Source organism: Olea europaea, chromosome 22, assembly GCF_002742605.1.
Source record: "Olea europaea var. sylvestris chromosome 22, O_europaea_v1, whole genome shotgun sequence".
NCBI lineage: Eukaryota > Viridiplantae > Streptophyta > Magnoliopsida > Lamiales > Oleaceae > Olea > Olea europaea.
Genome location: NC_036258.1, coordinates 295,199 through 362,518, shown reverse-complemented (window position 1 = coordinate 362,518; position 67,320 = coordinate 295,199). Strand labels below are relative to the sequence as shown.

The window sequence follows — 67,320 nt, the reverse complement described above, 5'->3', positions numbered from 1 at the left end:
ATATCCACCTTTCATCAAGTAATGAAAATACAAGCACCGCTTCAAGTGTAACTTACTGGTCAAGCTCATTGTCATTCAAAACTACTCAATTTCAACCTCAATTCAGTAGCACTTTTTTTATTTATTACATCTTATAGAATTTGATTAAAAAGATGAAGATATATCTATGAAAGGACTTTCCGATCCTTACATTGCTTCTCATTCACGATCTTTATTGCAGGCATTCTATCCACCCCAACAAAACATCATCTACATCAGCAAGAACTGCTCAAATCTTGATCTACCACAACAAAAATCTATTATCGCAATCCAAAATTGAAACCTCAAATTTCATTGTTGTCATCCCTGAAACAATTAACATTGTTTCAACCTCACTTTAATATCCAATTTGGACCTTCCAAGAACCAGCCAAAAAAACTTCAGCTCTAATACCAATTTGTTGAGAATCCAACCAAATAATAAAAAAAAAAGGAGAAAATATTGGCAATATAAATATAATGGATCACACAACGAACATGATTTTTGTGGAAGAAGATGAGAATTTATTGTATTAAGAAACTAAAATTGTCTTTACAAAATTTAATTATCTCAATCTAAATCTAAGCAATTCTCTCAAATTTCTAATGTATACAATAATGATCTAATTTTTATCTTGAGTCTATCTGGATAACTCTCAAAATCGATCAAATAAATGTGTAATGTCTCACATATTTATAACACAAGAATTCCTAACATATTAGAAGAATTGATAAATGAAGCGTTTAATATAAGGTGAAATCTTTATACAATGGGTAAAACCAATAATGAAATATTTGGGATGAAATTTGAGTAAAAAAACTGTCAAAAAGGAAAATCATTCTTCTTATTCTTCTTGAACTCCTTCAAAACTTCTTCAAATCTACTCCCAACTCACAATACTCCTCCAACAGTATTTCCAATCAAGATACTCATTAGAATTTGAGTCACAATCCAATTCTAATGGCATATTTGAATGTGATTTGATTTCTGCTGAACTTCAAAATCCAAAACTTCATATTTTGGCTTGAAAGGTATATATTTTTCGCTATTCTCCATGTAAATGAAGAATTCAACAAGAATATAGTTTGAAAATTAATAAATCTGCAATGTTAATGTGACCACGAAATGGATTTTATATGTGATATTACATTGCATCCCATTGCACGTCAACGCGAGTCTTCTAGGCCTACAAGCAGCGTTTTGCCCAATCATTTTTTAGGGTGAGCTCTAGCCAGTGTTCTTGTACCTCTAAGGTATTAGAATTAACATCTTTTCTTGAGTATTCTTCTTGTTGATGGGTTCCATGAAGCCCTCGAATGTGGAAAAATGATCTGTCTTGAACTTTACTTGTGAAGAGGGCGGAATTGTATCGACTACTATTGAATCCAATATCACGCATGAAAGGCCATCCTTGTGGGCTTAGACATACATTGCATATGTGCTTGTGAGAGTGTCTCGAACATTTTCATCAAATAAAGCCTGGAGGCCTTGAAGCTTAGCTGTTTCAAATGATGTCAAGTTACTTTAACAAACTAGTGAGTTATATGCACTTGTATATGTGATCAAGTTGAGGAAGGGATTTTCGGGATTTAATTATGATCCAGGCATCGAGTTTCATCGCATGTCAAATTTCACTTCTCCTATTGTTCTTGTTATTTCAGTTAGTACAAAATCAGAATGCGGAACTCTTGAAAAGTTATCATGGACAATCTAAGAAGCCTGTCCTAGCATATCCCTTTTTGGTTAGCCAGTAAATTGCGGTCTCCATTCTGCAAATCGTAGTGATCCACATACTAGCTTACATTTATTTCTTACGAAATTGCGATGGAACTGAACACAGGATAAGCATTTGGCTTCTGAGAATGTAATGGATTCTATGGACAGAAGATTGTAAAAGAATTAGTACTGCAATCTGCAACATTTACCGAGCATGATCTACGATGATCAAGCAAGCTATGAATTCCTTTGGTTGTAATTCTTGATTCTTCTATATCCTATGCCTTTAGTCTTATGAGATATAGTAATCCGAAAACAAATCTCTTGATTAGTTGAGTTGTGTTAGAAAAATGAACATGCATTTAACCTATTTAATTTAGTTTCATGAATTTAGGAGTTTGAAATACATGTATTATTAATTAATATGCACCTATTTAATTGTGGTTCATGTACGCATGTATTATTAATTAATGTGTACCTAGTAAATTGTAGTGCATGTAGTAGAATTAAATTGAGGGGATAAACTTATGTGATAGGAAGTCCTATAAATACCTATGTAATTTTGAGTTGAAGGCAAGTCCACAATTGAATAGAAAATCATTTCCTCCTCCTAAGTCCACTTCTATTTCCTACAAAGTGGTATCAGAGCTACAATACTAGAAACAATGGCAAATACTAAGTTTCAAAACTGTCCAAAGAGAAATTTGATAATTGGTGCATCCGTATGAAGGCACTACTTGGTGCACATGATGCATGGGACATCGTGGAGAATGGTTATGAGGCTCTCACCGATTTAGCTGCTCTCACCCAAGGACAAAGGGATCTTTTACAATGCACTAAGAAGAAGGATCAAAAGGTTGTTTCTCTTATTCACCAAGCATTGGATGAGGCCACTTTTGAGAAGGTTTCAAATGCTACTATAGCAAATCAATTATGGGATATGCTTCAAATTGCCTGCAAAGAAAAGGAAAAGGCAAAGAAAGTTCGCCTCCAAAATCTACGAGGTGAATTTGAAGCTATTCAAATGAAGGAATCTGATGAGGTGTCGAATTATATTTCAAGAGTGGTGACCGTTGCAAACCAAATGAAGAGGCTTGATGAAGATGTGACTGATTTAAGGGTGATTGAGAAAATCCTTAGATCAGTTAGTGAGAAATTTGATCACGTGGTGACAACCATTGAAAAATTGAAGGACTTGGAAGATATGACAATTGAAGAATTATGCGGATCATTGAAAGCATATGAAGAGAAGCTTAATCGAAGAAGGAATGAGCCATTGGAGCAGGTTTTACAATCAAAGCTCACATGGAAAAAGAAGGAAGAAAATGGGAAATACAAGTTTCAAAGGACGAGGGCGTGGACGAGGACATGGACGAGGCTTTGGAAGAGGAGGAAGAGGTAACCATATTTCATTTCAACGTAGAGATGAAAATTATCAATCCAACTCAACAACAGAACATGGCAGAGGAGGAGCAAGACCATATCAAAAGAGGTATGACAAGTCACAAGTTAAATGTTATACTTGTCATCAATTTGGACATTATTCATGGGAATATAAAAGTGGTGATGGTGCGAAAGCTAACCTTTCTCATGAAGAAGATATAGAAAATAATGAAGAGATAGAGTCTACTCTTTTGATAGCTTACAAGGACTTGCAACAAGGAGAAAAACATTCTTGGTTCCTTGATACTGGAGCTAGTAATCACATGTGTGGGAACAAAGATTTGTTCATAGAGTTTGATGAGAAGGTCGGTGGCAATATCACATTCGGAGATTCCTCTAAAATTTCAGTAAAGGGGAAAGGTAAAATCTTAATACGTATGAAAGATGGAAATCACCAATTTATTTCAAATGTTTATTATGCTCCAGATATGAAGAGTAATATTTTGAGTGTGGGTCAATTATTGGAGAAGGTTATGTTTTTTTCACAAAAGGTTGCTGTGTGTTTTTAAAGGATGATGTAGGAAATTTGATTGCTAAAGTACCTATGACGAAAAATCGTTTATTTGTGTTGTCCATACAAACTGATATGGCTAAGTGCTTGACGTCGTGTTATAAAGACTCGTCATGGTTGTGGCATTTACGATTTGGGCACATAAATTTTCGAGGGCTCAAAACAATGGCTAGTAATGGAATGGTGAAAGGTTTGCCTCCAATACATCAGCATAATCAACTTTGTGAAGGGTGTCTTTTTGGTAAACAGTCAAGAAAGGTCTTTCCAAAGGAATCTCAATCAAGAGTTTTAAGACAACTAAATAGATACACACTAATGTATGTGGGCCAATCACTCCATGTTCTTTTAGTAAGAACAAATATTTTCTTTTGTTTATTGATGATTTCAGTAGAAAAACATGGGTGTATTTTCTAAAAGAAAAATCGGAGGTGTTTAAGTGCTTTCAGGATTTTAAAGCTCTTGTAGAAAAAGAAAGTGGATTTAAAATCCATGCTATGAGATCAGATAGAGGAGGCGAATTCACTTCCAGAAGTTTTCAAGACTTTTGTCATGCCAACGGAATTCGTTGGTGCCTAACCGCTCTAGGATCTCCACAGCAGAACGGTGTTGTTGAACAAAAGAATCGAAAAATTCTCAATATGGCAAGGAGCATGACGAAGACAAAGAAAATGCCAAAAGAATTTTGGGCAGAAACTGTCGATTGTGCTGTCTACTTGTTGAACCGGTGTACCACAAAGGCTTTAGCCCACAAGACTCCACTTGAAGCATGGAATGGGAGAAAACCAGCAGTATCTCATTTGAAGGTATTTGGATTCATTGCATATATCCATGTTCTTGATGAGAAACGCTCAAAAATTGATGACAAGAGTAAAAAATGTGTGTTCCTTGGCTATGATTCAAAAACAAAAGGCTACAAGCTCTATAATCCAAGTGATGGGAGGATGTTTATTAGTAGAGTTGTGAATTTTGATGAAGAAGCAACATGGAATTGGCATGTTGAAGAAGATAACTATAACTTTCTTCCTTTCTTGGAGAAAGAAGATGACAATGAAGAAATATATCAGACCACCACTCCTCCAACATCACCATCACGTGGTGAAATTGATATTTCTGAAGGAAGTTCAAGTGAAAGGCCTTTGCGTACAAGGAGGCTTGATGATATATATCGAGAAATCAAGAGAATTGATGATATTACTTTCTTCTGTCTGTTTGCAAATATTGAGCACATAAGTTTTAATGAAGCTGCTGAGGATGAGAAATGGAGAAAAGCCATGAATGAAGAAATCGGAGCAATTGAGAATAACAATACTTGGGAATTAACAACTCTTTCCAAGGGACATGCTGCCGTCGAAGTTAAATGGGTGTACAAAATTAAGAAAAATTCAAAATGAGAGGTGGAAAGATACAAAGCAAGACTCTTGGTGAAAGGATACAAACAGCGTCAAGGCATCGATTATGAAGAAATTTTCGCTCGAGTAGCTCGGTTAGAGACCATACGACTGATAATTTCTTTGGCTGCTCAAAACAAGTGGAAGATTTTCAAAATAGATGTCAAGTCAGCCTTTCTCAATGGCTATCTTGAAGATGAGGTCTATGTGCAACAACCCCCCGACTTTGTAGTAAAAGGAAATGAGGACAAAGTGTTGAAATTAAAGAAAGCTCTTTACGGCCTAAAGCAAGCGCCAAGAGTTTGGAATTGTAGAATTGATAAATATTTTTAGGAGAATGGCTTTACCAAGTGTCCTTATCAGCATGCTCTCTACATTAAGGTGAATGTCAATGGTGTTCTGATTGTTTGTTTGTATGTCGATGATCTAATTTTTACAGACAACAATTCAAAGACGTTTGAAGAATTCAAGAGAAAACTGTGTTGTGAATTTGAGATGACAGATTTAGGACTTATGTCCTAATATCTTCGGATAGAAGTGAAGCAGACGGAGGAAGGCATTTTCATCGTACAAGAAAATTATGCAAAAGAAGTTTTACAGAAATTCAACATGAGTAATTGCAATCCAGTTAACACTCCAGTAGAATGTAACATCAAACTTTCCAAATATGATGATGGTGCAAAGGTGGATCCAACCTTGTTTCGAAGCTTAGTTGGAAGTCTGAGATATTTAACTTGTACAAGACCGGATATATTATTTGGAGTAGGACTCGTTAGTCGTTATATGGAGACTCCAACGACAACACATTTGAAAGCTGCGAAGAGAATTTTACGTTACATCAAAGATACTCTTGATTTCGGGTTTCATTATTATGCCTCTAATGTTTTCAAATTTAGAGGTTTCAGTGATAGTGATTGGGGTGGCGACATTGATGATCGAAAGAGTACCAGTGAATTTGTATTTTACATGGGTAACACAACTTTTACTTGGAGCTCAAAGAAGCAACCAATTGTTACTTTGTCAACTTGTGAAGCTGAGTATGTTGCATTCAGTTCTTGTGTTACACAAGCAGTTTGGCTAAGGAATTTGTTGAATGAGCTTCATTTTGCACAAAGAGAGCCTACTGAAGTAAGTGTGAATAACAAATCAGCCATTGCTTTAGCAAAGAATCCGTTGTTTCATGAACTTTGCAAACATATAGATACCAAATATCACTTTGTGCGTGAATGCATTGCAAAGAAGGTAATGAAGATTAATTTTGTGAAGTCTCAAGACCAAATTGGAGATATTCTCACCAAAGCTNAAATACCTATGCAATTTTGAGTTGAAGGCAAGTCCACAATTGAATAGAAAATCATTTCCTCCTCCTAAGTCCACTTCTATTTCCTACAAGTTGATCCTCGAAACTGGAAGCTCCTGGTTCATAAAACTACAATGTAGTTCGTGGCAGACTATAAATGCCTCTAAGGCCAGTACTTATGGAATGACTAATTGCTGCTCTCTTTGTTCTCTTTCGGCTGAAATGTTTTGATGTAATTCTTGACAGTCTTTGTTCTTTGATTTGTGCATTCACATTCCATTAATTAGTATATACCGGTAATTACCATGTTGTTCGCGGAAATAAAGTAAAGCAATGACAATATTCTACACAGAGAATAAACATTTATTTAATTATTTTCAATCATTACAATTGGAAGAGCTAGTATTATCCATCGAGACGATTTCTTCCCTCCTGAAAACTTATATATGCATATATCCACTTATTTGGTACATTAATAGTCTAAAAATGCAGTAAAAGATTATTTCATTTCCAAGCTTAATTTGTCTTCCGGCAGTTGGTTCTGATCTGACCGTCGTTCCCTGTAAGTGGGCTAAGGCTCCCCATTTTGATCATTGCACTAGCAAAATCAGCACGAAATGATGCAGGATTGGTGCTATAAGTTGTGACTTGAGAATCTGTCGAAGCACCACTGAAGAGTTGCTGGTCAGAATGCAAGAGGCCTTTGTTATTGACTAGATTCCTGAAATAAGCATTGTCGAAAGAGAAAGGACTTGCTGCATCTAGAGGTGAAAGATTATCGTCTCCGCCTGTGTTTGGACAGTTTGTTTTCAGGGATGTTGCAAAAGATGAAAGAATGGTGCTTTCGTTGTAGACTCGGTCACGAAATGCCATGCATCTCGCTTGTCCTATCGTGTGAGCTCCTGTATACAAATGTAACGATCAGTGACGAATGGAACGGAGTTGTGAAAAAGGATTAACGTAGCTGACCTTAACTTTATTGGGACGAGTTGAAGGGAAATAACAGAATGTCCTAGTACCTGAAAGTGTAACCATTTCTTCTGAAGTGAAGCCTTTGTTTGAGAAGGCTGAGATAAGATCACTGAGATCCATTAGAGGGGACGGAATCTCGCTGTTTGCAGCACTTAAACTTGCAGTGGTTGAGTCTCTTCTCCCTAGTTGAACCACCCATGATGGTCCACCCAGCTTCACGAAATAAACAGACAACCAAAACATTGTTAGCGGTTTTCTGGGTGTTGTTCGTAGTTAATTTCATGTTAAACTGGGAGGCGAACAGTTAATTACGTTTGGTAAGGTGGTCAATTCGACAATATTAATGATAATAAGAGACTAGTCTTGCCTAGTTGCCTTTGTCATTTATTACGTAATTTTGTTCAATCTAACCTACCAAATATATCATTAGTTGTTTAGAGAGACGAGTCGTGCTCATTTATTACAGCTTGTCTCTCTAGACAGGCTAGCTTATGGCACAGTATGATGTACTGGTCAACATAGTCGAGTTTTACACTCCTATTATCGGACAGACTTTAAAACACCAAAAGAAATTAGGATGGATGTGGAGATTACCGAAACAATAGAATCCCTAGCTGCAACCGCTAAAATATCAGCACACGAAACAACTTTGGGACACAAGGTCTCTAGTTGAGATTTGATAGTATCGATAACATCAAACCCTCTTAATGAATTATTATTCGGTCCGGCAGTTTTCTCCCCTGTGAAACTTGCTGTATCATCTAGTAGAACAGATGCATCACATCCCTGTTGATACATTTCATACACAAAAACCTTGTAAAATCCATAAATGAAAACCATTTTGACAGTTAAGTATACGTGCAGATTATTGTACATGAACAATTAGATGAGTAGCAAATGGTTCAAATTCCTCTGAATTGTCATGTGATCTTGTGAAAATATGCCTCAATTGAAATTTATGGGCACCAGCTCTCAAGTTGGAAACAAAGGAATATGCCCTTGTAATAGAATTTTTTGCCCACCTACTTGAGAGATGCAGTGTTGGCAGCAGATGATTAAATATAAAAACTGATTGTTTTTTAAATAGTCCAATGACAAAATGGCATAACATATTGTCAAGGAAGTAGGCAAATAATTCTGACAATGTAGCACGGTCGGAAAACAAAAGCTAGTTTTATAAAATTGGATATTTGAGGGCCACACATGACAATTAAAGGAGATTTGAACTGCTTATGTCAATGATAAGCAATTGTGTAACTTAATGGAAGGTTGATGAGTGAAAGAGAGAGCTTGCATTAACGAAGCAATCGTGAAAATGAAGGCGAAGCAATGAAGCGCCCATGCGACGTTCCTTAAACAGTGCTTTAGTGATGGCCGCATTGATGGTGAGAAGAGCTTTTGGACAGGAAGTGGAGTAGTAATTAGATGACAATTGTGAGCTACTTATTTTAAGCTGAACACACAAAATTATGAAGAGAAAGCGGGAGGATAAGTTTCTTCTTGCCATGAATTCCAGCAGATTCTGTTGAAAGAATTAATTTGTGTTTTGCCTGGTGAAGATGGAGTTCAACTAGCTGAGGGCATGCAAATATATAGTACAGGCACTTTGCCCCCACCATTGACATTTTGCTCATTCTAATAAGTCAACCTATTCTTATCTTTTGTGCTGTTCAATGCAATTGAATCAATTAAGGAATAAAAAAAGGGAAGAGAAACAAAAATGGAAAACTTTTTGTGACAATCAGCTCATTTATGATCAAGAAATGAGAATCAAGAGAACCCTTTCAAGTTCTTGCAAAGTAATAAATAAAAATTGCTATTACAATCTTAAAGGAACTTGAGTTTACACAGAAATATACAGAATGATTAGGTCTAAAAACTTGGAAATTTCTTGTGGCTTATTATTTTGTAACAGAAATATAAGCTAAATGATAGGCGCTTAATCATAAAAGTCATGACTATTTTAATAATGTCATTCTTAAAAAGGCTCAAATACGAAAAGGGACTTTTTGTTATAAATAATGGTTATGCTCAATGGACATAAAAGAAACTATAGTCTTTTTTTCGTTTTTTGTTCAAAATTAAATCTTTGTATTTTTAAGTTATGGTCAAAGCACCAACATTTAGAAATGAACATCGTAGAATCAAACTTTAGAGTTTAATCCCTTAAAATAAGGGAAATTTGCATCATTGGTCCCTGTCTATTGCTCTAGTCACATATAGGTCTCCGATCTTTAAAAGAAGATAATTGGCCTTGAGTCATTCGTTATAATTGCACTATCAACCTCAATAATTAAAACGTATAAATCTTGATTTTCAAAGCCAAATCTTTTGAAATGAGGTTGTTCTCTGAAAGCCATGTGACAATTTAGCGTATAAGCATGTTTGGATAGTGTTTATAAATAGTTTGAATTATAAATAAATAGAAATGGTTAGTGAATAAGTGGATCCTATGAAATATATATACAAAACATTGTTTATTAATTTTGAACAATTTATAAACATTAGCTAAACATGAACTCACGATCTCAGTTATAAGCAAACTTTTGCTTCTCATTTGTTTGTAGTGAGAGATGTTTCTTTTAGGACCATGTGATTATTTAATGAAGATTCTGAAACCATTCTTACGAACTTATTTGCAACTAAAGAGTGAGATCGAAGAGTAAGTTTCTCCTTTTTAAAGGTCGACTACCAACTTGTTACTAGGACCAATAGTGCAATTATTTTAGGCATAATTCTGTGTGAACCAGAGGTCCATAAGAATCTGCTAACTACCCCCATCTTCTTACTAATGCTTAATTTTGTACAGAAGTCAATATTAATTGATCTTGCAAAGCCCCCAAACTTTGGAACTTTCTAATGGGGGCAGATTCATTATTTTCTCTCATTCTCTATGGAGGCTGTCAAATCACCTATTGCAATTATCACAATAACTTAATGGAAAAGTTACGTTAAATAAATACCATAGGCCAGTTCGATCGAAAAAATGGGGCTATAAGCTGAAAAGAACCAGGACAAATGCACTTTTGAAAAATCTTGTTTGAACATGAATAAAAGTCCAAAAAATTCACATTAACACGTCTAATGCAATGTGGAATGAGATATAAGAGAATATACCCAGAAAGAATTCTGGTATAAGAAATAGAATTTTACTAATCAAGGAATAAACATACACACATGAATAGACCAAGAGTTCTCTTAAAATATGAGAAAACGTGTTTAACAGTAGAATCAAGAATTATAAGATATATCACACCTTCTACCAAACAAGAACAAGTAAAGATTGAAAAAGAATACATACGGAGAAAAACTATGCACTCTCCCAAAAATCGCCAAGCAGTTGTTCTCTTTCGACAGAAAAATCTTGAGTCACTTTCTGTCAAAAATAGCCAAATCACGGCTTCCTATGTAAGCTTATCAAGCTTTTGCTGAGGCAAAACGAATAGCCAATAACCATATGGAAGAAGCTTGTAGAGAAGCCAAAACCTTTGCTCTCCCATAAATTTCCAAGCTGTTGTTCTTTTTCTTCAAACATTCTGGAGTTCCTTTCTATCAAAACTACCCAAAGAAATAGTTAAAACCACAGCTTTCCATATAATACCATCAACGAGTTTATATCGATATTATGGTTCTATTCATAACAGGCAGACATCATATAAGAGAATGTATACGCTAGCTGTAGTATCCACATTGCAATATGATGTATCAAGGACAAAATAATGATGACAACCAGAACAATCCCAATAAATTTTCTTTTCTAAATATAGAACCTATATCATTTCAGAGAACTATGGCTAATAATGGCAGCACACATTATGGAAATTTACAAAATATTATACTTGGAACTAGTTAAGGAAGAATTAGTAATTGAAAACCAATCCTGTTAAAGGCGCCATGAGGTCCAAAAATACTAATAAAAAGGAAATGAGAAAGTTGGCGAAAACTAAAGAGTGGAAAGTTGGTTCCTACTCCAATTCATTAGAGAAAGATAATGATTACACATTATAGACAACTCTAAGAAACAGTGAATAGATCAGAGACATTTTGATTAATTACTGCAACAGCGCCTTGGTAGGATGGAAAGTGTCTTCAAAAGGATGTGAAGTCAATATTTCTGAATGTGACTACATAGAAGAAAAAATAATGAGAAAGTTGCCCGATAAGTTTGGCATTCGACAAGGATTTTGGAAGTTGATCTAGACTTGTATGAATGTTGAAGAGGTTTATAGGGTAGTCCAAAATAATTATTTATCCTTAAATCTATAAGAAGAATCATGAAAATATTAGATTAATAGTATTCATAATTTACACGTCAAATGTATTCAGGTTTGAAGTCCATTTATTCATATATGCATGTAACATAAATTAGATACAGGATTCATGAATACATATTAAATAATATTCTCATAGTAAAAAGTACCAATAGGAGTCTTAGCTTTGTATTCAAAAGAGTTGAGCAATTGTAAGAGACAAATTTTGATAAGCAATTGAGAGAGAGATGCAATTTGTTCAAGAGAAAGTCCTAGAGTCATCTTGTGAGGGCTTGATCTAGTGTGAGCTCACCTTTGCTTCCAACAATGCCTTTCTCCTTTCTGATACTGCACTCCTTTTCTTCACTCCCCAGCTTGGGGAAATGTTGAAAGCTGAACGCAAAAGGAAAGGAAAACATGTTAGATATAGAAGCACACGAGTTGGATATTGAGAACTTCCCTGCCCATAATTCCAAAGTGGCGCAACCACAGTCAGTGCTGCAGAGGTGATAAAGTGAACACATGCTTAATGTATAAACTTCCGCAAGAGATGGAAAATGAGAGTTAAACTAATACACACGATCTCAAGGTTGAAACTCTTCATCTTTAGCAAATATGGTTAAAGAAACTATAGAAGCCATTTCAGGTAAGAGGGGGGTTCAAAACTCTGATGCCATCACAAAAACGTACAGCCATATAGTAGTCCAACTCGTTGAGAGCGAAAACATACGGCATGTAGAAGTATATAAAGACATATTTGATGTAAAAATCTCCTGAGAAGACAAAAGGGGTGAGCAACTAAATCTAGAATGCATAAAACAGTGTTCTACTTTTATTTATTTTGGAGAGAGCACATAATGGTTCCTTTTAGTACTGTTAACTGGCCAAATGTGGGACAAATCTTTTAGGTCAGCATCTAGATCAGAATAAAGGAACCGAATTTCTGATGTAATACAGTGTTCTTAACAAGTAATTTATATGAAATTAAACTAAATGAGTAATAACTAATGCTCATAACTGATGGATAAATTTAAGAGTCCAACCTAACCACATTTGAGACCTTTGCTTTTTATGTTATTAATATATTAAAGAGAAGAAAATAAAAGGGAAAAAAATCATACTCATCTGAGAACATCAAGACACCATGTATTTAGGTTGATAAAATATCCAAGCTCTGGGAAACACAACCACTTGGCAATCATCCTAAGATTACAAATAATTAGAGATGAGGAAACAAAATACAATGCTGCATTCAATCACTTAAATGAAGAACGGAAAAGAACAAATACCAAGACAACTACTACAAACTGCAAATTAGAAAAGCAAGTATGTTGAAACAATGTACTAACTGAATACCTGGGCTTGCATTTCCAGAGCAAGAACGAAAAGAAGATGCTTCTTTAAACAAGATAGATTCCCTTTTACCCCCTTAGAGTATGCCATAACCTGCAATTTCAAATATACCTCATAATTTCAAAACAGAATTTTGCATGTTCAACTACTAGCAACCAAAAACTGGCAGGAGAAGGATAAACGACCTTAAAGTTTCAGTGAGCACAGCTTTTGGTAGAAAAAGCTTCCATTGAGAAGTATAGATCGCAACAAAAGAAGGCACTTGTTCACCAATAATCTCCACATGAACATCGATTGTCCTTGAAACAATGAAATCTATTGTTGTCTCTCACAACAATTTCTCTGCCAACAATGCCAGATATGAACTTTAATGCACTGTGGCAGTCTACACAAACCCTAATGTTTTTGGTTATCCTTATAGGAACTCGAGGAGGGAGGGCAATAAGGCCAAATGCAAGTGCAATCTTCTCGCTGTGGTACCAAACTTCTGATTCTTTCTCTTCATCTTCTAAATCATAGAGAGCAAAACTGGTGTCAGGTACATATCCAGCAGCCTTCATCTTTGTTTTCAACTCAATTAGCATTGTCTGAATCTCAGAGTTTCGATGATGTGATGTATCCTTAGCTTGAAAAACGTGGACAGAGTTCTTAACAGATATCCAACTGTATCCTGCACCCTTCTTAATACCCACATCCTTCATCTCCTTCCTAACAACATTGGCCTCTTCCCACTGACCTGCGGCAGCAAACATATTTGAAAGTAGAACATGACTTCCAGAATCATGGGGATCGAGTTCAAATAAATTTTCAGCTGCAATCTTCCCCAGCTCTGGCTTCCCATACACTTTACAAGCTCCTAATAGAGCCCCCCACACCGAAGCTGTTGGCCGTATAGTCATATTTCTTATAAACTCATAAGCACGTTCCACCAACCCAGCTCGCCCTAGCATGTCTACAACACAAGCGTAATGCTCTGCCCCTGGTTCAATCCCATATTTCCCCCTCATTGAATCAAACAAATACATCCCCATCTTCAACATCCCACCCCTACTGCATGCTGTCAACACAGACACAAAAGTTACATAATTAGGTACCACTGCTTGGGAGTCCCCACAATTTGTCATCTCCTTGAACAATTTTAGTGCCATATCGGCGTGTCCTTGATGAGCATATCCGCCGATTAATGCATTCCAGCAAATCAAATTTCTCCTCGGCATTTCGTGGAATGCTCTCTCACAATCCTTTATACTTCCACATTTACCATACACGTCCACAAGTGCACTTCCAACGAATATATTCTCCTCAATGCAAGCCTTCACCGCAAGACCATGAACTGCTCTCCCCATTTCAAGTGCAGCCAGTGCTGCACATGCACTGAGCACGCTTGAAACCATAAAGTCACTCGGCACAACTACCTCTCTCCTTGATTTCAAAAACACCTCGCATGCCTTCTCCCCCATATCATTTTGCTCATAAATTGCCACCATGGAACACCATGATACGACATTATACTCACGCATGTTATCAAAAACTTGCTCAGAAAACTTAACCTCCCGACACTTACCATAAAAATCAATCAACCCATTCAAGACCGAAATGTCAGCCTCGTACCCTCCTTTAATTACGTAGCCATGTAACTGCTGCCCTTGCACCAACAATTTACCATCTGAGCATGCGTTTAAAAATGCACAAAACGTAATCGAATTTGGAGCCTCGAGATTACCTTTTAAGAGTTCGATAAACATAGAAATGGCCTCGAGAGGCCTCCCATTAAGCACCGCGTTCGAAATGCACGCATTCCAGGTAGCAATATTTCTGTATGGCATCTCATCAAACAGCTTGCTTGCATGTGTCAAGAGGCCCGTTTTGGAATACATATCAAAAGCACTACACGCAACAAACTCATCATTGATCAGGCCCAATATAATAGCAAGCGCATGGAACTGCTGGCCGAGGAGAGGCGAGCAAACTGCAGCCGAGGCCTTAAAAAGGCAAGGCAGGGTGAAGTCATTGGGATGAATAGAGTCCGAGCGCATGTTCAAGAAGTGGTAGAGGGAAGCGGCAAAATGACCGTTCTGAACATGACCGGAGATGAGGGAGGTCCAGGTGACGACAGAACGAACGTGGACCGGCGTATGGAAAAGGACAAGGTGGGCCGAGATGGGACGGTCTAGCTTGGAATACATGTTTATAAGGTGATTGGAGAGGAAAGCATCAAGGCCTAGACCCAGAGTCTTAATGATCTGGGCATGGGCGGCCCGACCTAGAAGAATGGACCGAGTTGAAACGGCGGATTCCACCAGTGAAGCCAACGATTTTGGGCGGAGGAAGGGCATGTGCAGTGGTGTTTTCTCGACACTGCTGACGTATTGCTTGCCTTGGCTGTTGTACTAGAACGGAGTTTACATTAGCATTGTCAATAATCAAGATGAATTGCATCCGAGTCCAGTTCATCAAAATATTTTGTTCTACTCACCACTGATAATCACTTAAACTTTTAACATCACCTACCAAACATAACTAATTCCAACCCTAAATTGGACTTCGACTAGTTAAGGAAAGAAACCAACTTGGAAGAGACTCTTTACACACAAAATATTCTCTATTTCAGAGAGTCAATGCTTATAAATGAGTTCCAAAATACTCTATTTAAACTTTTTAAAATAGGGCTTGTGTTTAACTTTCTAAGTTTAGAAAGCCAAACTCATTCTCTATTCTTAATGTACAATGATTGCATTAATACATTACAAATTTCAATATTCTACTATTTAAATTTTTCAAATTACATTTGAATTGATTGCTCATTAATATATAAAAAAATTATATTTATTTAAGAAATTATTAAATGTTCATTGGAAAAAAATAAATTAAAGAATCAAAATAGAGAGCTTGTTGAAATATATAAAAAAAAATTACTCTCAAAATTAAAAAATGCTCTATTATGCATAAAATGTTCTTTATAAATAAAAAGTCGTTTGAAGATGCTCTTATCTTTAAATACTCTAATGACGAACCGACTTCATGCCAAATCATTATATTATATGTATTGTACGTTCTGGAAAGCTTATGTCCTCTTACATCTCGTGACTTTCTGTCGCATTCTCAAAATTCGGATCTAAGACTTCTATCTCATGACATAACCGTCTGAGGTTGAATCCTGGAGTACAAAATAGGACGTGAAGAGTAAAAGGACATATTTTTCCAAAGTGTACAGTACTACGTAATAAAGACTTGGACGAGATGCCAAGTCGTGAAACCCACTGGGCAGCCTTAAGGTGATGTTCAAACAGACTTGTGCATTTAAACTTTTAACTCATCGAAACAAATAATAAAGAACACGATCTTTAGAAAATTATATCCTGTCCCTGATAAACAAGTAACAAAACTGTTAAATTTTTTCATTTGCAGAACAGAAAGATGACTAAATCAAGCAAATATTCCCTAAAACTTCTTATTTGACAAACATTCAAAATACAAACTCTTCCTCTGCTGCTCCATTTAGCAGTCCTCCATCCTTCATGGCTCGCAAAGCTTCTGCTGTTGAGTCATTGATATTCAGTAGATATTGAACTCTGGCCAAATTTTCGGGTGACGGGTCACTTTTCAAGTATAGGAGGAAGAGATCAGCCAGTTCCTCTGGCACGAGTCGAAGGTACAGCCTTGTCACAGGCTAACAAGTCATTGAGAGAATTAACCGACAAGAACATAGAGAAACAATTAAGTCACACAATCAATAAACGAATCTTCTAGAACTAAAGAACAAAAATATGATGCATACACCCCTGGGTGGTTTCTCTGCCTTAGAAGTGCCCCTGCCTGTACAAGGGAGTTCGATAATCTACTTCGTGCAAGCTCCTGAACAACTTCTTTGGCCTTAACAGCATTAATATTGAGATCTCTCGGTATTTTCTGATATACTTCCTCTTCATCAAACTCTCCTGTACCAGATGAGAAGATATCATCAACGATTTTTTTGAACAGGTTCTCTCGTAAACTTTCAGAGATCATGGTGTCCACATCAACCCCATTTTCTTTCAGTTCTTGAATTTCCTTTATGCTAAGCCTCCCCCGGCCAACAGAAGTTTCCAGTGCTGCTGCCAATTTTGTAGTAGTTATGCTCTTTTATTATTTTTTGAGAATACTGAGGCGGTAAGCCAACATTCTTCTGCAACTCATTGAGTTGCTCAATTCTTGCCTTAGTCAACTGTCCATCAGCTAAAATAACTTCGGCTTCTTGCCTGAAAGCCTGTTCAGCTAAGCTCCTGTGTATGTCAACAATCTCCGTGTCACTCAATCCAAGTATTCCACCAAGTTGGTTTAGCAGAACATATTCAGAATCATCCTTCTTTGTAGTGATTTGAACCCCAAATGGAATTCTAGTCACTTCACCAGTTAGACAAAATAGCAAATATGTCTTGTAAAGATCAGTTCTATCCCTTTCTGGGAGGTCATCTTTAAGATTTATCTCCGTCTGGCTTGGTTTTCCCATACTTTCCTTGCTTGGTCTTGCTTTCCGAAGTGACTGCAAGGACTCCCATTCCTCATCTACCTCTGTTGGTTTTTCTTCTTCTTCAATAGGCTCTTTAGGTGGAGTATCAGTTGATTCACCTTTGATGTTTGCAACTAGTTCAGTGACAACCAAGCTATTAAAAGCTATCATCTTTTTGAGTTCTTTAGCAGACTCCGTACGATTACTCGCCACCCTCGCTCGTTGAATGTAGCTGATGAAAATCTTACGGACCTGCATTTATCCAAGTTATTTATAGCTATCAGAAATTCTTTAAGAACATAGTCCAACAAATATGTACGGATATCCTGATTCATCAGATACTTACTGCCTTACTAGCAATAGACATTGCAACCCCCCTGGTTAAACGTAAACCAAAAGCAGCCTTTCTGACAGACTTCTTAACTTCAGCATCGTACCCATCCACTCCTGCAGCAATTGCTTCTTTAATGACCTGTCAAAGTGATTTTGGATTAGAAACTAACAATCATGAGGGCATAATGGAAAGCAAGGAATACCAGAAAAACTAAATAAATAAATAAGAACACCACAGTTTGTTATGACAAAAGAAGGGATTTCAATAGAACAAGTTCATTAAAAGCTTAGAGTAATCATTTTTATCACATTAATTACAAAGAGCAGAGCAATGGTGTAACATAAGATTTTCGGTGGCATTCCAATAAAATAACTAAAAATTCAAATGAAAACAGATTTGTCACAGCCAAAAAGCTCCAAGTCTTCTATAAACGAAGTCTAACCAAGCAAGGAGCACAAATAGTACCTACAATTATCTAGGCAATTATCTAGGCAATTCATCTCTATTTTCCTTTTAATTGTGAAGAGAAGCAGAGGCTTCTTATATTTTTTCGATAGGAGATGTGATCCAGGAGGTACAACCATAATACAAATCATCCTACTCCTTATAAACAGGATCAAAACTTGGTAACAGCCCGTGTCATTGTAAATGTGAAGAACAAACCTTTTCAAATAAACTGCCACAGATATCTGCATGAGCTGCTTCAACGGTTTGCTTTGGAACGCAAAACATGATCTGTATCCGTTCCAATATTTTCACGTCGTGATCACTAAGTTCTCCTTTATCAGCTACTAGTTGCGGAAGCTTTCTCCGGTAAATTCCTAGACATTGAAAAGGAAAAATCTTTTTTAGATAGAAAAAAAAAATCACAAAAGACAAACTAAACATATTACAGCATTTTAGAGGTCATGTTTGTCAAAAATTAAATGAAAATTAGAATGTGAGTAATATAGACACAACAAATGAATTTTCCTCACTTATACTGACACACTGGGAAGAAAGGCTTTTTCCTTGATGGAGAATTAACATATCAATTTTCTATGGCCGTATAGGGATAGTGATGTCAACGAGCCGAGCCGAAACTCGAGGCTTGATCTTTTTTCGAGCCCGAGCTTGCTCGGCGAAAAAAAAGGCAGGCCTTGTTGAGCCCGAGTCGAGCTGGCTCGATTTATTTATTTTTTAATACAAGATTACGAATCTAACATTTTCTTAAAAAAAAAATTTAAAAATTACATAATTTATACGAGTTACAAATCAAATAAAAATTACAACTTATAAAATTGCATTACAAATTAAATAAAAATTACAACTTATAAAATTGCATTACAAATTAAATAAAAATTACAACTTACAACCCTCCTTTTTCCGGACTTGGGACCGGCTACATGATGTAGACGGAATTAAAATTGTATACGAATAAAATATTTCGTGTACAATTTTTCTTGAAACAAATAAATTTAAAAATTACATATTGTTTTGAAATAAATTATTTTAAAAACTTACAACATTCTATGCTTGGATCTGCTGCAACTCTCCGGCCAGTATACTGTCAACATGTTCTTGAACACGTAATTCTGCACATTCCCAATCCTTCAAACATATTAAAGCCTCCAATATATCTTCTTTTAGTCTTGCACGTTCATCTAATAAAATTTGACCACCTAAACTGAATGCAGCCTCTGACGCTACCATAGACACCGGAGGTGTTAGTAGATCACGTGCAATTTTTGATACAATTAGATATTGTCTTTCATTAGACCTCCACCAATTTAGAAGACTAAATTCCTGAAATTCTTTTTCAGGTAACATACTGAGAACGTCTACGCACATATATCTAGCTAACTCGGAGGGGATTTCAAAATTTGTACTACCGACATTTATCGCTCTAGATATCGATGAACTATAACCAAACGAGGAAACACTTGAATTGCTTTTCAAAAAATTCCATAAATTATCTGAATTTTTCAAAATATTTCTCAAAGAAGAACTTTGGGAAGTAGAACTACACCGGCCTTCTTTATCAGCATAATAATTATACATTTCAGATAACGTAAATTCTATATTCACATGCGATAATTCCACATTCAAGAAATTTGAAATCCCCTTCACAGTGGCTATTGTGTCATTCAAATTAAATTGAGAGTTCATTACTGAAGCTAAAATAAATAAAGAGGGTAATTCTTCCCAATATTTACAAAATTTTAACTCCATAGAACAAACTAAGTCAGAAAAAATGGCAAATTCCTATATTTATGAAATGTTTGTGAAATGTAAAAAAATGTTATAAAACAAGTGAAGATGTAGGGTAATAAACTCCGCTACATTCCTTTGTAGTATCGAAAAAAGATTTTATAATTTTTTTACATTAAATGCAAGAGATCATTCTCAATCTTCTAAATTATGTTCGGGTCCGTATATATGCCTACCATTATAATATAATGAAATCACTTTATCATAATTTTCATACCAATGTAACATAAAATATGTAGAGTTCTATTTATGTGTTACATCAGTGACAAATGATTTCTCCTGTAAGCCATACTCTGCACACAAACTGTTAAATGTTTGTTTTCTTGCTGGTGACACGATAATAAAATTTATTATTTGTCTAATTTTATAAAAGAGAACTTATATGTTCTAATCCAGTTTTTACAATTAAATTGATAATATGATATACACAACGTTGATGAAAAATAAAGTTCCAAATGAAGGTTAAGATCTTTTCTCCCTTGTTTGTTCTTCAAAATCTCCCAAAAAATGTACAAACGGCGTCCCCCTTCGTTCTGATCAGGTTTTTATATTTACAGAACCCTAAAATTTTGTTTCCATAAGAGTTTCGGAAGAAAAAAGAAACCAAAATTTTCTTCAACCTTTTTTTCTATGCGAACGCATAGAGTAATCCTATGTGGTCGCATAGAAGGAATTTTCCACCCTTATTTTGTTTCGGTATGGTACTATGCGACCGCATAGAAGATAATACTATGGGGTCGCATAGTATTATCTACTATGGAGAAATTGCATTTTGGTCCTCCAACTTGCATCCTTAACTTCTTAGCATCTTCTCTTCATTCTTTTCATTTCATCACCCCACGGAATCGTGAATTTGGCAATTAGCTTAATTGATTTCTCGATTTGTTCATCGAGTCAACTTCTGGATATTTGCACTTTTGGTCCCTGAACTATCATTTTGCTCCATTTTAGTCTTTTTTGGCTCTTTTCTTCTGAATTTCACCATGTTCATCGGTGTTCCCTACAATTCACAAATATAACTAGATTAAGTCAAAATTCAATCATTTTGCTCATTATTAAGTCATGTTTGTGACCTAAATAAGTGTGCAAAAACACACTTATCAGAGGTCCTTATTTTTGACACTATCTGTTATGTATATGCTATTGATTCATATTTTTCACAGATTATCCGGAAGTTGCAGAAGGGTGTGCATTTGGAGTTTGTCTGGGTCAGGGTTTTTTTCGAGAAAATCATATATGTATTCCAAAGGGCAGTTTGCGGCTTAAAATAATTTAAGAGTTGCATAATGAGGGCCACGTAGGTCGTGATCGAACATTAAACTAGTTGCTGCCTCTTATTTTTGGCCTTCATTGTGCAAAGATGTTGGTAGGTTCGTGGAGCGCTGTTGAACATGTCATTTTGCTAAAGGCTAGGTTACAAATGCTAGATTGTATATGCCCTTGACTATTCCGACCCAACCTTTGACAGATGTCAGTATGGACTTCGTCTTGGGGCTGCCCAAGACTCAATATGGATTTGATTCTATTTTTGTGATGGTTGATCGTTTCTCCAAGATGGTCCATTTCATTTCCTACAAAAAGACTATAGATGCTATCGATGTGGCATTGCTATATTTTTGTGAGGTCTATCATCTACATGGACTTCCTGTTTCTATTGTGACTGACCGGGATACTCGTTTTCTAGTCACTTTTGGCCTAGTTTATGGCGTATGGTCAATACACAGTTGGACTTTAGCAGTACATATCATCCTCAAACAGATGGTCAGACGGAGGTTGTGAACTGGTCCTTGGGTGATTTACTACGTTGTTTAGTAGGTGATCACATCAAATCATGGGATCAAAAATTGTATCAGGCAGAATTTGTTCACAATCATGCAGTTAATCGAAGTACAGGCTTTAATCCATTTCAGGTAGTAGATGGCCTTATTCTTCGCAGTCCTCTTGATCTGGTTCCACTTTCTACTACTATTAAAATGCATGGTAAAGTGGAGGATTTCATTCAGCAGTTGCAACAAGTTCATTCACAAACTTATGATCATTTGCAAGCTGCTGTTACTAAGTATAAGTATGATGTAGTTCTTAAACGTCGCCATGTGAAATTTGAGGTTGTTGACTTTTTTGGGCAGTGTTGACAAAGGATCGTATTTTTGCTCATGAATATACCAAGCTTTCTGCAAAGAAGATTGGTCCATTGGAGATCATTGAGAAGATTAATCCCAATGTATACCGTTGAATTTACCTAGTTACGTTTGTACATCTAATGTTTTTAGTATTAAGCATCTGGTGCCATTTCATGTGATAATTCTGATAATGATTTTACTTTCTCGGCAAATTTGAGTCTCAACCAGAGGAGAATGATGTAATGCATAAGGAATTGGACTTCATGGAAAAGTGAGACCGATGCAAGCTGAAATAGGAAACTTTCCAATTTTTTGAGAAATGTTAGGTAGTCTATTTTGGGTTAAATTTTAGTCTAATTTGATCGAAAATGGACCAATGAAGACGTACGCCCAATTTCGCCAAATTCCTTCGTTTAAGTTTTTTTTTTTTCTATTTTTGGTAATTTTTGTTTTGGTTATAACTCTTTATATTTAATTCGGATTTGACTTCTGTTTGTTGGAGGATAACCCTTAAGATTAGGAGTTTCAATTTTTGTCATTATCTCAATTTTTTCATTTTTTGGGAAAAATATTTTTTATTATTTTTTTATTTTTCGAATTTTCTTTGGGTTTTCCCTATATAAGGCATTGTAAGCCCTTTGTGGCCGCATTGTTTTGACAGAAATAAAATTTCATGAGTTTTTTTTTTCATCTTATAAGATTTATTCATCTTTCCTATAATCTTTTGCTACATCATTTAATTTCATTGTTTGATTGCTTGATCACAAATTCAATATATAGTTGCTTGTTGTAGTTATAAGAGGCTCACTGTTTAGAACACTGCTTGATTAACATATATCCAATAAATGTGAGAAATATTTATCACACATGCAATATGTTAGTTAATCGTGAAATTGAATGTATTCTATTCATTCAAATTCGGACTAGGAATATATTCAGCTTGTGACTAGAATATATTTAATTTGTCTTGAAAAAGGGAATTAAATACAAGAGATTTATCGATTGTCAAGAATGTACGAACAAAGTAGTTACAAAATTCAAAATTGAAATAGATCATAATATGAGGATTCGCAGTCCAATAAACTCAATACATATAAATACAAAGCCAAATTTTAAAAGCTTTCGTAGATTAATTTAGAATAACTACAAGACATACATTTCTTTGTTTGCTTACTTTGAATCTGATTTAAAACTAATACACTTGGTTGAATTTTATTTCTCATGGGACGACGCATGCAATTCATCACGTATTACTTACGGGATTTCTCTAAACAAGTTCTTGATGCCATTATCAGGGAATAATTTATTTAATTTGAGTTTATTATTTATTTTTGTTTTCTAGATTTCAAGTTTTTATTTGATTAGGCTATTTAGTGAGGAAACTAAGTCTCTTGTTTTGCCCTTTTAAGGAAATCATTGTTTATGCAAAATTCTAACGAGATAGAGCTTCTTCCGGTAGGTCTCGAAAATCGTGAGAACGAAAGAGTTGAGAGAAACGGCAAAAAATCTACATTCGAATCCAGATCAAAACCCATGACCACTAGATCAACCAATTCAGCCAGATCAGCTAAGAGCATTCGCAAATGATGGAGAAGCTTTAGTAAGGGATTATATAAATCACGTTCCAGTACCTATGCAACCACCTATCATATATCTACCTTTTAAACAAGCTAAGTTCCACATTAGACCTGACATCATCGACTTATTTCAAAATCATCACGACATCAGTTTTTTTTGGAAGATCAACAGAAAATCCTCGTAAATATATTTAGGCCTTCTTGAGGCTTTACAATATCATCAACCACGAAAACATGTCTTTTGATGCATTTCAACTGTACCTATTCCCTCACACTTTGAAGGAACGAGTAGGGGAATGACTAAATTCCCTAATTTCTAGAAACATTATTTCATAGAATGACGTGGTGTAAAAATTCCACTTTGAAATTCTTCCAGCCATCTCGAGTCCATTATATCTTAAATGAAATTCATACTTTCAAGCAAAAGAATCTTGAGAGTTATCTAGAAGTATAGAAAAGATTCAAAGACTATTTTCAGGAAACACCCCCACTATGAACATTCATAAAGACTGATATTTGTATATTCTATTCATGCCTGACGCCTGAATTCTATAACATAACCGATGCTTGAGTGGGAAGGTCAATCTTGTATATTCAATTCGAAAATCATTCAGAATTTTTTAAAAGAATTGTAGAAAATCAGTCTACGTGGCCAATAGGCAGAGAAGTGTCAAGGAAAATATAGGAATACATAACATTGATATAACTATATCATTAGTAGCTCAAATGGAAACATTGACAAACAAATTAGATAGCCTTACTCAGCATGTGAAGATGGTACAGCAGTTAAAACAATTTGCGAAGGGCCAGATCATATTACAGAAAGATGTCCATTAGCCTCCACACACTTAATCCAACCAGAGGAGGTCTATTGTACGCAGAACTTTCGAAGGCAAAATGAGCTAAAATGAATAAAGAATGAAATGGAGGGACAAAAATGCAACAAAAGGAAAATTTGCACCACAGTCCTTGCACACAGTCCAATTTTCGCTTGCACAACGCACCCTATTGTCCATTTATCAACAGCAAAATCAGTTATCGTAGGCAAATAGTAAACTATATGGTGCGCGAGGGAGCCCTTGCTAGCCTGAACAGCATAGTGTCCTTTTTGACCTAAATTCTTTTAGAAATCAAATACAACCAACTATTTGTCCAAATGGGAATGCTCTAACTAGACTGCAACATAATATACATATTTCTCATCACAAGAAAGAGGTTAGCATGCACCTCAAAGGCGATTAACACAGGAGATTGAAGATTCAAAGTTCGGGTTGAAGATTTACGAAGACGAAATTGATTTTTTAATTGCCAATCATTGTTTTCAATTTCGAGTGATGTTTTCCAAACTTTTTGTGTGATTGATTAGTAACATACTAGGCTAATTCTTTTCATGTATTGGATGAAGAAGAAACATTTTATTGTTTATTTTTAATTCAAGACAAGTATTTTAGTTAAATTCTTGCAATTCTTGATTAGTCTTGCATGTTTTAGTTTTAATATTCGATTACTTTATCGACAATTGAATATATTGCTTTTTGTTTTAGTGTTGGAAGGCTCACAATAAGTCTAAAATACTACTTGATTAATATAAGAGCAATAAATATTAATAATACTATTTATCACGTTTGCAACTTTGAGATGATCATAGAGATGTCAAACCGGCTCGGTGGCTCGGGCGGCTCGTGGCTCGAATGGAGCGAGCCTAGGCTCAAGCCGATCCCCATTTTGGGGCATTGGCCCAAGCCTGAGCTGGCCTATCGTGGCTTAACGAGCCACAAGGGTCGGCTCGTGTCACGGGCCACACCCGAATTCGAAGATCAAAGTTAAATATAAAAAAAATTTAATACATATATTTAGTTAAGTTGCCATTATAGCTGCCTGTAACGGCAGTTAGCCCATTGTATTTTATACTCTTTTTTTTTTTTTTTACTGTATTTCATAATTCAATTTACGAGGTTAATATTAATTTTTGGATTTCAAATTTGGAGGTAAAATTAATTTTTTTGGCTATAAATACGCAGTAAATTTTTAAGTTTCAAATCAATTTATTTCAATCAATTTTAAATTGCAATATTATATATTCAAGTTTCAACTCTAATTTTTTTGCTCTCGATCTCATATTCAATTTCTTTCACTCTCATACAATTATACGTTAATATTTTGTATTTTATACTATACGGTCTATACTAGTTATAAATGAATTTTACTAATGAAGAGTTTAATCAGTTTAAGGGTAGCTCGAGTACTCCATCTGGTTATGACGATGCATCTCGAAATGTTCCAATTGATTTGGAGAATATTGATGAGAAGTACTCAAGATTAAAAAATCGAAAAAAGAATTCTCGGATTGTTGGCAACATATGACAACTAAAAAAGTTGGTGTTCAAAATGGAGTGGATATTTGGAAAGCATGTTGCAATTACTGTGGCAAAGAACTTAGTTGGAAGCCCAATTCGAGCACAACACATTTGAATAGACACATATTAAGGAGTTGCAAAGCAAAACCAGTCGATCTCGACTCGAAACAGACTGAACTAGTGTTTGGTGATTCTTGTTCTACTCTTTCCACCTTTGTATATTCACAGGAAAGATTTCGTGAAGGAATGGCTGCATACGTGGCTACAGCAGAGATGCCGCTTACGATGATAGACTCAGTACACTTTACCTGGCTCGTGCAGAAATATTTTCAACCCATGTATTCTTCTTACTATAGAAATACTCTTTGTTCAGATACTGAAAAATTATATAACAAAAGAAAACAAGTTGCTATTGAAAGTCTAAAAACTTTTAATAGTGTTATATCATTTAAATTTGATTTATGGACCGGTGGTAATAGAAAACGTTATATTGCTGCTACGACTCATTATATTGATCACATGTGACTTTTACATAAAAGGATTATTGCATTTAGATGTGTAGATTATCCTCATAATGTCACTAACATATACATGATTTTAAAAGATATCATACAGGAATATGGTATGCAAGATATGATTCGAAATTTTACTTTTGATAATGCTAATGTGAACAAAGGTGTTATCGAAAGAATTTATTAATGATCTTAACCCTTTATTTGGAACTTTATTTTTTTATCAATGTTGTGTATATCATATTATCAATTTAATTGTAAAAGCTGGATTAGAACATATAAATTCTTCTTTAAATAAAATTAGACAAGTAATAAATTTTATTACTGTGCCACCAGCAAGAAAACAAGCATTTAACAGTTTCTGTGCAAAGTATGGCTTACAGGAGAAATCATTTGTCACTAATGTAACACATAGATGGAACTCTACATATCTTATATTACATTCGTGTGAAAATTACGATAAAGTGATTTCATTATATTATAATAATAGGCATATATACGAACCCAAACATAATTTAGAAGATTGGGAATGGTTTCTTGCATTTCACGTGAAAAAAATTTTAAATCTTTTTTCGATACTACAAAGGAATGTAACAGAGTTTATTACCCTACATTTTCACTTGTTTTACAACATTTTTCTACATTTTACAAACATTACACAAATACAGGAATTTGCCCTTTTTCTGACTTAGTTTGCTCTATGGAGTTAAAATTTCTTAAATATTAGGAAAAATTGCCCTCTTTATTTATTTTAGTTTTAGTAATGGATCCTTGACTTAATTTGAATGGCACAATAGCCACTGTAAAGGGAATTTCAAATTTCATGAATGTGGAATTATCACATGTAAATATAGAATCTACATTATCTAAAATGTATAATTATTATGCTGATAAAGAACGTCAGTGCATTTCTGCTTTCCAAAGTTCTTCTTTAAGAAATATTTCAACAAATTCAGATAATTTATGAATTTTTTTAAAAAGCAATACAAGTGTTCTCTCGTTTAGTTCTAATTCATTGATGTCTAGAGCAATAAATGTCGGTGGTACAACTTTTGAAATTCCCTCCAAGTTAGCTAGGTATATGTGCATGGACGTTCGCAGTGTATTACCTGAAAAAGAATTACAGGAATTTAGTCTTCTAAATTTGTGGAGGTATAATGAAAGACAGTATCCAATTATATTAAAAATTGCACGTGATCTACTAACACATCTGGTGTCTACGGTAGTATCGGAGGCTGCATTCAGTTTAGGTGGTCGAATTTTATCAGACGAACGTTCAAGACTAAAAGAATATATATTAGAGGCTTTAATATGCTTGAAAGGTTCGAAATGTGCAGAATTATGTATTCAAGAACATGTTGACAGTATACTGACCGAAGAGTTGCAGCAGATCCAAACATAGAATGTTATAAATTTTTAAAATAAATTATTTCAAAACAATATGTAATTTTTAAATTTATTTGTTTCAAAAAAAATTGTACACGAAATATTTTATTTGTGTACAATTTTAACTTTACCTACGTCATGTAGCCAGTCTCAAACCCAGAAAAATGAGGAGGGCTGTAAATTTTAATTTTTATTTAATTTGTAATGTAATTTTATAAGTTGTAATTTTTATTTGATTTGTAACTCGTATAAATTATGCAATTTTTAAATTTTTTTTAAGAAAATGTTAGATTTTTAATCTTATATTAAAAATATAAAAAATCGAGCCGGCCCGGCTCGAGTCTAAAGCTCGAGGCAAGCCTTGTTTTTTCGGCCGAGCTTTTGCTCTGCTCGGCTCGGCTCGGGCTCGGAAAAAACTCTTTTAAAAAAGCTCGAGCCAAGCCCGAGCCTCGAGTTTCGGCTCGCGAGCCGGCTCGGCTCGACTCCTTGACATCACTACGGCCATATATGCCCTCTGCATGATCTATTTGCTATAGATTTTATATATTGCACAAACTTGTAAACTAAATTAGTTTTCTAACAAACTGACAATTGCACCAGTACATTGAATAAGCAAACAGAAAGTGAAATCCTCAGAGAAATATGATGGCAGCATGTCTCTGATGCAAGTCTCATACTATAGACTTCTCAATTTAACATATAGTACCTTCATGAATCTCAATTGCCTTCTCTGGATCAAAGTGCAACTCTTCACATAGATTTTGAAGATAGGCTGCTTTACTATCAGCAGCGGCTAAATCACCACTGGATACAGAGTTCTGAAGACGTTTACGATATACTTGAGAGGTAACATCCAATGCAATTGACTCCGCTTCTCATGCACCTAAACCAAATATATTCCTCAATTGGTTTAATGCAGCAAGCTAGAGCAAAGAACAGAAGGATGAAGTTAATAGAAAAGTAAATAAATGAAAAAGGTAGAGATGTATTGTCTAGGAAAAAAAGCATATTCACATCGACAGGTACACCAGAAAAAGATAATAATATTTCTTCCCAATATCAACTCGTGGTACCAGTATTTGAGATAACATTCATGGAAGTTTGTATCTTTAACACCATTTTGATTAGTAGTAACATAAACAGTTTTTATTTTCCAATATATATTATTCAACTTTGCATAGGGACTAGGATGTAGTTAAATTGTTATTTACAGATCGTGTTATATAAAATTAATAGTTGAAAATTGAGACAGAGATATATATATTTTCTCTGGAAGACAGAGGTATAGGTGAAGGCGTAACAGCATAACTAACTATGGCTATTCTTTTCATTCTAAAGAAAATGAATACATCTCAAAGAAAAATCAGAATAGAAATTAAAAAATTTCAAGAGTATGAAACCTCTACAATTCATCAACTAATTAGTAATCCTGGTTATATAATAATTCACTCTATCATAACTATCCTTCACTAGTAGGAAGCAGCATAAGCAACAACTTGTCATGTAGTAAAACACATACTTGGACTAACATAACAATGAAATGTAAAACATTTATTACTAGTTAAAATATGTAAAGATAATAAATTAATGCGATTGAGTAACATGACCATCTAAGTCAAGTTATACTGTTAAATAACAAGTTGTCCATTTTCTATTTCAACTTGATTATAGAAAATTCATGTGCCTGACAGACCCTGATGATTGCATAAAACAAAATCTTACCATGACTACAATTATAGGGAGACACAAACTAACTTTCTATTAATTAATTTTCTCATTCAGGACTCGCAGTAAAACTGATGGCCCAATGCTAAATCGCTAAGTGCAGATTAACCTGTCTAGCAACTAGCCCCCATCTCCGTAGTCCACCTCTTCCTCTACCATCCACTTCCATGGCATCCTGCTAAACTAAGGCATTTGCATCAGAACCACGACTGGAATTCCACCAACCCCTCCACACTACCACCAGCTCCTCAGCTGCCAACAACTCAGTAAAACCACAATAAGAACATAGGAAAATGGAATTGTAATAATCTGAAACCCATGGAACAGAAGCATCACCCATTACAGGAACTGACGCCTTTGCCGAAGCCAAGAATAAATCTGTAGCTACCCAAAATCAACACCACCTGATGTTATGGGTCAACTCTGATGAGGAACCGGTTGGTGATGAGAATTTTTATGCCTCGTGTGATTAACTAATCTAATGGCAGAGGTGACCACCAGTATTAGATGTAGTATTGGGCTTCATTGGTGCCTGACAATGGTGGCAGAGGCGGTACTGAACAATCCAAAATTTCTCCACTTTCAGAAAATGGGTTAAAATTTTTTACATTCTTTTTAATTGAGAATGAACAATCCAAAATGATCCTCGGCATTCTTAAATTCTAAGCACCACCTCGGACCACCACCCAAAACAATAACTAAAAGGGAATGGGCAAGGTGGCCTAATCATTTGGACAAAGTGAAGAAACTCAAGCCAAAAAAATTTTGGCCAAAAAACTCAAGCCATCATATTGATTTCTACCATGGACTCTATATGTATGAATATACAAATAACACATATATTTCATTAACTAAAAGAACATTATAGAAACAAACTAAGCCTTATTCCCAAGAAATTTGATATCGGTTACATGAATCGTTCTTCCTCATTCCGTTCAATTCATAGCTACATGCAATGGAAGACTTAGCAACTAGATCCCTAGCAACATATATATTTCATTAACTTGGAGCACAATAACAAATATTATAAACATGTAGTGTTTATGAACAACGGAAAAATAGTATTTTGCATATTTTTTAAACTATATTTTAATTCCAGTTTTCATGTGTATGCGTGTTATAGCTCACCTGTTAACTATTCAGTTCAGAATTCAGTGGTAAGTCACAGCACTTATATTTAATATTTTGAACTACAGATAAGTGGAGTGCGATCACTTTAAGTGGTACTTCTTAAATTTTATCCATCTCAATCTAATAAGCACTCAGTGTGCTACAGTTTTAAATATTGAATTTTGTTATTGAGCTCCGTAGTTTAGGTCCTTTATCGTGTGAATTTGCACAACCTACATACAGATGTTAACACTTTATAATATAACAAAACACAGAACATCTCCCCAGCATCTTCATACCTGGAGAAGCAACAACCCAGAATAAAAGACGCTTTCGGGGATGGATTTTCACAGTTAATGGAATGTTAATGTAAAATTATAAAATTCAAAATAGTGAACATAGAAAAGAAATTCCTTAGCACCTTAAGTCATCCATCTTTCTATCACAATCATACTCCCAACCTGAAACAATATTCATCAACTCTAACTTAAGTTTTCGAAGAAAAAACAGTTGAGAGTTGAGACAGATAAATTCTTTTGCGGAACTTTCAGCAAAGCTCAAATATTATCAAAACAAGAAGAACAAATCAAACATCAAGGCCTAAGAAGAGCAGGAGACCAGAAATCAGATAGCATTCATACCTATCAAAGATACAGGTCCAACCCCATGAGCAAAGCGACTGGCATCAGGATGGCTCTTCCGTGAGATTAACAGATTGTTGAACGCCAATATCTTGTCAATCTCCTCAATGACACGTTGCCTACGAAATATTTCAGTTCATCTAGATGGTGTAAATACCACAACGTAAAAATGGTAGTAAAAAACAATGCCAGATTTTCAGCCCTATTAGAAGGAAAAGTGGATAAATTTAGTTGTATACAACCAACAAAGTAATTGCAAGGTCTGAGTGTGCCCATCATTATATGACTAACCCATTATTAGGAAGACTGTCAATGGCTTGCTATTTGATCTGCATGACTGCATTTATTATGTCTGAGAGGGGTGGGCGAAATCCTCGGAACCATATGTACCAAACCACCACCAAACTAGACCCGCAGACTTGATCCCGTTCCGAAAGGCGAAAAAATGAACGCTGGTTTTCTAGAACCAAAAACTGGCATGTTCAATCCAGTTTCAAATTACAAAAAATAAATTCTTGATTTTGTGAACGAAGAACTAGCAGGTTGAGTCTGAACAAAACTTTCACTTTTTTTTTGCTTTTTTTTTTTGTGACAAGTAATTAACTTTCTTATGTATTTCACCTTTTATAGCAATGTAAATAAATGTACAAATTTACATAGATAGATACAACTGATGCAGCCACGCGTGCATAATTTAACTCACGTTCTAAGCTCATTCTTGAAAAGAACAGAACCACACACACACACACACATAACTGGTTCGGTCCAGTTCTTGCAAGAACGGTACCATGCCCATCCTTATTTGGGTCTATGCTCAGTATCAGATCAAGCCAAACTCAAAATTTTATCACCTGATGTAGATTAGGGCAAAGCTCATGCATAAACGGTATTGGGCTGATTTTAGCTCAAGTCACTATATTTGTCAGTATGTATAAAATCATAATGGTTATTTCAACTTTTGCCCTTGAATTCAGTATACTCGTCTATTGTAAAGTTTCGTGATGATTATATTGATCTAGTGAATCATTCTCTTCCACAAAACAAACATTTTATAAGAGAAGGGAGATACAGAAAAGACTCCCTCGAAACTATTAACTTGTTAGCCATCTACAAGTTCAAATAACTTGAACTGGTTGTTAACATACCCATCTCTACTTCTGGACTTCAATATACTCAGAGCAGTAGATATATTTTGCTCCAAGAGCTTTCTCGTATGCTTTCTAAACATGTCTTCCACCAGCTGCAAAAGAAATGAAACCACCACATTGAAAGGTTATGTATCATCACTTCTCAGTCTTCTTTGGTACAACATTGTGATACACGCTTAGATTTAAATGTCAACCTTTCAGAAAGATCACACCTCATCAGAAAGTCGATACATGAGTTGTGCTTCTCTAAGGCTGATCAACTGGCCAAGATCAACATCTGCAAACATTTCAATGTATGTCAACATTGCAGTCTTGGTCAAATAATGTAATTTAGTCAATAAGAATCATACTTAAACAGGCAGCTCTACTCAAAGCATAATTAAATTATATTATCACAAAAAAAAGGGGGGAAATGATGTGTCCTGCAAGGAGCAGAGGATCATTTCGCAAAGATGGACATGCCACTAAATGTTATTAGAGTTGAGAATGAAACCAAACTTAAACAGTATTCTTCGGAAAATGCATGAGCAAAACTTTCAAGATGTTCATTCATTCCTGGTAATAACGTATTTGATTAGAATGATGAACACAAAGGAATAAAGAATACTAAGATTTTCAAGAAAAAGATGTAGAATGGTAATTGATTTGGAGTTATGTAGACAGAAGAATCCAAAAAGCAGCAAAAAATTAGAGCAAAATAAATTGCAAGAAATTTATTATATTTTGACATCCAAAAGTTTGCTGCATTTATGAAGACTTGCATTTACCTGGGTCAACTGATTCAAGCTTGAAGGCATAGTCTTTGCACATTGTCCCGAACAGCAACCTCAACCTAATGGACAAAAACGAAAAAAGGAACTCTAGAATGAGATGAAGGTTACCAATGCTAAATTTAATTATTTTCACCAAACTTAAAAAATTATGATTATACCACAAATTGTTTTCGACGAAACTGGTTCAGTTTAATGCATACACCAGACAGTAGTTACCTGGGCATCGGTAACCTTGAACACCCTTTTCCAAGGTAAAAGAAAACCAGATGCTTCTCCAAATACAAGATTTGAGATGCATATTAGCTTCTGAAACGCCTGTACTTGAAACATCAAAATGGTCAAGCTCTAAATCTCTGCACCTGTCATGTGGCATTAAAACTATAACATCATAGCTTATACATTATTACCTAACGTTGTTCTATATCAGCATCCCGATCCCCAGTTTCAATCCTTTGCCTGAAAATTCGCCCACCAATCTGAGAAATAGAAAATTGAACACTAGAATTACAGTAGTTTATTACCAACAGCGACCATTATTACTTCGGCATAAAGATTAAATTAAACATAAAAAACTTACTTCCATGTGCATGGCCGCTGCATCTGGGTCATCAATGCCCAACGAGTTCTTAAATTGGATGATGGTTTCAACTTCACTGCCTTTAAGATCTTCTCTTCCGGGAGGAAGCACAGCAGATACAAATCTAAGAAGAACAAAAAGTTACTAAGAGGTTACACATAAAGGGCTTGTTAAGTATGTTTAAAAAAATACTGTAGTCATTTTTATGTGTAGCAATTGTTAATATCGATTATCAAGACAACAAACTGAAAAACAACAAAAAAATCTAGAAAGGAAAGGTAATTTCTTAGGCTTTATTCAACTATTGTATTGCCTACTACCCAACAATGCACCACCACCAACTGAGAACAATATCCTTACCCCGTGAATTACTCATTTGCAAATAAATGCTATTCTATTCTCTGAACTTTTATTACAAAATTTACATTGTAAGAATAAGAGTGGTATACCACTTCTACATGAACCACAGACTAGTGATACAGAAAAAATTGTCAAACAACTTTACTTACCGGCAATATATATCACAAAGCTCTGAATTGAACGCCTCATTCTGTTTGGCAATACCATATCTGAAAGATTAAACAAATGCAGACCGTTGAGAAAATGAAAATAGATGATCAGCTTCAAAATATTGGTAAATGACATATTATAATATGACTAAAACCTACAAATAAACTGAAAGAAGAAGAATTATGGTCATGCAATTCAAGAACGTATATGACATATATTTATTTGAAAATCAATAAATTTAGTTCCATAGTTTTAAAAAATAAAAATAAAAATAAATTATTGAATAATAATAATAAAATATTCCTATTAATTTTGAGCTGATCTGTATTGCTTAGTCTTAAATGTAGATGCAAAGAGTTGAAGTAATTGTTTTGGGGGCAAATCATAAATTATTTGTTTAGTTCATTTTGAGCTTATTAACACCTGTCTTGTGAATATAGCAACTATTTGTTTTTAAACTGAGAATTTATCGCAACAAGTAAAAATTGATTTTTTTTCAACAAGTTTTAAGGGATGATAAGCACACATTTTTTTATAAGCTCTTAGCACTTATAAGCTCATTTTCTTTAGCAATCCCAAGCATCCTCCTTGTTTAGATTTTTTTTTTTGGTGGGGGGGGAGGGGGGTGGGGGATCAGACCTTGAGGACATAGCTGTACAAATGACTATGGTTTAAAAAACCAGATTCAGGCTGGCATCAAGGCGCTAACTGTGAGACAATTTTTGAAGGCTTACGCCTCATAACACCGCTCAAGGCTTGTGAGGTGTGTATTTCTTAATTCTCTATACACATTCACTTTGTTTAAAGTGCAGGCGCACATAACATACAAATTTTGGTTGATCCGTTTTCGTACCATTAAAAATTATGTTTTCTCATAGTAAAACTCTGGGAATCATCAATTTTCCACCAACTAAAATCATAGTTCTTTTTTTGTTACTTTATGAATTTTTCTTTTGTTAGTTTGCTCATTTTAAATTGCTTTACTATGAATTTTGAGAATTTTATGATTTATTACAAGCTTATTTTGCATTTCAATAATTTTTTGACATTTTTGTGTTTACCTTGAAGGTTATGGCTCAAGACGTCTTGAGGCATATGCCTCATCTCATGAAGGAAAACACAACATTACCCGTTACGCCTTTTTAAACATTGCAAATGATGGAAAATGTTCCATGAAAACCTCACATCGTCCAAGGATCTGGATGCACAAGAGAGTATGTACAGTGAAGGGCTTCTGTCAATGGAATGCAATGTATTGGTTCAGGTAATTTTTATTTTTTTTTTATGAAATCATTTTTTCTTGTGTGCGTGTAGTGTATTGTTATTGCCATGTTATTAGGAAGTTTATCTTCTGCAGACTTATAAGATTATTTCAGAGTCCTATTTATCTTGATCAAACTTGTTAACTTTTTGCATGTTACAGGAGATTTTACCTGAAAAACTGTGAATGATTACTTTTGAGTTTTTCACATGAAACGTCTGTTATTTCAGACACCAAGAATATTTTCTGTTTAGTAGAAACTTTGTGTACTGTTTAAATCTGGATTCTTCTGTAGATAGTCCTTGATATTCTTATCCTAAGACTTTAACACAATATCAGTGAAGTAAATGATCAGACATCCGGGTTATTATCCACCTTACCCTGCTACTGGTGATGCAGAGACTTGTAGAGGGATCTACTAAAACTTGAAGCAACAACACAAGACCTGATGTTATCAATCTTCTACAGATTATGTAATGTGAGAAATAAATGAAAGTCAACTGTCTAGATAACATATTATTTCAGCAGATACTTGATAGCTAGAGCATATCTTCATCCCTTTACTTTGAAATTTTCGAAACTATCTGCATTTCTTTTGGAAAACTCCACGGTTTTTTTTAGTGCATCTGTGATCTGACACTGACTCAATTGCCAGTAACTCCTTTTTGTTGGACTTCCTATCTTTCTAAGTTCTTCAATTGTCTCTTCGTAGTTTTTCAAGTTTATCCTAAGTTTATCAGTTATTATCTCCCTCAGAATTCAGGTCTAACAGTTGGATGTAAGGAACGGTACCTTTAGGCAACATCACATATAGCTGCCTAGTTGTAATATTTCAGTCCTTAGTTTTCATATGGATACCTTATCAGGATGAACATCTTCTTTTCCTTTTCGAAATGTTTCAAGTTCATCACATTTTCCTATAGCAAAAGTTTTCATATGGATACCTTCTCAGGATGAACATCTTCTTTTCCTTTTCGAAATGTTTCAAGTTCATCACATTTTCCTGTAGCAAACTTTCTGTTTTTGCTATGTCTTTCTCAAAATATCTTCTTTGATTAGCCACAATTTGGTTTTCATCAAGTTAGATGTTGGAACACATGATCCCACTATCACTTATGTTGTCATCTCCAACTTTAATACCCATATCTGGTAAATTATGACGTTGGCATTCAATTTCTAAGGAAAATCTTCATTTTTCCTGCTATCTTATTCTTTTTTGAGTGAATTTGTATTTTTCTCCGTACATTTTGGGTATCCACCTTCATTTTACTCAGAATTAACCTTATAGCACAAAAAATTGGAAGTTCTACCATTATTTTCAAGCAAATTGTCTTTTGGCTTTTGGCAAATTTTTTGGCATACAAGGCATCTTGGCTTTTTTGTATGTCTCTCCTAGTAGTGGTAAATAACTGTGCCATATGTGTGAGTATAATGATTGGGTTTGTTTTGTGATTCACAAAACATGACTTCTCTAACAAAAGAAAAAAATCCTATTGTGTGCTTCAGACATCAATTGAAGGTAAAGCACCATCAATCATTGATTATGATTAATTAAATTGTGCAGGTAATGAACTACAGCCCTGTTATTGGAGAAAACTACAGAATACCTATAACAACTAAATGTGCATTGCAATATCCAAATAAATAAATATCAGTTATATAACAACTAACTATTCTTATCTTGGAACTGGATCCTTATAGTTGAAATTCATGAAAAAACCTGGGATCATCACAACTAACCACATAGTTATGCATAAGCAGCACCAGCCCCAGCAGCACCAAAAGCCACCGCGCCACCCAAGCCAGCATTACGAGACCCAAGTCCATATCCAGCCGCAACAGCAGCTGCAAAGACTAAAGCCGAACCAGCTATTCGAATAGGAGGCGACATGACATCGACCAAAGACTGGACACCCGTTAGCTCCCTCTTCTCCCCAAAAACATCGGCTTTGACAGCAATACGGGATGGAAAAGCAGAAATAGTACTAGAATTTTGCTCCAAGGAGGAATCCCGAACAGTGGAGATTGTATAGCGGTAGCGGCGGAAACGAGTTGAGGAAAGGCCAGGAGGGATTCCGGCGGGCTTTAGGGTTGGGGTGAAGAGGGTAGTGTAGTGGTTGGCGAGGAGAATTGATGGGTTCATTTTTACTCCCTACCTCTCCCTCTCTCTACTGTGTGAATTTGAGAGGATGTTGGAGGTAGAGAGAGGATAATGGTGTTGAGTGAAAGTGCAAGGTGAAAGGAGTGTGTGTGAAGAAGAAAGAATAAGGTTGGGCGAGGGGACGGACCGTGAAGAAAATGGAACGAAGAAAATAAAGGGAAATTGATTTACAGATTCTCAAAAAGTGTTTGTAAGTAATTTGAGAATTGATTTTTTGATCGTTAATTGGAGCTTATTTGTAAGAGAAGAAGTCAAATATAACGATTAAAATAACAGAATAATGGTCAAAAAATCAATTTTTTGAAAGAAAAAATCACTCTCAAACAAGCTGCAAATTCCATTTCATATGGCCGGCCCGTCCGATTCAGGTCATATATAAAAAGTATATCACTCGTATATTATGCGTTTAGCTAAAATATGAATTTTGACAAAAATTGATGAATGTATGATGAAAATTTAATAAAAATTATCGACTCTATAAAAGGTATGATCGAAAATAAATTTTAGAGCTCGTTTTCCATAAGTTAACATAGCTTGCTTATTGTCTACATTTTGGCTTTAGCTATTTAGGGCAAATTGATATGGTCATGAGAGAATTTCTTCTTTTTCTTTTACCCTTTGTTTTCTCAATCTGATTTGGCGTTGAAAAATGAAAGCAAAAATATTTGGTACACAATAACGGAACTACGAAAGGCATCATGCAGAATAACTCACAAATTTTTTACTTCCTCATTCTTTAATCTAGTCTAGTGTTATTCAATTCAGCATAACGAACGTGTCGTAATTGCAAATATAGGGATGAGGGATAAAATATTTGAGGGATCATTTACCTTTCCCTCGGAAAGAGATGAATAATATTCCAATCCTCCATCCCCCAAGCGTACACAAAAAAAGGGAAAAAATATATATAATTAAAAAAAAAAGATGTTGATTTTGATGCAAATTCTATTGATCACTTTAACTTTTTATAGTTAATTTGTTGTATTTATTGATCTTTAACTTGTTTAATAGCGTCAAATTAGCAAAATTGTGGAGACATCAGTGGCAATAAAGCTCGTTTTACTTCCAAGAGATATGTCGAAGCTTTGACTGTCCAAATTCTCCAGGATTGTCTATCCGAAGTTCTAATTTTGAGGGGAAACACTTTTGCCGTGAGAAAATTGACTGGCAACGTGACGGGGCCTGAAATGTTGGTTGAATCATAAGAAATCCCAAGTCAGCAGATTGTTTCCACTTTTTGTGATATTACATTAGTTGTCTAAGTTTTTAGACCCTCACTCCTCGGAAGGACTGGGTAGAAATATTCGACACCAACAAACATTCTCGAGGCCCCCTTGGAAGAAATTCGGAGAAAGGTGGCAACATAATTGTCTAGAAGTAATATTAACTTGTTAGGTTCTGGACAGAAGAGTTCAAACTCTTAGAGTTCAAACTCTTAGAGTTCAAGCTCAACTTATCCACGAGCTTCCACCTAAAGTATGAGCTTCGTCTTATGAAAGAACTGATCAAGTTATGGATGACGTTGACCATAGTGGAGGATGAATGGTTAGACTATCCCTAAACGTGTGGAAGGAAGAGATTGACACTGAACTTCCAATGGTTGAGGATTCCAGAGAATCATGGACAGGCCACGTTCATTTGGGAGAAAAAAATCTTCTCTCTACCAACCACCCTGATGTAAGTCATGATGAGCCCACTAACTTCCTGGCAAAATGTCTACGAATTGATCACTTAGTATATGTATCTTTTTTCGAACTTTATTCTAGCATGCCACTGGTTATAATTGTCAATAATTCCAAAAGTTTGATCTATCCAATGATAATTATATGAATATCTAAACTGCAGAGTTAACGTTGTTCAAATGTTGGTAGATAAATTCTTTAGAATGAGGAAGCAGAAGCACCGAGGTAGGAGAATTGAAGTGGCATCATGGTGGTAGCAGCAGATAGAAACTGGGTATACCTTTTCTTTTTTTATTGGAGGCTCGTAGTATGGGCCTGCTTTATTACATTGGATAGATCCATGTATATCTAAAACTGCATTATGCTTTAATTACATTCTCTATACAGTGGTGATTCTTATTTCAGTGAAATATAGTAATGTCTTCTCTTCAAGATATGAAAAGATTATAATTTTATTTTACGTGATAGTTTTTCAACAAAGTGAAATTATTTTTCATAATAGTTGATTATGTGATCATTTTTCCTTTTAGAATTATTTGTAATTCTAAATATAGTCTTCTAACTAGAGTTGGGCGTAAAATAGCCGGTTTGATAACAAATCAAATCAATCCAACTCAATTATTAGTTTAAACCCAACCCCATCGATCAAGTTTAGGGTGATTTGGATTGGGTTGGTTGATATGGACTTGGGCCAAGTTCAATCCGATTATTTGTTGAATTTGAACAATTTTTAAAGTTTAAAACTACTTGAAACCTATATAAGAAATTCTTTAAACCCACGTCAACTTGCAAACTTTGAACCATTTCTTCTTTAAAAAGAGGACAAATTTTAGTCACAAAACTTATCCAGATTTCAGTGAAAACATAATCGAGGAGGCGATTCGACTATTTGAATTTTGTCTGTTACAATTAGTTTTTCGATGGCTTACTGCATATTTAACGAGGAGAAAGAGCAAAAAATAAATGGCTTTCTTTCTTTGTTTGCAACTCTAAAAATGATACATGACTCAGCTCTTAAGAATATTTTTAAGAAGCCCTTTAAACATAAAATGTTCTTTATTTTAAAGTGACAACTTTTAAAATTATGTTTCAAGAGACTTTTTTTAATAAACATTTTAATTTAGAGAGTATGTTTGACTCTTCAAATTTAGAGAGTCAAACCCACTCTACTTAATTAAATATATTCAAAGTATTTCAATTTTCAATGAAAAAAAATAATATAAAAATTTAGAAGAAAGCTAGTGAAAATAAAAGATAAAAAAATAATAATATTTTTTTTATAATAGTAAAATTTAATGTTCAATATAAAGAGCTTATCGTAGGTTCCCAATCAATGGGAAGCTAAAGAGACTACCCACCACTACGTAGAAAAGAAACAATGAACTGACAGAGAAAGCTTTTGTCAAATCTATTTGTAGCATCTCCATGAGTACGGGGGAAATAGCGCCCTGCCTAATGATAATTTCTTTTTCGAGAAAGCCCAATCATACTGAAAAGTTTTTACTCTCTAAATTGTAGAATGTGCTTTTTAAAAATAGAAAGTCTTTTGAAGATACTCTAAGTTGCTACATTTCTTGATTCTATTGTGTAAATATGTTTTTAGATCATCTTCCGGCCTTCACAAATAATTCTTAATGAAACTTACATCAACCATATCTTTCAAGATCCAATTTCAAAAATCAGATCTAAAGTTTGTTTATACAAAAATTAAATACTAATAATATTCAATATCATCTATCTTCTTTCTTTAATACCCCATTTGAGCTCATTAATTCTTATTTTCCCACATTTTTCAACAGTGTTCAACCTACTAGCCTGCACACGTCTATGATCAACCCTGTTAGTGAATCCAATCACGTGTCAGAGGTTAATAATAGCAACACAATCATTGACGATACAATGACGATATCACCCCCTTCTAATTTTACCCATTCCAAGTTGAAACAATACTGGGGGTAGTATTGTAATTGGTGGCCTCAATGGTGGTATTAAAATATTACAAATCCATATTCAAATGGAACACAGTACAGTCCACTGCACTCATGTACTCTATGGGTCCCAACTGCTTACACTTGTTGATCTAAGAAAGTGAGATGTAATGAAAATTAGCCCCTGTTTGATTAACATTAAATTAAATTACATTACATTCCATTTCTCTCTCTCCTATTTTCAACCATACAATCTTTTATAAAATAATATTACACGTAAATCGAAAACTTTACCTTCTTTTTCAACCACTCATTTTTCTAAAAAATACTATTCCCCCATTACCATTTTCAGGTAATGGGGGCCAAACAGGGTCTTAATGGGATCAAATGAAAACTAAATCATACTCACCTAAACCCTAAAAATCCCAAAAACACAAAACATAAACCACTTTTTCCTTTTCTCTCCAGCGGCTCCGACAACTCTCCTTGACGCACTGTTGCACACGACTCGACACAGATTCATTTTTCATCTTCCTTTTTTTTAATTTTGAGCGAAGCAGTGATTGACGGTTCAATGGTGGTACTATGGTGTTGTAGTGGTTATGGTGTGTTGGTTTTGCGGTTGTGGTGATTGTATTGCTGTGTACAGTGAGTGAAGTGGTTGGGTACTGTGGGTGTGGTGGTAGGGCAGTGCTATCGGTGCGGTGGTGTATGTGCTCTAGGTATAGTGGTTGGGTGTTGTGGGTGTGGTGGTGTTGGTGTTGGGGCATGGTGGTGGCTCTGACAATGGTGTCGTGGTTACTGTGATGGTAATGTGGTTGTTGTAAGGTCTTGAATTTTTATTCTTAAATTGGTTGATGTAACCCATTTAAGAAACGAGTCATGGAAGCTTTGCCAATTTAAGATTCTGAAAGTCCAAGTCATAAGTTAATTAAAGTTCAACAATTTAAGAAATTAAATTTAAGTAAATTTGATTACAAAGATTTAATGAATAATTGGATTGCTACAATGGTCATCTACATTGTATCTCATATAGACAACCCATATTCGAATCATCATATAAATGTTTTTATAAAATATTTTTACAAAATTATATTTTAGTTAAAAATTCCTCATTTTTGCACACTAAGAACAATTATATCAAATTAATTGGATGAAATAATTATTTTATTATTAGACATTGATAAAGATAGGTTACAAAACATATGAATGTTTCATTTTTCTTTATTTTCATTATGTAAATATTGTTATAAAACTTTCTATATGAATTATTTTTTTATGACTTAAAAACTCTTTAAAATCTTAGTTAAAGACCCAATTTAACAAATTTAATGATAATATACCTCTCCTATTTTGTTTTTCATTAAAAATGAAGGTTATAAGAAGATGAATGTTACTTTTTCACTACACCTCTCCTCAAATCTGATACTCTTATTTTCTCTAAAAAATATATTTCATGTCAAGTTAAGTTTAAGGGAATAGAAAGGGTGTAAAGAAGAAAAGCTTTTTTCACATTTTGTTCTTTTATATTCAAGAAATTCAATGTAGGTAAAAGTGCAAGTGTCATTTCGTTTTTAAATTGTGATTTTACATTAAAAGTTTGAACATAATGGTACTTTCGGGTACGGTGCTTCGGTACCACTATAGTTTGAATGATCATTCCCCGACTCTACGTGTTATAATAATGCTAGAGAAATCAGATTTGGCTAGAAATTCATCTACGAGAGACAGTATGAATCTATGGTTCAAATTATTTAATTTGATAACGAAATCTATTGAAATTCGAACTCATGTGTTAATTCTCTTCCAACGGGTTGATTTGATTTGCTTGGAAGCGTGAATGATGGTAGATGGAGATGTAACATGACATGGAGAAGCCGATGATTTAATGTTTTTAATTCAATAATGAAATGTTTACGTTTTCTTTTAAATATATTTCTATGAATATCGTATGTGGAAATATTCTATGAATATTTCTTTATGAATAAGTTATATTTAAAAGTAGATGTGTGTTCTATAAATTAACTTACGAAACACCGTTTACGAGAAAAAAAAGTGTTAGTGATTTAACGTTGTTGTTTCTTTAAAATTTCAGCTTTTGCCTCGAATTTAAAAATTCATAACTTAATCGTTACTTTAAATTTTTAGACAAAACCAGTGACGTTTGATAGTCTCATAAATTAGCAACTGAATAACTTGAAATCATGTCAATTTTAAATTGATAGAATTTTATATGTCACTTAAAGTAAACTACATTAGATAGTGTTGTTGTTTTCAGCTTCTACCATTGGTTTCGAAAATTCATAATTTTATACGTTATTTTAAGTGAACTGCACTCGTTTACCTTCCAATCGAGTTGTTGCGAGATTTTGAAAAATATTTGAACATTTCATATGTTGCCGATGGAAGCCGATTTTTGGATATATCGTAATAAAAGAAGTTCTCTACCTTCTTCTAAAATCTTGTGAAGTTTTGAGATTGATAACTATGTAAACGAATTTAGTTTAATATTTGTCATTTGACAAAGAAAAGAAAAGAAAAACAGCAATATTCTTTTTTTCATTTCTTGCCTTTAACATTCATGTCAACAAATAGATATATACATGAAAATCACTCCAAAGACCTTTTTGAATTTGTCTCCTTTAAAAATTAAATTGTGTTGTTAAAAAAAGATAAATATAAATACATAATACTTAAAAAATTCTTAAATTAAATCTTTATGATTTCCGCGAAAAGTATAGTTAATTATTAAATTTATAGCTAAAGTACAGTCAAACTAGTGACATTTCGGTCCATATGGGTCGAAGTGTTACAGTTGTTGTGGTATGTCGTGTATGGTGGTGTTGTGGTTGACGTGGCAATGATGGTGGTAGTGCTTGATGGCAAATTTGGGACTTTTTTTTGTTGGGGTTGGGGTTGGGGTTGGGGTTATGAAGTGGTAGACTGCTGCTGGTGGTAGTGGTGGTGATGTTTGATTGTGGTATTTGAGATGATGATTTTGCTGTCTGGACATGGTGGCGGCGGCTAGGGTGATGATGGTTTCGAGGTAGCGACTGGTGACAATGGTAAGGTGGTGGTCACAAGTGATATGATTGTTTGTGACTAATAAATTGATTAAAGTGTGACCAATAAATAATATGTAATCAATGAAATAGATAAATTGTCATCAATAAATAATGTGTGACCTAAAAATTTGTTAATTTGTGACCAATAATTTGATAATTTGTGGTCAATTAATTTGATATTTTTCTGCATAAAATAAATTGTGATTTATAAAATTTTAAATTTGTGGCAAAGGAATAATACATGACGTATTAATTTGATAAATTTGTGACCATGAAATAATTTGCGACCCATAAAATTTTTAATTGTGTCGATAAATTATTTGCAACCAATTAATTCAATAATTTGCAGCTAAATTGTATAGAATTGTGATATTATATTTAATTTATAAAATATATTTTTAATTAATTTTTAAGAAATAAAATTTAATAAATATATGATTTTTGAAGTTTTAAACCTTTTATCTTAATTTTTAAATGAGTTATAAATAAACTATTACTTAAGAAATTTTCCTATTTCTTGTTTCACTAGAGGTTCTAATTGATTTTCTCTCTTATAATCTTCATAGTTCTTGCTCATATTCTTCCAATCAATCAAATTGTGGAATGGGCTTAATGTGGGACTTGCAATTGGGCACAAGCTAATATTGGGCTAACGGGAAGTCCAATAAATTTGATGATAAGTTTTGGATTAGCAAGTCACACCATTCCCTAGTTTTTCAATAACTACAAGCTTGTCCTTGAAGTTTTCAAATTCATGCATATTAATCCCTGAATTTTTAGATCTTTGTAAGTTGTTGCTTAAAGATTTTACAATCTTATATATTAGTCCTTGAACTTTCTGAATACTCTCTAAAGTTTATTGTGACTGCGTCTATTGTTATTTCTAATGTCAAAGTTATGTCATAAGACTGTCATGTTAAGAGGGATATTGCTAGTGATCATGTTGTTAGCACTCCTTGTATGGAAGAAAATTCAGTTACTTTTCCATCAAGCATCTGTTTGATTTAGCTAAAAAGGATAATTAAGATTTAAATTAAATTCGACAATTAATTTTAACTACATATTTCATGGGACCAACAACTTTTATTGACTTTTTTATCATATATTTCATTAACTTCCATGAAAATTTACTAAAGTATATTTTTAACTCAAATGTAGGACCACAACTTTTTATTGACAAAAAACCTTCCCTTACAATTTTAACCTAATAATTATTAAAATCGTACATTACTAGCCCCTCTCTAGTCTGTACTATTTTGTTTTGAGGTTCGTTTCGTTTACAACAAACCATGTTAGGTTATACTTATTGATCCCGCGTCTACAACAAACCATGTTAGGTCGAACATGTTAGGTTATACTAAAATCGTACATTACTAGCCCATATCTAGTTTGTACTATTTTGTTTTGAGGTTTGTTTCGTTTACAACAAGCCATATTTGGTTATACTTATTCATCCCTCGTCTATAAATTTTATTGAGATTGTGATGAAAACGAGTTTCTTCAAGTCTACATAAACCACATTTTAGACCAAATAATAACTGTTTTGTAGAACTGAGAAGAGAATTCTTTAGTCTTGTGCATTTTCAACTTGCTTAAATTTGATAAATTACATCTTCAATAAGAAACGTACGGAAAAATAAGTTGTCAGCGTCAGCTCCTTGGATGCCTGATTTTTAAGTTAGTCTGAGCCAGAGATTTGATAAGAGTTTGGCAATCAGTTTGATGGTTATTTCAGGTGCCTCTTTAGCCATAAGTTGTGTTATGGCCCTCAATAATTAATTGCTGTGGAAATTTTGTATAGATTATTTATTGCTCTTCATGAAATTAGGGTCTGACGTGCATTTCTTTTTCTTCTTCTCGGACAAAAAATCGCAGCAACAAGATTTACGTACCAAACTAAAATAAGTTTAGAGGATAGAAAATTGACAACAAACTCTATCGAAGGATAAGTATATTATCTAGAGCTTGCTTGGAAGAGATTTTTCTAAGTGAATTTTTTTTATTTTTTTGAAAAAAAAAATTGTTTGGAAAGGAGGAAAAAATTATGAGTCTCGCGCAAACTTGATTGAATATGATTTTCAGAAAAATTAATTTAAAAAAATTGCACAAACTAACTCTTAATAGTTGATCAACGAATCTGGACCTTGAAAAGTCGTCGATCCATAATGACCACTAGTTCAAATCATTGACATTATTGATCTATGGTTCTTGTAGTTGATCTCTAACATCAAATATTTGCAACATGACACTTGATTGTCGATCTTTTAGCCCAAGCACTAATAACTGACCACTAGGCACTAGTTGTCGTTTCCGAGCAACATGTAATTGGATGCAATGACCACCGACGACCAACAGCATATGATTGATGGCTCGCAAGTTGTCATTAATAATAATTGAATATCAACGTCAGATTGCTTTTTAATATAAGATAAATAACAAACACACAAATTAGACTTCACCCTTTGGCTCGTAAGCATTACGAGTCAAGCCGAGTTGGCCAAGAGCCATTTAAAAAATTAATAATAATTAAAACAAGTTGCCCTACGAGATGGCTCGTGACCTTGTGATTTTACGTGCCCAAATCACCCACAAACTGTGTCAAATCCATGAGTAACTTCTCTAATTTGTCATCACTAAACATACTGTCACACATGTTGACAAAATTTTGAAACATAAAAACATTTTTTCCTTGTGGTCTCAACTGTCGACCATATTAGTCAACAGAAACATGGGTATTCACATTAATGTTGCTATTTCTCTTCAATATTGAAAAAATGTTTTTAGTCAGCCATTTCGTGTAACACTATTTATTAAATTCTCTTATTTAGTCGGTAGGTTGCTGTCAAACATCGAGTATCTTAGAATAATGTAATTCTTGACAAGAAAAAAGCGAATTTGATTCGCTCCTTTCAACACTGCTAGAATTTTTTTCCACAGTGGATTGAACCAAATTAAAGACTTTAATTTATCTTTGTTATGTACGTTCGTATATTATATAAATCATGCCCAATTATGTGTTACCACCATTCTTTTTACACTCAATTGTAATGGAAATTTGTCGACTTTTTCTTTACATACGCTTAATATTGTTGATTAACTTGACTTAATAGACATTTCTTTGCATAATTCAAAAAACAATTTTAGATGGAAGGACTAAATTACTAGTTTCCCTATTCGAGTGCATTCCAAGACCTTGATGTGACAAATCGTGACCCAAAAAACAAGTGCAACGATTCAAATCATTTTGTCAATTTTGCACGCTTATTATCCCATGGAGGCTCTCTCTCCTACCTAGTAAGACTGAGTCTTGAAAATTCAATAAAGTTAAATATAGATCGCTTTAAAAGTCGTTACTAATAATCGTTCAAAATGGACTCCTCATAAATGTCCAAAATAGATATTTAAAAAGATCTTATAATTGATACCTCAAAACTCCCAAGCATGCCCTCAGAATCGTTAAGGTATTTTTATAAAATTGATTGTTAATAATAATTCATTCGAAAACGATTAGAAAATTAAAAGAGAGTGTCGTAAAATAATGATCATTTTTGGAATTGTTAACACTCAATTCTCAATCAATATATAGAAGCCTTTCAATTTATGCTATAATAAAAAAATAATGTGAAACTTGAAACCTATCAAGCCGATGTGGTAACAATTTCACGAAGCTGATAAGAAATGACCTCAGAAACATGTATAGACTCAAGAGGGGCACATAATATATGATTTTAGAATTATTTAGGTTAATTTGAATGTAGGATTGTTTGAGAATTAAGGCCCGTTTGGTATCCATTTTTTTTTCAAAATACATTTTTCTCTCTCTTCTTTTCAATCACACATTCTTTATTAAAATAATATTATACGTAAATAAAAAAAATTTCCTTATTTTTCAGTCACACATTTTCCATCAATTTACTATTCAAAAATATATTTTTTACATAAAAATGTCTCTCAAAAACCCTCTAAAAGTAATAGTCCTACATTAATTAATTTTCCTATAAATCTGTCCTTGGAAGTTTTGAAATTTTGCTAAGGGGGTTCTGCTATAGGTACAGTATATTGTTCACAATTTTTTCACATACACACATGTAAGTGGGCGAAATCCACGATTAAAATAATCATGGACCCCACATGTGAGGGAGTGTGAAAAATGTTGTAAAAATAAATGCTGTACACAGCTTTTTTCTTTGCTAGGAAGATGATGATGTCAAATGAACGTCAGCTTGATATCATTTTTCCTTTCCTACGAAGAGGATGATGTCAGATGAACGTTAGCTTGATATCATTCAATACAAACTCATTTTTGTCCTTGACAGCCGCCAGGTGTTATAAACATATACGCAGATATCAAATATTTTGTTTTTTTACTTTTCAGACAGCAATTGGATCAATGTGGCATTTTCAGGCTTTACATTAGCGCCTGTTTGGCGTTCAACCTTTATAATGAAAAATTCTAGCTCCAAGGCACTTATCTAAGTAGTAAAAGAGGAGGGTGGAGAAATTCAGTTTTATTTGAAGCTGCTGCGTCAAGGGTTCGAATCCTGAAATATGGATTTGGCTCTTGGGTAAGTGCAAGTGTACAAACAGCCTTCGACCCTGTACCCTTGAAGGCATAACCTGCGATTTACCTCCCTCACGATGCTCCAGGGCAGGGGTGGTGGGGGACCCTTAAGGTTAGGGTTTAACCTTTTTTTAAAAAAAAAATTCTAAGGTTATACAGTCAAGGGCCCCACTGTAGCAGTCATTTTTGACTGCCTTCTTACCGTTCAATTAAAAGTTTTGATGAAAAGATCACAGTGTCCCTTAAAACTTGCAACCATGCTACTTGTAAAATGTTATTTTCACAATAATTGATGATAATCTTTGTTGGTATTATCACATTCATCTATTTTTTAAATTGTCAAAAACTATTTTTTAAATCATTAGTCCAGATTTCGTCACCTCCAATATTGTCAAGTAACATTGTACAAATAACTTAATTCTAAAACTTGCATGCGATTTTCTTAGTCCCCTGTTTCGCTTTCTCTTTTTGAAATAAAAATGAATGGAATAGTGTTTTTTTTTAAATAAGTGATTGAAAAATAAAGAAAGAGATTTTCAGTTTTCTTGTAATATTATTTTATAGAAAATTGTGTACTTAAAAATAGGATATAAAAAATAAAATAAAATTTAATGAGAGCCAAACGGAGATTTAATTAGTACATTTTTCGCATTTTAAAATAGAAAAGATGGCTACCAATTTTTTTTTTATCAATTATTGCGGCTGGACTTGCCGCAACATACTGTTACAACTTTCGAATTTTTCACTATAATTTGATGAGAATGGCGTCCAAACAGGCGCTTAATGTAATCATAGAATTCGGGAGGCAATAGTGGGGCCACATCGGCCCTACTCTTCTGACAATTTTCACGAGTCGGAATTGAAATGAAAATGTTTTCATCTATCATTCTATTTACTATTTATGTAATTTTTATTTTTTGTAAATTTAATTACGATTTAAATTTACAAATATAAATAATTAAAATAATACTCGAGATGGATTAGGGGTTTGTACATGTTCCCCGTCGCCATCCTGGTTCCCCAGGGGAATCCTCATTCCAGACGCAATGCACGACTAACTTAAAATCCCTACATAAAATTTTCATAAATTTGTCTCTAGCAGTGAACGTAGATATAGAAATTTAATTGTAAATAAATGTATTTTTAATAAAACCAATTAGAAATAAAATACAAACTCCGATGGAGTTTATCATAGAAGTACAACTCAACCAAATTTAATTAGTGTGAAGACTTGATGTTAAAAGATTAAAATGCATTAATTCTATATCTCGCGTACCGTCCATATCTTTCATTTCTCGGAGCTCTTTTTATTTTCACTATTGCCTAAAGTATATCAAAATGTTCATGTCGAAAATATTATATCTCATGTCAATCTCACAATATAGAAAGAGAAAATTAATCTAATAAGCATCGTTGCGTAACTTATGCTAGATATTATCATTTTCAAAAATCAAATTTAATTTTTGGATTTAGCATTAACTTATTTATCAACTAATTGATGTATTATGTCACTACTATCTTATAATCAAATGCATCATCCATGTATCAAAAACTCCTACCTTGCTTGATTTGAAAGATAGAAAAATTTCTTGTTTCACCGCGTAATTTACAAGTTCCATATTTCTCATGTATTTCTTCATGAATGTGATTTTCAATTCATCATTACTAGACTAGAAATCATTCTAAGGTATCATTACTCGACAAAAATTGCCATATTCGTCCACTGTCCCTCACCCTACCTCACCTCGTGCCCCGTTGGTTCCAATGTGGTGCTTCGGGTGCCGTTGGCAGTCTGTGCTGCTTCCGATGCCGTTGGCAGTCTGTGTTGTTGCGGGTGCAGTAGGCAGGTAGCCTATGTTAGCACCACGGCACGACCAAGTTGCAGCACTTGGGGACAGTAGGCTGCCGACTTCGGTACCATAAGGTGTCGTATCACTCTAAGAAGACAATACATCATTTCAACTATTACAAAGGACTAACCTGTAATAATAAATGCTACTTATCATCACTTGATTCATTAAAATAATAATAATCCATTCTTATCCTTTATACTTGTCACCTCCCTTTCGAATCTTCTCAACTCATATTTACCTCAGAGACTCTGATTTTTTCGGCCAAAAGAATGTCACATCAAACCCAAAAAATTGGCCAATGCATCCTGTCCAAATTATGTCAATACTTAAATAATTATGCTAAGAAATTAAAATATGTGGCACATAATTGTATACTAGTCATTCATTGCATTAATGAACTTTTCATTTACATTTCATTCATGTACATTGAATGCATTTCTATTCAGTCTTGTCTTTCTCGGGCTACGATACTGTACCGAAGACATGTTTAGAGTATACTAATTTAGGACTTTCTAAGTTATTACAGCCTTCTTCGTTCGAGAATGGAGGATAAAACAAAGAAAAGCTCCAAGAAAACAGAAAAATCCCCAGATAATGAAAGTGGTTTGATAGCACTTGTGGCCAATGCAATTTTCTTGTCCTGTAAGCTTCTCTCTATTGTAAAGTAGGGCTGCAAAGTCACCAAAAAGGAAAGAGCCTATTGGTATGTTGGAAACCAAAATGTTGTGATTTACTCCAAAATTTTTGGTGCCAAATAGTTGGGCAGTTGTGGAGACAGAAATTGTAGTAATTGCTCCAGTACAAATGCCTATAATGGCTGTACTAATGTAGAGCCACATGTGCTGCTTGTTAATAAGTAAAAACAGAGCTCCACACATTGGTATTGTCATGCATGCCATGGCTGCTGGTCTAGATATCATATATTTGCTTCTGCAAATTAGTTGACGAAAAAAATACATTTAGTGACGGTTCAATAAAAAAACTGTCGTAGAATTGACTATTCATGTCATGCTTGTGTTGGAGATAATTGAATATAAAGCAAGCAAAAGAAAGTACTTGTAGTTTGAGGCTTAACTGTAACAACTCTTTGGGAGAATATCTGCCTATTTTAGGCCTTATAGTTTATATCATGTCCTTCACAATTCGAACCCAAGGCCTAAGAGATTTAAGTTGGATCTGATACTAATCTTGAAGGACGCGATAGGAGTTCATGGAGAATAATGGCTTGGGCAAAGAGGCTCGAATCGTTACGCTAAGCAAGCCTATTGAACATGCATTTTTTTATTTTCTTTTGAAGACTCGTAAATTTAAAAAATCACATAACTTAAATAAACAAAGTAGATGGATGAAGAATTACTCACTTTGAGAAAAAGTAATCGTGAAACGCTGGAATGAGACGGCCAAAGAAGCTGAATGCTGAAGACAAGGAGACGAGAGAGGTCGCCGCCAAACACCCCCGGGACTCGGCAATCTGTCCCAGGTTATTTAGATAAACTAAACCAACAGTTGCACCAAACAAATAAGCAAAAAAATATAACCAAAATTCCACTTTCCTTATCATCAACTTCACTCCAATTTCTTCTATACTTTCTTCACAAAAATTGCTTAAATTACTCTCTCCTTCTTCCAATTTCTCCCCATTTTCCGTTGATGTAGCAGAAGCACCTTCGTCATGTACTCTTATCAGACATTTTTGCTGCAGGGTTTCTCTAATCTTTTCAAACAAAGGAACGACAAGAGGCAGGATTAAGAATACGCCGACGCCAACAAGAATTGTTAAAGGATGTAAGAATCTTAAAGTGGAAGACCTTAAACTGGTGATCACAGCATAGATTCCTGTAAATACTGTTACTGCAAACATAAAAATAAACCCTCCTGCTAATTTCCTTGATTTTCCAACATTTAGATCTCTAGCCAGTGGAGCTGCTAGAATACAGACACCTAAGGGTAAAACAGAATTCAAAAGAAGAAACAGTTTGGCTCTTTCTGAAGGTGAATTTGGAGCTACAACATCCACTATATCTGTATAAATCTTTGCACTAAAACCTATATAACTACTGGATAAACCTGTAGCAATCTGTCTATCAAGGGGAAAATTCTTTATCGAAACTATGTAACAAACTGTGTTGATCCAACAAATGCTGTTCCCTGCTAAAACAGTTAGCAGAAAAACTTGCCAGTAAGAAAGAGATGAGATTTGATTTGCGAGGAAAAGATACTGTATTCCATAACCAATTAGGCCGAGAGTTGCACCAATTAGGAGCACTGACCAAAGAGGCAAATGGGCAGCGGCTGTGCCGGAAATCCACCCAAGCACTTTCCCAGCATCGGAGGCTGCAGCCAGATTATTGAGCTGAGGCTGTGATATGGAGAGAAAGCGCTTCAGCTCGGACGAATAAGCAGGAAAATTTGAGTTTGTTCCATTTATAGATTGCAACCATATGGCACCTACCAGGCTCAGCCATTGAAGAGCCATTGATGAGCAATGAAATGAAAAAGTATTTCTAAAGAAAATTGAGAGATTGTTCTTTTCTTAGATCCCAACTTTACAGGACTTGTATATAAGGTTAATGCATGCTATGGACTTATATATAAGGTTAATGCATGCACATAGCTGTAGACTTGTGTATTGAAAATTAGTAACTATGTTTTCTTCTGTCGCTATATTAAGCTCCGTTTGGCTTACATTAATTTTTATTCCATTACATTTTATTTTTTTCTTTCCTATTTTCAACTACACAATCTTCCATAAAATAATATTACACGTAAATCTAAAAATTTTCCTTCTTTTTCAACCACTCATTTTTTTTTAAAACACTATTCCACCTATTAATTTTATCACAAAATGGGGCCATAAAGGGGGCTAATTCATTATGATGAAAAAAAAATAATAATTATAAGAGAAAACTGGACACTCTATCTTTCTAACCTTGTTCCTTTTTTGACGGTAATCCAAAATCCTAATTAGACTCCACAACTTAACAGTATGAACACACAAGGTGAACGAACAAATAAATTGTGGTGGTTAGCAAGTAATGTGGAATTGTTATGGCCACCACCCTTAACCATTAATGGCTATTCTCTGTAGAGAATGAAACAGACATCGTTGTTCCCATTGTAAATAATGAAGGTGTCGTTGGGAAGTCTACCATCCACACAAAAGAGACTGTTTTGTTGTGTGTTGCTCTCTCTATAAGACTAGCCATGTAAAAGATTGATTTCTTGGAGTGACATGATTTTAAGGAAATAAATTGCTTGATTGAAAATTGTAATTAGTATCTAATTAATTAGCATTGTCAGTTCTTCTCTAACCTTGTTCCTTTTTTTATGGTAATTTAAAATCCTAATTAGATTCCACAACTTAACAGTATGAACACACAAGGTGAAAGGACAAATGAATTGTGGTGTTTAGCGAGTAATGTGGAATTGTTATGGCCACCACCCTTAACCATTGATGGCTATTCTCTGTACAGAATGAAACAGACAACGTTGTTTCCCAATGTAAATAATGAAGGTGTTGTTGGGAAGTCTACCATCCACACAAAACCAGGGGCGGATCCAGACCGTTCGAATTGTGGGGTCAAAAATTTTTTTTTCGAACAACGTATCATGAACAAAAAGGAAAAATTGATTGTTTGCTGTTCATGTTCGGTATTTGCACTTTGGGAAGAAATCGATGGATTATATGATATATTTATGGACTAAATAATGGATATGGACCATGTGATATGGATATAGATTTAGGATTTGGACTTTTTGGAGTAGAAAATTAAGTTTTCAGAAAAAAAAATTCCAGAAAACTGTGGGGTCATTTGACCCCACATGACCTCATGTGGGTTCGCCCCTGCACAAAACAAACTGTTTTGTTGTGTGTTGCTCTCTCCGTTGGGAAGTCTACCATCCACACAAAACAGACTATTTTGTTGTGTGTTGCTCTCTCTGTTTGACTAGCCATGTAAAAGATTGATTTCTCGGAGTGACGTGAGTTTAAGGAAATAAATTTTCAAACCAAAAATAAATTGGTTGATTGAAAATTGTAATTAGTATCTAATTAATTATTAATTGATGTCAATTACTGATTTTTATGTTTAGGATTTTGATTTTACATTCAATGATAATTTGGGAAAGTTTAAAAAGTTGTTAAAAATTTGACATCAAAGTCAACAATTAATTTTAATCATATGTTACAGAACCTACAAATTTTATCAACTTTTCAATCCGACAAAATAACAAGTTTTAGAAAAATTAGTCTTAAGAAAATCGTGTGGAACGCTGTTTTGAAGTTGTATTAGCCTCATTTTATGGAGGTATTAGTGGCTCAATAAGATTCTGAGATAAAGTTCTATAAAAAACTGCATTGAATTGCATTACACAAATAATTTTTTACTATATGCTTGATCAAGAGAAGTCGAACATAAAATATCATGTGAAAATACGTGAATGGGACTCATATGTCTATTGTATATAATTGTCTCAAAGTGAGTGGACGATGATACCAAGCCCCTTTTATGTAATATTGTATTGCAACTATAACATTATGATTTAGGGTGTGTTTGTCACTCATTATTTGGGAAGAATGTATTATGGAATAGTGATTGATGTTGAAATGTGTGATTAAAAAAGAAAGAAAAGTTTTTGATTTAAGTGTAATATTATTTTCATGAAAAATGTGTGGTTAAAAATGAGTACTGTAAAAAAAATAATGGAAAGAATGGAAGAAAATGGATGACAAACAGGGGTTACATTAGCATCATAATTATAGTATACTAATGACTATGATATAGAATAAATATAGTGATAGTATAATTATGAATAATAATAGTGCATTATATCTACATACTATTTATAGTCTTAGAATTAATCCTTAAATTAAATCTTAAGTAAATGAAATAATAGAAGAGAAAATTTGTTTAACATTTTCGTCTTTAATTATGAAAGATTGACTCTTTATGGAAATTGGAATTTGAAAAGAATCTACGGCCATGTTTGATACGCTTATATTTTCCATAGAAAATGGAAAATAAATTTTATTTTTCATCTTTTATGTGTTTGATTGCACAAATTTGGCATGGAATTCCTTTTCCATCTTTTGTTACCACATAATCAAATGGTGGAATTTCAATTCTCACCATAATGGTGGGTATTGAAATTCCAACTTTTGACGCATTTATTTATTTATTTAGGCTCCGTTTGATTGTAAAGATTGAATTGAATTGCCTAGAAAATGAATTTCAGGGAATTGAATTGCCTAGAATTGTTTTTCTGGGAATTGTAAATTATTGTGTTTGACTAATATAATTTTTCACGTGAAAAATGTTGAAATAAAAGTGTTTTTTAATGTTCGTTTGATTTTGTTTTACATGAAAATTGTCAATTAAAGGAAAATATTTTTTTACAATAATTCTTAGAATTGGTTTCCATTATCAACAAAAAAAAAGACGAAAAAAAATAATAATCGTTACAGTAGGGTGGAAGGAATTTGAATTCTCACCGTGAGAATTCAAATTCCACTAAAACAAGAAAAATTTCAAATTTCATGAAATCCAAGAAATGCAATTCCATGGAAAATATAAGGTATCAAACACCAAAAGTTGGAATTTCCAATTCCAATTCCATCTTCTTCTTTTTTCCATTTCCATGCTATCAAGCACTCACTTATTATTTTGCAATTGAAACAAATTTTAAGAATTATTGTAATAAATTTCATATATTTAATTGACAATTTTCATGTAAAATAAAATCAAACAAACACTAAAAGATAGATAATTTTCTTGATTTTTTTTTGACAATAGAAACAAATTTCATCCACAATACTAGTAAATTTAATCCATTTAATTGACAATTTTCATGTAAAACAAAGTCAAACGAATATCAAAAAATACTTTTATTTCAACATTTTCCATGTGAAAAATTATACCAATCAAACACAATAATTTACAATTCCCAGGAAAACAATTTTTAGGTAATTCAATTCCCTGAAATTCATTTTCTTTCCACTCAAATTTCATCTTTGCAATTAAATGGACCCTACATATAATTAATTGTTGGCATGCTCAATATCTTCCTAGTACAATGAGATGGTGCAACAAAGTAAACACAAACTTCACGCTCTAAATTAGTTTTTCTTTTTTTTTTTCCAACCCAAATTAGACTGAATTTTTGAGAAAATAATTTTTTCACTTTATTCCACATAATGTTTTTATCTTGTTTCCATCTTTATGGTATTTCTAGATTTTGATATGCACTTCTATAAATATTAGACTATTTTCCCAACTTTTGTATTATTGAAATATAGAATAATTTTGTAGGCACAATTATTGTATTTGTTTTTTTCCATATTAGTCAATTGAATAAAGTACTTCATTTCCCAACCAATTAATTATTTGCTTTTATCTTATTATTGGTTTACAATCATATACTTCATATCGTAACATATATTACCTCGATCCATTTTATTTCCCAACAAGTGATATCAGAGCAATTGGTTGTGATTTGTTCGAGGTTTTTGTTATTAATGGTAGCGATGGAGTATGAAATTTTGATATTGGATCGTAATACAAGATTCACATTGTGACAAGTGAATATGCAGATTGTACTCTCACAGATGAATTTGGATAATGAATTGTTGAGAGTCGACAAAATGTCCACAATTTGGATAGTGGATGAGAAACAACGAAAGGATCGAAAAACACTTTCCCAGGTCCATCTTCATCTCTCTAACAATGTTCTTCTGGACATTTTAAATAAGAAAACGGTAGCTGCATTGTGGTTAAAGTTGGAGTAATTGTACATGACTAAAAGTCTGACAAGCAAATTACATTTGAAGTAGAGGTTGTATTCTCATCGCATGATAGAAAGTGTATTTTTGGAAGATCATCTGATTGTGTTTAAAGAAATCATTGCTGATTTAGAGACTTTAGAGGTAAAGTATCATGAAAAAGATTTGGCTCTAATCCTTTGTGTTGGCTGCCTGCTTTGTTTAAAGACACGATCTTGTAAAGTCATGATACTCTCATCATTGAAAATGCGTATGAAGCCTTATTTTCAAAAGAAAAGATTATGCATCTAGTTGAATCTAAGACCACGGATGGAGAAGGCCTTGTTATTCATGGTGATCGAAGAAGGGATAAGTTAAGGTCAAAGTGCGTCCCAGTCGATGCATCTTGTGTGTTCCATATGTGTCCCAGTCGGGATTTGGTTGAAACGTATGAAATAGTGATGCAAGACGATGTTATCATGAGTAACAACAAACCTTTTCTGGTGGTATTGGTAGATTCATGATCGTTTGATTACCCGCAAGTGAACATGATCGTAAACAAGTAATATAGTAATGTGTAGAGTGTCGAACTCACGAGAACTATATGTTTGATCTTGTTAAAATTAATAATACCCTTAATCGAATAGCAAAATCAAGTTGTGACTAAACAATATTAAATCTAGCAACTAAATTGAAAGTAAAGTAAAAATTTGTCAAATTCGCGAGAAGTATTGCTAAGATGTGGAATCCCCCTTACTAATCCATTTTTAGTTCGACAATTTAAATTGACAATTTGAAATCATGGTTGTTAGTCAATGTTCCTATTTTAATTGAAAACCTCTCTCAATAGTTATCAAATATATTCTCCTCATGCAACCTTCCTATTCCTCGATGAAAGATGCGAACATAATAAATGCATTAAACGAGTTAGAACATCTTATAACAATCATACGAAGCATAAAGATATATCTCTATCCTCTATCGAACCTCACAATATTTATTATTTTGTGCTAATGGTCCTATTGTCTACTCGATAACAACAAAATTCACAAACAATTCAACTAGTGGCCAATTAATTGAAAAAACATGAAAACGATAATAAACATCCAAACAGTTAAACAAATTAACGTCAATTAAATTATTCAAATTAAAAATTCATAATAAGGGCTCATCACATCCTAGCAAATATGAAAAATTAGCCTAACATATTGAAATTACAAGAAATTATATATATGTGGAAAGATATAACCCAGATTTTTGATAAATTGTGAAGATGAAGATAAATATTGAAATCTTGAATCTCTTCAATTGTTTCTTGATAAATCTCCACTTGCACTCTCTCTTCTTTGTCCAATACCAAGTTTGAATCTTTATTGATTGAATTCTTGCAAGTCATCTTCAATTCTCTCACAAAATAATGATTTCTCCTCCTTTGATGATGATAATTAATGAATATTGGCGTATATTATGTATAAGAGACGCGTATGAGAGCCTCATTCATGTATTCTCCTGTTGGGTATCTATAGTGGTCGAAAATTAGTGAAAAATCACGCCTAAATTGGTTTTCAAAAGATTTCCAATCAAATAAGGAAAGTTACACTCACGCACGAATTTTTTGTCCCCACACAGCTGTTAGTATTTTGATCATAACTTTGTTTCCCGATATCCGATTGAGTTGATTCAAAATGAATTGGAAAGATAATTAAAAGGGATATAATTTTCCTAGAGATATATATTTTCCAATTCGGACGTTTACTGTGCCTAAAATTAGTCTCAATCCTTGACAAAAAATCTGGAAGATATATCATGTAATTGGAAGTCGATTTATTGTAATATTTTGATTATATTCCATTCCTTTTTTACTTCTAATTGCATCTAATTGACTCCAATCAATCTTTAAAATATCTTTTATGGTCCAATTCAATCATTGGATATTTGCAATTTGGTCATCAACTTTGTACTTCGTCGTTTTTTGCTTCTTTCTTTTAATTTAACTTACAATCATCGAGTTTTATCTAATAAATTAAATATAAAATAAATTAGGCTATAATTGATTTAACGAACTATTAAATGTCTATATTTTTAGGTCTGCATAAGTGTATAAAATACACTTATCAATTCAGATGAAAGCTGACGGATGGATCATGTGGAATATTTTATCATGTTTGACATATTTCAAACTGAAAAAGAATCTCGTTTCGTTAGCACTCTTGATTTAAAATGATACATATTTTCTGGAGGAGTTGGAGTATTGAGGGTTCAGAAGGGTGTTCATGTTGTATAGAAAGGGCAAAAAAGGTCCCCAGTTATATATTTTACAAGGCAGGGCAGAATTTGAGAAGAAGAGTCAGCACAGAGTTAATATCGTGGTAGAGATTTAGTTTGGTACTATACCATTGGGATTTGATTTGGTGTCCATATTGAATAATACTACTCGATCAAGTTTGGAGGATATGAATAATTCCATTTGACCGCCATTACCTGTCTTATTCAATTACTAAGGGCAGAACCATTAGATGCTAATTCAGTTGCACATGCTTTTATGTTTTAAAGGTGTTGAGACTAGCTAAGACTCTTCTATGAAAATATTGGGAATTGATTTTACTACACGGTATGTTTCAACATTATTTGGTAATTTCTAATTCTCTGTGAATTTTAAAAAATCCGAGGTTTGTGTTCATGTATCTGTGTTAGATGCCGTGGAAGAAGAGGAATATTCTTGTGTTGAAGAAAGTTTGGTTCTTGTTGAAGAGTTCAGATTTTTCATTGCAATCGGATTTTTTTTTTCAGGTGAAGAAATTTTGAAGCTTCGTTCATTGTATCGAAATTTATGTTAAAGTGGAGATTGAGTGTTAGGTGGTCTTAGTTCTTTTCAACCCCAAAAGCTAGCTCATGAGGTAAGGTTTTCTCTCACCCTTGTAAACTGACCATCAACCCCTTCTACAACCAATGTGGGATAACCTTAACAATCTCCCCTTCGCACATCGGGCCTTGGGTGGGAGCAAACTCATATCTCTCACGAACTGTTGGGTTGAGACTTGTTGATGTCTTGGGCTCTAATACCAGTATTGATTGATTTTGGATATTCTCACCCCTAAAAATTAGCTCAAAGGGCAAGACTTTCCCTCATATTTATAAATTGACCACTAATCCATTCCACCAGTCCCTTCCACAACAGATGTGGAATAACCTCAACAATCTCCTCCTCACATATTAGGCCCTATATGGGAGCAACCTCGTATCTCAAGTGGACTGTTGGGTGGTCTTAAGCCTTCTTAACTACAAAAGCTAGCTTAAGATGTAAAACTTTTTCTCATACTTATAAACTGACAACCAACCCTTCCAAAATTGATGTGGGATAACCTCAACAGTCACAAACTTAGACTAGTACACTGTATTGTGATATTAAAATGGTTGTATGTCATTAAAGGATTGTGTTCATTTACCTTGCTAGTGTGAAAGGAAAACGTCCAGTAACTTTAGCGATGACGTAAAGGGACAATATTAAAAAAATTTGTTGGAATTTCGTAGGAGTTTTCTATGCCTCCTCTTTTGAGTAGATCAGAAGCTGGAGTTCCAATATTTGTTGATGTTGTTGGTCCGCAAAGGAAGTTTGAATTACCGTTCTTGCTTAATTCTTCTGTTTATAGTTGAGGTCTAAAGACAACGTGGGTATTATCTTTCCATTTGTCAGTGTTAGCCACAAGAGAACTTCATTTTAATCGAGTAAAGGTACTAGAGAAGTAAAGTAAATATCTCATGCTTGATAACATCTTCAATTGAAATGATATACTGGGAATTACTATAGAAATATAACTGCAATAGCTTGAATGGAGTCTATTATTACATGTTTACAAAACATTTCAGTTTTAAGCAGCAAAAATAGTACAAGCATTATATAAATAAAATCAAGTTCGTCCCAAATTTATAGATTAATTCGTCAGTTCATACCAGCAATGTGTCATTTACTCAATCGTCAAGTAGCCTATAGAGGCTCAAACATTGCCGTCACTACACCGTATTGTTCATTCATGTCTAGATCACTGGTTAGCAATCTATTAATAAACTCCTATTGAAAAGAAAGGGAAAAAAAAAAAAAAACTTTGCATAGATAGGAGGAGCACCTAGGAGTATTGAAGTGGTATCATAGGGAGCAGCAGCCAATAGAAACTGGGTAACCTTCTCTCCCTTTTTCTTGGAGGCTCATAGTATGGAATGGATTTATTTCATATGATAGTTTCATATATATATAAAACTTCATTATGTTTTTGCATTTTTTATACAGATGGTGAATTCTTTCAGTGAATTGTACTGATGTCTTTTGTTGAAGACATGAAAAAATTGTAAGATTGTTTTTGGTGTTAGTTTTTCAATTGCATGGAATTATTTTCTTTAATAATTGATCGTGTAATTATCACAGTCTTTTCTTTTAGAATTATTGTAATTCTATTTCTTCTACTTTGTAATAGTAAGCAAGTTTCTATTATTTGGGAAAACAATATTTGCTCCCGTTGGCTCCTATTAAATAAATGTCACTTTTTCTCTATCCTATTTTCAACAACACAATTTTATATAAAATAATATTACACGTAAATAAAAAAAATTTCCTTCTTTTTCAACCCCCATTTTCAAAAAAATATTATTCCATTCATTTTAATTTGAAAAAATGGGGGCCAAAACGGGTGCTTTATATAGTGATTTTTAGGAGAATGTACAGTTAAAAAGTAGAAAAAAATTTTTGGATTTATGCATAAAATATTTTATTTTTTGAATGTGAGATTGAAAATGAGTATATATAAAAAGAAATTTTCAAATAATGATTGTCAAGAATGGGCTTATTATATACAATTTGTATTATTTTGACAAAGTATCAAAGCAAATATGATTTTGGATAATTTTGCTGTTGTTCCCCTTTTTTGGTATCACCTCTAACGTCTATATCCATTTTGCGACCTCTATCTCATTCTAAAATTAGGATTTTACTAGAAATTGAGCATCTAAACTTAGGGTTTCAATTTACATAACCTAGAACCCAAATCAAGAAACAATAGAACGCACATCAAATTGCAAACCTTAGACCATTTTTCTGTAAAAAGAGGAAATATTTCCGTCATAAAACTCATCCAGATTTCAATGAAAACATAATCGGGGAGGCGATTTGACTGTTTGTTGGCCAACTAGTTTTTAGAATGTTTGTTACAAATAGTTTTTCGGTGGCTTATTGCTTGTCTGAAGAAAGAGCAGAAAATACAGTCATTGCTTCTCCTTTTTTTTTTTTTTTTTTTTTTTTTTTTCTAGTTAATACCCTAAATATGATGCATGACTCAGCCCCCATGAGTTGCTACATTTCTTGGCTCTCTTGGTGCAGACATATTTTTTTGATCATCTTCCTGCCTTCGCATATAATTTTTATTTCACCTGAGGTTCTAATTGATTGATTTTTTTTTCCTTTTAATCTTTTTGGTTCTTGCTTGTATTCTTCCAATCAATTGATTTCTTCTGAAGTTGATGGCCAATATTGGACTTATCTTGAATTTCTAGATTGGAGCAAGTTAGTCCCTTATCTTGAATTTCTAGATTGGAGCAAGTTAGTCCCTTCTAGTACCATCTAAAGTTTTCTGTGATCGGTTCTATTGTTATTTCTAATGTCAAAGTTATGCTACGGATTCGAAGCACAAGACAATCATATTGAGGGAGAGATTGTTGGTGATTATGTTGTTGGCACTCTTGTATGGAAGAAAATTCAATTACTTTCAAGCCTATGTTTGGTTTAGTTAAAAAAGACAACAAAGATTTATACCAAATTCAACAATTAATTTTAATTACATATTTTATGGGGTCCACAATTTTTCAACCACATATTTCATTTTAAATTTTTTTAATTACATATTTCTATTAAAATTTATTAAAAATATGATTTTTAGCTAAACTAATGTAAGGCCAATGCTTTTTATTGCCCATAAAAAAAAAAAAAAAAAAAAAAACCTTTACTTTCAATCTTAACCTAATAATTACTAAAATCGTCCATTATGTGCCCCTCTTAAGTATATACTATTTTGTTCAGAGGTTGTTTTGTGTACAACAAACCATTTTAGGTTATATTTGTTCATCCTAATGACAAGATGCCACATGACATTCAAGTTTTCTATCTTCAAGTCATATCATAATTGTTATAAACCGCGTCATTCCTACTTGGAATATGGATAGGACGAAGCCTTAGTCAAATAGGGGGTTCAATTTCATCTTCACTAGCATTTTCCACAAAAGCCTACCAACAAATAATCCGATTCGAGCGATAGTCCAAATGGGGGAGGCGAGAAGACTATCAAGCCGTATGTACAGTTTTTCTATGCATACAACAAAGTTCTTGGCCACAATGATTTATTGCTGTGGAGAATTGGTACAGAATATTTATTACTCTTTGTGATCTGATTGTAACTTTCTTTTTCTTCTTTCCGGATAAAAAATTACATCAAAAAGACTCACGTACCAACTAAAATTAGTTTCTAGGACAGGAAATGACAACAAACTCTACTAGGGGATAAGTATAATATTTAGAGCTTCTTTGGAAGAGATTTTTCTAAGTAAAAAATAAATTGTATTTAAAAAGTAGTGAAAAATAATGAGTCCGATGAAAATTTGATTGAATAGGATTTTCAGAAAAAATGATTTTATAAAAAATAATAAAAAAAATAATAAAAAATTGCCCAAACAAACTCTTAATAGTTGACCATCAATTTTGAACTTTGAAAGTCGTCCATCTATATATGACCACTAGTTCAAGTCATTGACATCGTTGATCCAGAGTTCTTGTGTATTGCAAATAGTTGATCTCTAGCGTCAACTATTTGCGACATGACACTTGATTGTCGATCTTTTAGCCTAAACTCTAATAACTTACCACTAGGCAATAGCTGTCGTTGCCAATCAACATGTCGTTGGTTCAATGACCACTGACCACCAACAACATATGATTGCTCGCTCGCAAAGTTGTCATTGATAACAATTGATTGCCAATGTTGGATCATTTTTCGATATAGGTAGCAAATACATATCTATTCAATTCGCATTTTAAAATTTCCTCTTTATCATGCAAATTCTCTAACATACCTAGGGTGGCAATGAGTGAGCTTAGCTCGTGTCCACAAACTAAACTCAATCCTTTGGCTCATAAGCATCACAAGAAAAGTCCAGCGGTACAAGAGCTAGTTTTTTTAAGAAAGTAATTAAAACGAACTACCCCACCGTTGGCTCATGACCTCGTGATTTTACAAGATCGGGTCACCTCCAAACCGAGTCGAGCTTGTGAGCAACTTGACTTGTTTGTTACCCCTAAATATAACGCCTGTCATGTTAAAAATATTTTGAGACATAAAACATTTTTTACTTTCGATTTCAATTATCGACTATATTGGTCAATAGAAACTTGGGTATTCTCATTAATGTTGATATTTTTCTTCAATTATGAAAATGTTTTTAGTCAACCATTTCGTGTAACACCATTTACTAAATTCTCGTATTTAGTAGGCAGGCTGCTGCCAAACATTTAAGTACATTAGAATAACTAGTCATTGTCACTTGCGTTGCACGAATTTTGCATTTATTGTATTTTTATTAGTATCAAAATTGTAAATTTTTCAAAACTTGTTGAAGATTCGAAGAGTTTTATGAAGTCTGGTCATTTGGTTCATTGCATTATCGCAGGGTGCACATATGTTTCTTTTTCGATTTTTTCCTCATTTTTTAAAAAAATTTGTTTTGTTCACATTATAAATATTTTTTTTCGATTTAAAATTCTTTTTAATTATTTTCTCTTTATAATAAAACTTAATTTTTTTCAATTTTAATTAAATAATATTTATATATTCTTTATTTAATTTTTATAACTTTCTTTTGTTTAATTTGTTTTGTTTTTTATTTTTATTTTTGAATTTTTTTTAAGATTTCTTTTTTCTTCATTTTTTTCCATTTTCCTTTTTATCCCCTATTATCTGCATTTAAATTATAAAACAATATCATTTCCTACGTTGAATGGCAAAACAACGCCGTTTTATTCCATTAAAATGATAAATAATTGAATATATCTTATATATAATTATAGAAAAATATTAATTATTTAATTATTAATAAATAAATCTTGATTAATATATGTTATATTCATTCATTACCTTATTGTTTGAGATGAATTTTTTTTTCCCAAAAATGAAAAAAAATCAAGATAATGACGAAAATGAACATAAGAACAATAACATTCACTAATCGTTCTATTTTATAAAATGCATAGAGATTAAGGAAAAATAAATGTACAATAAATCATTAAACAATATTTCACACAGTACGAGAAAGTGACAAAATTAACACTTGATGAACAATATCATACTTGTAACCTTTTTATGCATATTGGCACATTCACAAACATCTAATGAACAAATTCCTTCCACAGTGATTGCACGTTCTTGAGCAAAATATTGATCTAAAAAATTAAATCAGAGGGACACTACAACAAAAAAACATATCAGCATGCTTTCAAAACTAAAGGTTAGAAGACACAATAAACACCATCAACAAAGTAAAATAAATATGATGAAAAATAATTTACAAATAGATATATGTATTATTAACTTTAAATTCTCTACAATCAAGCCCATAAGAAGTCGAATACATTTAACCTAATTGAAAGCAATACAGTTAAAGTGTAAAGGATAAAACGAGATAAATTTATTGATAAATACAAACCTCTTAACCTGAAACTTCGTACACGTCAATCAGGTTGCATTTCATACATAAAATTTTTCAATTGAACATTCTCTGCTTATATACACATCTGCTTTCTTTTTGATTCAGTATGCCTATTCTTAAACCAGTTGCGAACATTTTTGTTTAGAAAAATGATTATGTGACAATAATCGGGAGACTATTTGTACAATTTCTGCATTGCTTGGACATTTATTCCCTCCATCAAATATGCGCTGAAGAATATCAAGCTGTGCAGATGTAGGCACCCAACATTGCCTTCCCATAATTAAATCATATCTAATTTTAGAGTTAGAGATAAGCTACATGTAAATCAAAGCAAGTAAAAAAGTTAACTCACATTTCAAAAAAACAAAAAAAAACAAAATTATATTCTGGGATAACTATTAACCTCAATTCTAGGCCTCATAAACTAACCCCTGGAAAATGTACGGGAACTCAACATAAACTAAAAAAAATTAGCAAGTTCACTCATGCACCAAGTCCTGAACAAATATGTTGTATTTTGACTCCTTATTGTCACAAGTCTTGAACAAAAATATGCCATAAACTATATAAGCTTTGGCATTTTGTCTGCAGTTTACGCATGGTCTAAGGGACATGTAAAACGATTGTATATGGGAATAAATCCCCTTCAAGTGGAAGATGATTAAATTCCCATGTAGGAAATTGTATTAGAGTTTAACAATTATTAACAAGTCATCTAGTTCCTTGAAACAGAGTATAAAAACATAGGTTTGAAATGCATGTTGGGAAAAAAATCTCCATCACAAGATTTTTTTTTTTTTGAAATTAAAATTCTCTTTATGATGAAATTAATTTTTTTCAATTTTAGTTA

General features: G+C 33.6%; 3 protein-coding genes and 1 pseudogene across 5 annotated transcripts; all 4 read right to left on the bottom strand.

The window, feature by feature from the left end:
- Positions 1–6,716: 6,716 nt before the first annotated feature.
- Positions 6,717–8,915, bottom strand: LOC111371268 (cationic peroxidase 1-like). Its single transcript, XM_022993161.1, has 4 exons — positions 8,643–8,915; positions 7,943–8,134; positions 7,396–7,561; positions 6,717–7,278 (listed from the first exon to the last, which is right to left on the bottom strand). The coding sequence occupies exons 1-4, from the start codon at positions 8,853–8,855 to the stop codon at positions 6,893–6,895; spliced, it is 957 nt and encodes a 318-aa protein (XP_022848929.1). The 5' UTR covers positions 8,856–8,915; the 3' UTR covers positions 6,717–6,892.
- Positions 8,916–10,481: 1,566 nt separating this feature from the next.
- On the bottom strand, positions 10,482–15,517 carry LOC111371267 (pentatricopeptide repeat-containing protein At4g14850). Of its 3 annotated transcripts, none has more exons than XM_022993158.1 (5): positions 13,137–15,517; positions 12,955–13,044; positions 12,720–12,801; positions 11,912–11,991; positions 10,482–10,906 (listed from the first exon to the last, which is right to left on the bottom strand). In XM_022993158.1, the coding sequence occupies exon 1, from the start codon at positions 15,285–15,287 to the stop codon at positions 13,218–13,220; it is 2,070 nt and encodes a 689-aa protein (XP_022848926.1). In that variant the 5' UTR covers positions 15,288–15,517; the 3' UTR covers positions 10,482–10,906; positions 11,912–11,991; positions 12,720–12,801; positions 12,955–13,044; positions 13,137–13,217. The 3 variants fall into 3 exon arrangements, with proteins under 3 accessions (XP_022848926.1, XP_022848927.1, XP_022848928.1); XM_022993159.1 differs by having other exon boundaries at positions 10,482–10,897; XM_022993160.1 differs by lacking the exon at positions 12,720–12,801.
- A 760-nt stretch (positions 15,518–16,277) lies between these two features.
- LOC111371833 lies at positions 16,278–38,024 on the bottom strand (annotated as a pseudogene).
- A 13,304-nt stretch (positions 38,025–51,328) lies between these two features.
- On the bottom strand, positions 51,329–53,566 carry LOC111371266 (protein NUCLEAR FUSION DEFECTIVE 4-like). The gene is made up of 2 exons (XM_022993157.1): positions 52,333–53,566; positions 51,329–51,901 (listed from the first exon to the last, which is right to left on the bottom strand). The coding sequence occupies exons 1-2, from the start codon at positions 53,445–53,447 to the stop codon at positions 51,484–51,486; spliced, it is 1,533 nt and encodes a 510-aa protein (XP_022848925.1). The 5' UTR covers positions 53,448–53,566; the 3' UTR covers positions 51,329–51,483.
- Positions 53,567–67,320: the final 13,754 nt, after the last annotated feature.

Coding starts and splice junctions, on each gene's coding strand:
- LOC111371267 (XM_022993158.1), bottom strand. CDS start 15,287: ATGCCCTTCCTCCGCCCAAAATCGTTGGCTTCACTGGTGGAATCCGCC.
- LOC111371268 (XM_022993161.1), bottom strand. CDS start 8,855: ATGGCAAGAAGAAACTTATCCTCCCGCTTTCTCTTCATAATTTTGTGT. Junction 8,135..8,642: donor TTCACGATTGCTTCGTTAAT/GCAAGCTCTCTC, acceptor ATGTATCAACAG/GGATGTGATGCATCTGTTCT. Junction 7,562..7,942: donor CTAGGGATTCTATTGTTTCG/GTAATCTCCACA, acceptor TATTTCGTGAAG/CTGGGTGGACCATCATGGGT.
- LOC111371266 (XM_022993157.1), bottom strand. CDS start 53,447: ATGGCTCTTCAATGGCTGAGCCTGGTAGGTGCCATATGGTTGCAATCT. Junction 51,902..52,332: donor CACGATTACTTTTTCTCAAA/GTGAGTAATTCT, acceptor ACTAATTTGCAG/AAGCAAATATATGATATCTA.